General features: G+C 41.3%; 3 protein-coding genes across 4 annotated transcripts; 2 read left to right on the top strand and 1 right to left on the bottom strand.

Annotated features, from left to right (window-relative positions):
- Positions 1-3,044: 3,044 nt before the first annotated feature.
- Positions 3,045-17,955, bottom strand: tmc5 (transmembrane channel like 5). Of its 2 annotated transcripts, none has more exons than XM_085792440.1 (21): positions 17,834-17,955; positions 17,194-17,371; positions 16,398-16,615; positions 16,118-16,192; positions 14,085-14,195; positions 13,890-13,992; positions 13,570-13,648; positions 13,192-13,452; positions 12,069-12,211; positions 11,806-11,950; positions 11,413-11,565; positions 9,978-10,144; positions 8,897-8,972; positions 8,707-8,804; positions 7,160-7,255; positions 6,993-7,068; positions 6,319-6,452; positions 6,006-6,179; positions 4,463-4,541; positions 4,184-4,276; positions 3,045-4,092 (listed from the first exon to the last, which is right to left on the bottom strand). In XM_085792440.1, the coding sequence occupies exons 2-21, from the start codon at positions 17,265-17,267 to the stop codon at positions 3,490-3,492; spliced, it is 2,958 nt and encodes a 985-aa protein (XP_085648566.1). In that variant the 5' UTR covers positions 17,268-17,371; positions 17,834-17,955; the 3' UTR covers positions 3,045-3,489. The 2 variants fall into 2 exon arrangements, with proteins under 2 accessions (XP_085648566.1, XP_085648505.1); XM_085792379.1 differs by having other exon boundaries at positions 3,046-4,092; positions 16,398-16,618.
- Positions 17,956-19,258: 1,303 nt separating this feature from the next.
- Positions 19,259-26,770, top strand: tmc7 (transmembrane channel like 7). Its single transcript, XM_085792670.1, has 16 exons — positions 19,259-19,422; positions 20,811-21,075; positions 21,838-21,986; positions 22,163-22,318; positions 22,408-22,493; positions 22,582-22,727; positions 22,807-22,954; positions 23,696-23,878; positions 24,224-24,369; positions 24,552-24,666; positions 25,030-25,127; positions 25,443-25,626; positions 25,755-25,885; positions 26,042-26,197; positions 26,283-26,361; positions 26,511-26,770. The coding sequence occupies exons 1-16, from the start codon at positions 19,407-19,409 to the stop codon at positions 26,706-26,708; spliced, it is 2,256 nt and encodes a 751-aa protein (XP_085648796.1). The 5' UTR covers positions 19,259-19,406; the 3' UTR covers positions 26,709-26,770.
- Positions 26,771-28,641: 1,871 nt separating this feature from the next.
- Positions 28,642-53,584, top strand: nomo (nodal modulator). Its single transcript, XM_085792555.1, has 31 exons — positions 28,642-28,855; positions 29,548-29,637; positions 29,727-29,772; positions 30,319-30,419; positions 31,491-31,597; positions 31,689-31,761; positions 32,869-33,021; positions 33,294-33,431; positions 34,917-35,006; positions 35,116-35,221; positions 35,339-35,489; positions 36,836-37,013; positions 37,946-38,087; positions 38,276-38,407; positions 39,126-39,262; positions 40,228-40,315; positions 40,515-40,578; positions 40,672-40,767; positions 40,900-41,121; positions 42,382-42,464; positions 42,716-42,875; positions 45,116-45,242; positions 45,993-46,106; positions 46,255-46,382; positions 47,556-47,697; positions 47,850-47,933; positions 50,632-50,742; positions 50,847-50,948; positions 51,079-51,198; positions 51,372-51,464; positions 51,750-53,584. Exons 1-31 carry the CDS (start codon positions 28,700-28,702, stop codon positions 51,879-51,881), a joined length of 3,666 nt encoding a protein of 1,221 aa, XP_085648681.1. The 5' UTR covers positions 28,642-28,699; the 3' UTR covers positions 51,882-53,584.
- The last annotated feature ends 18,341 nt before the right edge of the window (positions 53,585-71,925 follow it).

Genomic DNA, 71,925 nt, shown 5'->3' on the forward strand with positions numbered 1-71,925 from the left:
GTAACAGTTGTGTTAATACACACTTGTTACTCTTTGATACAGTGGAATGAGCACATTGAAGTGTACCTGCTGGGATACCTCAGTCCTTACACATTAACTGCAATAACCAGTGTCTTTGATAGTGTACCACGTGTGCTGTTACACAACTTAATATATGTAACAGTTGTGTTAGTACACCGTTGTTACTCTTTGATACAGTGTAATAAGCACATTAAAATAAAGTGTACCACGTGTGCTGTTACACAACTTAGTATATGTAACAGTTGTGTTAGTACACCGTTGTTACTCTTTGATACAGTGTAATAAGCACATTAAAGTGTACCTGCTGGGATACCTCAGTCCATGAACATTAACTGCAATAATCAGTGTCTTTGATAGTGTACCACGTGTGCTGTTACTCAACTTAATATATGTAACAGTTGTGTTAGTACATCGTTGTTACTCTTTGATACAGTGTAATAAGCACATTAAAATAAAGTGTACCTGTTGTGCTGTTACACAACTTAGTATATGTAACAGTTCTGTTAGTACACCGTTGTTACTCTTTGATACAGTGTAATAAGAACATTAAAGTGTACCTGAGATACCTCAGTCCTTAACTGCAATAATCAGTGTCTTTGATAGTGTACCACGTGTGCTGTTACACAAGTTAGTATATGTAACAGTTGTGTTACTACACCGTTGTTACTCTTTGATACAGTGTAATAAGCACATTAAAATAAAGTGTACCACGTGTGCTGTTACACGATTTAGTATATGTAACAGTTGTGTTACTACACCGTTGTTACTCTTTGATACAGTGTAATAAGAACATTAAAGTGTACCTGCTGGGATACCTCAGTTCTTAACCATTAACTGCAATAACCAGTGTCTTCGATAGTGTACCACGTGTGCTGTTACACAACTTAGTATATGTAACAGTTGTGTTAGTACACCGTTGTTACTCTTTGATACAGTGGAATAAGCACATTAAAATAAAGTGTACCTGCTACATACTTACATGTAACATCATGCAGAAACTTGGTACTCAAGTATTTTTACATAAACCAATAACTAGAATAGCATTTTTTCAGAAAATGAGACAATGCTGGATAACTCAATTCATATGGAACTGAAAACATCATCAGCAATCTGTATGCATAAACCACACACTCAAAAAAATGCATTTCAGTGTTCCTTTATCGTCCTTTATTTTTATTATCCCCAAAAAACCACAAGGCTTTATCTTTTCCTGTCCTTTAATGGAGTCCTCTATTTCTCCTCCATAAAACTGAAATGATCACAGAAACACAATTTACTTACAGTACTTACAGTAGCATTGCATGAATAGGTACACTTCAATTAGCATCCAGATTAACAAAATGAAAAGAGTTAGCATAGACTGAAAGCTAGCAAGGTATATTTACCGAAAACATAACTAATCATGTCTTAATTACAAAAATACACAATCATGTAACACTATTGACATATTCTACTCACAGATAGACATTCCCCAAGGCAAAAGCATCCAACAATATTATTTAGCAGTCTGTTTAGCCGTCTGTGCTCACTTTTACACCCGAGCATGAGAAGTGAGCATGCAACAGAAAAAACACAACATAGCTGGACTTGACGAGCCGAGCGCTCACTTCGACGCGGTTTCTCTGAACCAAAGAGAAGACCACTCACTCGGACGCGGTTTCTTTGAACAAAAGCACACACTTTTTTAACCCTCAAAGACAGTACAAAGACACTGGTTATTGCAGTTAATTTGTAAGAGTTGAGGTATCCCGACCCAGGTACACTTTATTTTAATGTGCTCATTCCACTGTATCAAAGAGTAACAACGGTGTACTAACACAACTGTTACATATACTAAGTTGTGTAACAGCACACGTGGTACACTATCGAAGACACTGGTTATTGCAGTTAATGGTTAAGAACTGAGGTATCCCAGCAGGTACACTTTAATGTTCTTATTACACTGTATCAAAGAGTAACAACGGTGTATTAACACAACCGTTACATAGACTAAGTTGTGAAACAGCATAAATGTTCCAAGACTCAAGAGGCAGGAGGAAGATTGATGGAAAAGGTTGCCCAGGCAACATGGGTTGTGGTTTCACCCATTTTTCTTGCAGATGTACCCCTTCCCCAAAGAGAGAGGCCACTTTGACCAGGTATTGTAACAAGCATTTCTTATTACAAGTGTAACAAGGACCTGTAAGTACACCAAAATACACTATGTAATTACAATGTAAGTACATGCTATTACATGCAGTTACATAGGTAATTACACTGTAATTAATTAGGTAACTACACAGGAACAAGGACCCCTTAAAATAAAGTGTTACCAAATTGTTATTTCAGTCCGACCCTTTTTTCAAGTATTTTTTTCAGGCCTTTAATGACAGGACAGCTGTAGTATAGAGAGACATTAAATGGGGAATATGTCCGTGAAGGTTCTCAGTCATCCGGGTCATCTTATTCTTGTGGAGTTGTAGTAAAAAAGCAACTGGAAGAAGTCCAGTTGCTGTTTTTACTACAACTCCACAAGAATTAAATGGGGAGACAGAGAGAGGAGGAATGACATGCAGCAAAGGACCACCACCGGTGGAATCGAACCAGGGTTGCTGCAGCAAGTACTATAGTTCATCAGTATTAATTACCCACAGCGGCCGTCGCGTCACTAGCGAGTCTCATTGATCCTGCCCTAAGATCCTTTAAATATCAGTCTCTAACACACAAGTAACAGCAGGATGTTGTGACATCATAACTAGTTCTGAAGCCAATCAAGCTGCAGCTCACATTTTGTATTTGTGTAAAGCAAAGAGTTCATGTTATGTTAACAGCTTTTAACTTGGTAAATTGAGCTTTTTGTGGATAAACACTGATGGACACAAATGATAATGAATTTCCAGTAGAGTGATGCAGATGACCACAGGCCAAGAACTAACGTCTTATCTGTGATATTGCACTGTTTGCAAAATTCCTGCAGAGGGCAGTGTTGTCTAACCACATTGTGTTTGCAGAACTATCATTTCACTCAGTGACTGTAATGTCTTTGCTTGTTATCACAGTTTTATTTTAGCATAAATATATTGGTGTACAAGGCCATTTCCTAATTAGATTTAATACAGAGGGGTCAGTAATTGTATTTGTATATGTCAATATATTTTATTTTCATCAGGGTCATACACATTTCTCAGAGAATATTTACAGTATCAACATCTTATATGTTTATGAAACAGAAACTAAATTATAAATGGCACAAGCCAAACAATTTGAAAAAGGAGTGAATAAAGAGAAAGACCTGCAATCTCTCATAGACCTGCTACAGTAGCTACAGTATCTTTGTTCTTTTGCATATATGAGAGGATTGAATGTGTTGCAGCTCAGCTGATGTAAAAAATCACAACAAACCAAGACTGATCTTGGAGAAATCCACTCTTGTTATTTTTGGTCTGCGTCTGTTGCTGTCCCCATGGCGAGATCAAGTCAGCCCTTTGTTCAGTAACCGTCATCATACTCATTCTGGGCCTGCTGCCTGGCCAGCATGGCCTGAATGAGAGCACTGGAGCCTGAGGGAGCTGGGTTTTGTGGGGGAGCGGGGACCCACTCAATCCTCTGCTCTTCCTCTGCCTCTGCTCTCTGTCTGGCTTGCATGACTTGCATCATAGCGTTCGACACGGAAGACGGCGGTTCATCTGTATCATCATCTCCACCCTCCACTGATCTCTGCCTGGCTTGCATGGCCAGCATGACGGCACTACTAGATGTGTTGACAGGGTTTTCAGAGGAACCCGTCATGCTGTAGTATTCGTCGTGACCCTCGGCCCTCTGCCTGGCTTGCAGGGCCTGCGTGACGGCGCTGGAGGACGACGAGCCGCTATGAGGCGTCTGGTAGGAATCTTGATCCTGTTCCTCGGCTCTTTGGCGAGCCAGCAGGGCCTGCATCATAGCACTGGAGGTGGAGATGTCGGAGGGAACCGGGACTCCACCGGCGCTCCGTCTCGAACCTTCAGATTGCTGGCGAGCGAATAAAGCCTGAACCATGGCGTTGGAGTTGGACTGACCACCTGAGGAGCGGTCATCTGAATGAGGTTTGTGGTGCTGGAGGACAGAAGGGGAAGTTCAGTGAGGTTGATAACAAATCTCAGGGCGAAAGGTGATTAGTTAACATGAAACACATTTCACAACAAACCTTTTTCTGAGTCTTCTGTTTGGGTTTTTTATTAGGATTTGATTTCTGGAGTTTCTGGAGCCTCTCTAACAGGAATAACTTGTCTTTCCCCTCCTGTTAAGAGAAAAAGAGATTTAGATAAAACTGAAGAATAGAGGGAATCATATAGTATATATAAAAAAGACTTTTCTAAAAGAGATAAAGTAAAGTAAAGTACGCCCAAGGTTGTGTGAGTGTATCCGAAGGGAAATGGATTCAAACAAATAACATATTTAAGGGAGGTTTTTCATACACACTCACATTAACAATCTGTTGTCTCAGGAGACCAATAAGATCCTTGCGGCCCTTGGTTAGTTGCCAGAAGATGTATATGATGACCCTGAGGGATAACAACAACAACAGATCACAAAAAGCACAGTTTTAATATCATAAAAATGAGTCTGCATAATAATAACAACATGCAAAAATGGACACAGATACAAACAAAAGCGCACACTATGCACACAGTGTCCCTGCCTCTATTTGCCCATGATAGAGAAGTGGAAGTCAATAAATGAACCACAGCGTCATGATATTTCCAGGTGCTGCGTGACTGATTCTCTGATGTGTCAACTGCCTTTCAATGTAATGGTCTGAAAGGTTAACTGCTTTTGGACATGACAGGAGTATTACATACAAAACACATTTCACTGTCCATTGTGTTTAACATAATTGCCTCAATAAAGTAGATTCATTGTGGAACTGCTTTAATACACAATAAATAAATGATCCATCCACCCATTGTCTACACATCATGCACACGGGGCTGGAGCTATCACAAGGCCGACATATAGAGATAGACAATACACGCTAACACTCACATTTATGCCTACGGGCAATTTACAGTTCACAATCAGACTAGTGTGCATGATTTTGAACTGGGGGAGGAAACCAGAGAACCCATTAGTCCAGTCATTTTAATCCAAAATGGGGGTCAACCTTGAACAAATGGCAACAGAAGCAAACTCAACTGATTTTGTATCCTCAACATGTCCTGAGTGAGGGAAAAAAGCCCTGAAGAATCTCATTAGGGGAAAGTTTAGAAAAAGACCAAAATATATCCCATTCATACGCCTACTCATTATTTTTCTCACGTGAGGGTAAAAATGTTAACCTTTAGATAGCTCCATGAAAATGACCCAGTTGATTACTTACATTAAGACAACAAAAAATGTATTAGGCTACACGTTTTTTGAAATTGTTTGTTAACATGAGCAAATTTGCACGTCGCTGCGTGAAGCACTCGTTTTACATGGTAGCCTAAGCGTCCTAGCTCATTAAGCTACTGTGTGCCTAACTGTAATATGTCAACAAGATTGAACAAGACAAAGAATTTCAAAAAACTTGTAATCCATTTTTTGTTTGTCTTAATGTAAGCAATCAACTCAGTAATTTTCATGGAGATATCTAAAGGTTAAAAATTTTACCCTATTCACGTAAGAAAAATAATGAATAGGTGTATGAATGGACTATATTTGGGTCTTTTTCTAAACTTTCCCCTAATGAGATTCTTCTGGGATTGAGTTTGCTTCTGTTGCAATTTGTTCAACCTCTTTTCATAAAATGACTTGACTAATGTGGGCTCAGGGAGAACCATCCAGGAAGGATCCAGGCTCAGGGACTGAACCCAGAACCTTCTTGATGAGAGGCAACAGTGATACAAACACTGTGCCACATTGAAGAGATTATGTTACATAAATAATACGTGCTATTTCAAATAATAAAAAAAAAAAAAAAGGACTCATTCATTTGATGGTATGAAGTTTTTTGTTTTGTTTTGTTTTTTTTTGCTCTGTGCACTTACAGGATGATGAGCGTGATAAGAAAATAGAAGATTTCGCTCCTGATGACGTGCTCATAGACCCAGACCACCCACTGAGACCCAGGGATCTCCTCCAGGTCGTCGATCCACAGTCCAACCACACTGAAGGTGTTGTTGAGTCCTCGAAAAGGACCACACTGCTCTGATGGAGTCAGACTAGAGAGCGAGACATATAGCAAGAGAAGGCGATGATAATGCAAAATGTTGTTTTTTTTCTCTGCCTCCAGGCTGTTAACGTGAGATTAAATTTTTATAGTTGTCAAAATAGGCCGCCGCCGCCTCCTCCTCCTCATACCTCCAGGCGGTGTAGGCAACCATGGACAAGGCTCCCACAAAGAAAGGGAAGAAGAGGAGGGCGATGAAGGTTGTTTGCATCTGAGCTGCCCTGCCGATTCGCCGTGGAGGCTGGCAGTTCTGGGTCAGGCTGACCTGGGGAAACACAAAAACATGCACACTTGAGAAAGCACATGCACACAGACAGAAGAGTATTGTTGCTATAACTCCGTGGTATTAGAGTTTAGAAACTCAGAGCTCATTTCAGCAAGACAACGTTTCTGTTTCACAACACTTTAGAAAACACAAGGATCTCATCAGAGCTTTTGAAAAGCATTGCTTGAAAGACCGTTCAACATGTTCATGAAACATTCAGCAACACCAGATCTGACCCAGGTCGAATTACCAGTCGTATCGAAGTCAGTTATTTCCCTGGGACTGATTGGTCTTCATCTTGTTGGTACAGAACAATACAACCAAAAGATTTACCTGCCTGTCTTTTCCACGGCACCAAAATTACATCCAAAGTCATTATAACAAAAGGATTTAAATTAATTATTGACCCAGGTGCACAAATAAAGTAACACGAGATAGCTGCTCTGTGAGAAGTGACAGTATTGTCTCTGTGGAGGGCAGTGTGTCACATCATGGTAGTTCAGTTTACAAGGCATCCAAACCATGTGAACCTGCATTTACCTTCTTTAGGTAAAACAAGATGAAAAACTTGACAATCTGCATGACGGGCAGCAGAGGAGAGAAGTAGATCCCAAACCTGTGGAGAGAAAATAGAAGGAAAACCAACTTTGAATAGGAAATTGGCAGTTAATAGCAATAGGTCTACCGATGTGCTGTGTTGTTCTTACCAGGCTAAAGTCTGTGCATAGATGAGTTCAAGGACATTTCTGGCTATGTCGAACTCTGGAACCCCCAGACGTGGTAGAAATTTGGTCCCAATTACACTGTAATAGAGAATGGATGATACATAACTCTTGTTGTGAGAGTCTAGATTTATGAAATGATCAGTGGGTAACACTTTATAGTAAGTACACACTATTAAGCATTAGTTAAGCATTAATAAATACTGAATTCTTCATTTATAATGCATAGGGATGTCACGATTATTGTCAGAGAAATAATCACGGTATTATGATTATCACGATTATTATGCACTAATTAATTTCACAACACTATGAATGTGTAAAATCAAATATAGTCAAAATATAATTACATTACTCATTGTTTACACAGAATATTACAAGTATCTATTAAAGGGATAGTTCACCCAAAATTCAAATTTCTTGAATTGTTAGGAATTTAAATGTTAGTGTGTCATTTTTAATTAAAAAAAAAAGCAAAACAAAACCAAAAAATGTTTAAAATAAACGCAAACATTTGGTATAGATGACAATTTATGACCTGAATATTTCAAACATTTCCCCTGGGGATTAAGAATTGGTCATATATTAAAGGGATAGTTCACCCAAAATTCAAATTTCACTCATTATCATGTCGATTGAGGGCTGGGAAAGTTTCAGAGTCCTCCGTGCCTTCTCGGAGTTACGGGGGGGTCTCCGCAGCACTGCATGTCCATATGGCGGTAGCGAACAGGCCTCACTTTTCTTCGTCCAAAAAGACACACCAAAAAACATCCAAATACCTCCATAGTGCTCGTCTGTAATGTCCCTCTTGTATTGAAGCCCCAACATGAGAAATTGCTCCGACAAAGCGGAAGCTCCCAGTGTCTCAGTTCACTGCTCTGCCAGTGTCAGTGCAAATCGTGCGAGACACTTTTTGGTGTGCCTTTTTGGACGAAGAAAAGTGGTGTCCGTTCGCAACCGTCATATGGACATAAAGTGCTGCACGGAGCCCCGCTGTAACTCAGAGAAGGCACGGAGGACTCTGAAACTTCTCCCAGCCCTTAGTCGACATGAGGGTGAGTAGATAATGAGTGAAATTTGAATTTTGGGTGAACTATCCCTTTAATATATGACCAATTCTTAATCCCCAGGGGAAATGTTTGAAATATTCAGGTCATAAATTGTTATCTATACTAAATGTTTGCGTTTATTTTAAACGTTTTTTGTTTTGTTTTGCTTTTTTTTCATTAAAAATGACACACTAACATTTAAATTCCTAACAATTCAATGTTACGTTAGATAAATGGACCAGTATCTGTGCATTAACCTTTATTTTTGTGCACATCTGCCAATAAGGTTCCAACATCAAATTTTTGTGAAAGTGACAGTATTTAGGAATCTTTACGATCAATTCATTGCGGCGTTGAATACCAGGGTTAATTGTGAAAACAAGTAATCGTGACATCCCTAATAACGCATGAATACTCATTAGTTTGTAGTTTATAAATACAGTTAGTGCTTATAATGAAGTGTTACTGATCAGTGTAACTCACTTGCTTAGAAATTCTCCAAAGAAGGATCCCAGCATCAGAAAAAAGAAGTCAACAAGGACCAGACGGTACAAAGCCTGTCCAACCTTGGACTCCCAACACTGTGGGGAAAACATCAGATGGCTGATAGTGAAATACACATTGGTTAAAAACAAAAACAATGTGTTCAAGTGTTACTTTGTGTCAAACGCACCGAAAACTTCGTAGCCACCTCATTCATCCAGTAATAACACAAGACACCCAGAATGGACATCCTGAGTAAGACGTTTCTGTAAGTGGGAAGAGATTTCAAGCTATAATAATAGTTTTACATTTGTTTTTTTGCAGAGTGATGAATGAGTAGAACAAGAGCAGTTTCATGTCAGTGTGATAAAGCTGGAGATGCTAGTTAGCATAGCAAGCATAAAGACTGAAAACAGCATGAAACATTGTGAGTTTCCCTGAAGGTAACACATCTACTCTCTGTACCTGAACCTCTTCATCTCACTGATGAACTCATCACAAGTCATTTGTTAAAAGTTTAAAAACAACTATTTATGGTTTTACACAGAAATAGAAAAATAAATGGTCTCATACATAACCATTATGTCCAAACATTGTAGAATAAACAAGTGGACGAACTGGTGACCTCTGGGCTGATGTTCTTTGTGTAAATAATGCTCTCTTCTGGACAGAAACTAGATCGAGGTCTCCAACTGGTGACCCCTGTTTTATAGCACGTCACTCAAAGGTTCAGAGAATAATAGTCTGTGCAAACTGTGGAACAACACAACTCTGTTCAGGGAATCAGCTCCAGGTGCAACAACAATGTCAGTCAAATGAATTGTGTGTCAAGTTTGTTTAACGTCAGATTTGCCATGGGCGACTCCTGTGGAGAACTGAACAGATATAAACTAAACTTTTCTAAGACCCAGGGAATATGTTGCCTCGGCTGAAATGAGTTAAGATGTGGATTTCATCTTGAGCCCCGTTGTTTTTGTCCATTTTGTTTATATAAGATTTTCTATTGTGAGTTCCCACTGGATGTACGAACAACCACTGTATCGACTGTGGAGGGGCTTCTTTTTTTCTTTTTCTTTTTTTAAACCAGAATTGTGGACGTTTATTTTTGTTGATCAGATTTGTGACACAAAAATTGACACTGATGTGTGTTTTGATGAATTTGGTACAAAATGTGAGTTTTGGATGTTGACATTTGATGATTTGTCAAATAATCTTTTGTAATCTGATAATCAGTTTGTGTGTCTTGTCACGTTATGTGAGAGTGATCTAACCTGACCACCAGTGCGTAGATCTGCGTCCGCTGGCTGGCGTAGTGCTCAAATTTGTAGAAGAGGGAATAGAAGAGCGGGACGACCAGGTTGATCAGAGACACTACAAAGGGAACTAGGAGAGTCTCTGCCTCCTGAAGCAGAGACCAGTCGGCTCCATCGGTGGCTTGCTGTAAAGATAACAGATGGAGGTCAGATCAAGATAACGCTCGCTGACGAACACTGTGTAATGACATGAATCAAATCCTGTGCTGCTGGTAAATGACTTCACACACATGACTGTCAGTAAGTCGTAAGGTTATGACACAGATATGGATTTAAAGGGATAGTTCACCCAAAATTCAAATTTCACTCATTATCTACCACTTATTGCTAAATTGAGATAAAAGGATTTTTCTTTGTCTGGAAAATTTGGTCATTGATGTGGAATTTAAAGCTGTTTTCACAGAAGAACCTCAACCTGCCTGCTCAGTTGTGTTACATGTTATGGCATTGTGGTGTGTTGGGCCTTTTAAAGGGATAGTTCACCCAAAATTCAAATTTTCTCTTTATCTACTCACCCTCATGTGGACTAGGGGCTGGGAGAAGTTTCAGAGTCCTCCGTGCCTTCTCGGAGTTACAGGGGGGGTCTGCGCAGCACTGCATGTCCATATGACGGTTGCGAACGGGGCTCACTTTTCTTTGTCCAAAAAAGACACACCAAAAAACATCCAAATACCACACAGCTCGTCTGTAATGTCCGCCTTGTATTGAAGCCCCAACATGAGAAATTGTTCCGAAAAAAATTACTGACGCTGGCGCAAATCGGTGTGTCTTTTTGGACGAAGAATGTCCATATGACGGTTGCGAACGGACACCACTTTTCTTCGTCTAAAACGACACCGATTTGCTGACGCCGGCGCAAATCGCGCGAGATTTGGATGGACCAGGAAGAGGAGCTTCCACTACAAACAAGCTTTAAATATAGGCTTATTTAATTTTTTTCGGAACAATTTCTCATGTTGGGGCTTCAATACAAGGCGGACATTACAGACGAGCTGTGTGGAGGTATTTGGATGTTTTTTGGTGTGTCTTTTTGGACAAACAAAAGTGAGCTCCATTCGCAACCGTCATATGGACATGCAGTGCTGCACGGAGCCCCGCTGTAACTCAGAGAAGCCACGGAGGACTCTGAAACTTCTCCCAGCCCTTAGTCGACATGAGGGTGAGTAGATAATGAGTGAAATTTGAATTTTGGGTGAACTATCCCTTTAAAAGGCCCAACACACCACAATGCCATAACATGTAACACAGAGATACACAACTGAGCAGGCAGTTGGAGGTTCTTCTGTGAAAACAGCTTTAAATTCCACATCAATGATCAAATTTTCCAGACAAAGAAAAATCCTTTTATCTCAATTTAGCAATAAGACCACTTATTCAACCTCGACTTGTGTACCTGCTGTTCATATTGGCTGAGATAGAAGATGCTGACTCCACAGCCAAATGCTAAGCCAGTGGAGAGGAGCCAGGAACCCAAATGAACCCCGAAGTGCTTCAGTTTTTCAGAGAGGGTTAGCCGCTCCATCTGGGCTTTTTCTGACAAAGACTCCTGGGAAGATGGCAAGAAAACAAACATGTTGATGAAAATAATAAGATGCGTGATGTGTCTGCAGAAAGGAATCCATCTCTTGAAGTTAATTGTCTGAAATTGGCCTGAAAATCACTGTCAAGAGCATCATCATTTGCAGTTTCAGCCAATTTCATATGACGTAACGTTGACTGAATACCTACTTTGTCTTTCTCGACTCACTCTCTAATTGACAGCACTTTGAAAAAAAATAATGGTCACCTTGAGTTGGACACGGAGGTTGTTCTTGCGCTGTCTCACGGCTCTCTCATTGGTTACACTGAAATCCCAGCTGCACAGAAGCTGCCATGCACTGTTTGAAGTCGGTTCAGCCAGTACATAATTTGTCTTAAACGATGTTGCCATACTGCATGAGGAATAAATACAGATTGGTTATAACACTTTTGTAAGCAAACTACATACAAGAAGGAAAAGATAAATATTAAGTCAGAGCTACACAGGAATATACACAGGACTGAACTAACCTGAAAATAAGTGCAAGTCCACACAGCACCATGTAGACCGCAATGGTGAAGAAGTAGGCCAGCTGCATGTCGTACTCAACGAGACCTTGAAGAGTTTCATTGGTGTAGCCACCGTAGTACATGACAGTGTGGTTGAAATAACCCTGGAGAAACCAAGACACATGTAATATGAACTTGGCCAATGTAAGACTAATTCACTCAGTGTGCAGTGTTTTTGGCCTCCACCAACTCTTGTGTGAAATTAGCCGCTCATTAGCTGCTAAATGCTCCAAGATAGTGATTGGCCAGTCACTGACTTTGTCGCTCTGCCATTTGGTCCTATTAGGTCTATTAGGTAGTGTAAAGAGGGTTTATCTGAGTTTTTTTCCTGATGATAGTTGCCTGCAGTGTCTGCAAACACTGCTCATGAAAAACCAAAACAATGAACTGAGAGATGCTGAAACAATTTAGTAAAACAGGGGGAGCTAATTCTTAAAACAACCCTATTTACACTGTCCTTACAGTATAACCGTACCTATATCTATTAGAGCTGCATTAAAGGTATAGTATGTAGGAATTACCCCCATCTAGCGGTGCGGTTGCATATTGGAACGTATTCTTGATGTTGCATTCACGTGAAATCGGGCAGACGTCAGACAGACAACAGACGCTGCATGTAACAGGATAAACAAGCCTCTATGTAAACTAGTGGTTTGCCAGCACGAGGCAAACTTATTCAAGGTACGAGAAAGCTTTCATTTGTATGCGGGTGTGATTCGACTTCAGTGAAATACATATTCATGAAAGCAATATTTGATTTTTGCTGTTAAAAAGCCAAATAAGTTACATACTGGGGCTTTAAATTATACACTCAATAAAGAAATGAATTGCCTTTTGTGTTGTTTACTTTTTTTTAAATTTAATGTGTATTGTTTTTTAACTGTTATGTTATTGGGACTACGGACGGAAACTAGCATCATGCTATAATCCGGCATATTAGCATGTTCTTATGTCCATTAATGTGCACTGTCCCATTCAAATAAATAAATGAATAAATAAATAAAATATATATATCAAGGGTGATTGATTTCAATAGCTGTGGCTTTAGAAGTAGGTAGGTGCTTTGATGGGAGCCTCCACTTACAGCTCCGGTCAGTATCTCCAGTCCTCTGAAGCTGATGTTTGGAGGAATGTTGGGTGAGGGGTCATAAACGAGCATTGGGATGGTGATGAAGCCAAAGTTGACCAGAAAGGAGAAGATGTTGAACATGAGCAGCCACTTGAGGAAAACGAAATAGGAGAGGACGCTGCTGCCAAACTTGCCACCGATCTCTTTCATGATGCCTTGCCACAGCTGCAGGGCCTGCCTGGCCGACCTCAGGCCGTAGCCGCACCTGCGGAAAAACTGAGAAAAAAAAAGACAAACGATGTGTATGACGCACCACACTCAGAGTGCAGTTAAGTAATGTATGTCTCAGTTGCAACATCTTATTTTATGACTGGTGATACTGGTAATACTCACCAAGGACACACTCTCTGTGCAATCTGCAAAACATGTGAACTGGCGAGTCTTGGAGGACCTGAATTCCAGTACTTGGGTCCTGTGAATAATAATTTAGAAGAAAAATTGGTGCAAATTCTGCCACACTGACGCCCTTTGACCTTAAACTTCTTGGTTAATGTCCCTTGAAATGAGGGAGTAGAGTTTTTACATGCACTTCCTCCAGAGCATGCAAATCCCTTACGAATTTTATAGCTGTTTGCCAGGGGTAATGTTTAACTGCATTCCTCAGAGTGGCACTTACAAAGAAGGTTTATCACCTTTGACCTACTGTCACCCACCTGATATGTTTCTTTTCTTCTAAACTCATTTGAAGTTCTCGAATGGCTCGGGTTCGCTCATGCGTTGACATGGCAACAATTTTCTTGACCAGATCCTGTTCCTCTGTCACACAAAACAAGTCCTACCTGTTATTTGTACATGCTACTGCTGAATCCACAGAAAATAACCTAGCGCCACCTGTTACGGGCTCTTACCGTTCTCCATCTCGCTCCTGATGGCGTCCTCTGCCAACGCTAGATGGGCCGGATCAGAGTCAGGAAACATGCTCATCCTCCTCATCCCCCGCCATCGCATCGTCATGCGACCTGGATGAACACAGACAGGCGACAATGTGTTTTTCTGGTTTTAATGTTAAAGGGATAGTTCACCCAAAATTCAAATTTCACTCATTATCTACTCACCCTCATGTCAACTAAGAGCTGTGAGAATTTTCAGAGTCCTCCGTGCCTTCTCTGAGTTACGGGGGGGTCTGCGCAGCAGTATTTGTCCATATAATGGTTGTCAATGGATACCAACTTTCTTCATCCAAAAAGACACACCAAAAAACATCCAAATACCTCCATACTGCTCGTCTGCAATGTCCCTCTTGTATTGAAGCCCCGGCATGAGAAATTGTTCCTCCAGTCAGTGCAAATCACGTGAGATTTGCACTGACACAGGAAGAGCAGTGAACCAAGACACTGGGAGCTACAAACAAGTTTAAAATATAGACTTATTTAGTTTTTCGGAATTACAGACGAGCTGTGTGGAGGTATTTGGATGTTTTTTGGTGTGTCTTTTTGGACGAAGAAAGTTGGTATCCATTCACAACCAAATATGGACAAATACTGCTGCGCGGACCTCCCCCCGTAACTCAGAGAAGGCACGGAGGACTCTGAAAATTCTCACAGCTCTTAGTCGACATGAGGGTGAGTAGATAATGAGTGAAATTTGAATTTTGGGTGAACTATCCCTTTAAATGGTAAATTCATGGAGCAGATGGGAAATACAGACACAGGGTGAGAGACATGAAAGTTGGCTTTTTTAAAAACATAACACCAGCCACCCACACATTTGAACATTTACACTCCCATTACGGAAATTGTACTTTTTTTTGTCACTTTCTTTTCTGAATATTTTCCTGGTATTCTGTGCATACCTTTGAAAAATGTATAACACCTACTGTTAATACCCAGATTTAAAGTACAGCAGATAGCAGTGTGTGAGATAATGTCGGTACCATTATAGCATGTGTCTGTAGATTATCTTTACTTCTGATTAAGACTAGGTAGCTGCCACTGCTGCATCCATCAGACTGTCATGAACTGCTGTGTCACTACTGTGAAACTGTTACTGCGTGAGACATCTGGTGAATGACAGTGTAATTATGTTGTATTACAACAAGGTTAAGAGTCTACAGTCATACAGGAAGTTCAATGAGGCTGTGCAGTCATAATGCGAACATTAAACACATAGTGAAACTACAGTTGGTGGAAATGTCTTTAGTTTTACAGGTGTTATACTATAAAAACATTTACTTGACAAATCTAGAGTTTTGATAGGATGATGGTATAAAATGGAAAGTGAAGGTATCAACAAAGTTATTATAGTTAATCCTGAAGGGCGCATTACTGACACCAGTTTCATAACAATCCATCTGAGACTGTTACTGTAACTCAAAACCATGATTAGAAAAAGGAATAGTGAGAAATTCAACTCATTCTGATCAGACCATACATTTCACTACAACTCTTTCAATAGAATAAACACTGGTCCAATCAGCCTGGTTAACCTGGTTGCTTGGCTAAATTGAAATTCAATTTGAAATCTTAACTGGTGATTCTCCAAGGATTTACTTATTGTACAGCACAAAGGACTCACGTGCACTTCCAAAAACGTGAGAGCACTATAAATTCACACAGATGTATCATTCCTTTTTACAGATGCATGTACACAACGCTTTAATCATATCATTTGAGATCAACTTGACAATTCCCATTCCTCCATTTAATTTTCTTTGCCAACTTCCTTCTCTTCCTCGTCATTTGTTGTGACGCAGCCTCTATTAATAATTATCCAGTTCGGCTGACTAAGTTGATTGATAATCATAGTCAACAGTCATTAATGTCATTGTCATTGTCATGTATTTTGAATAATTGTCTTGTAGTGTATTTTAAACACTGTGTGTAGCAAAACCAAATAACTTTTAGCTTTTATGTGTACAGTAAGATTATAGTTCAACCATTACCTGAGACAGAAGGAAGTCGAGCAGGTGGTGGTCGATCATACCGAGAGTCAGGGATGATTTGAAAAGTGCTGTGATCTAAAAAAGAAAAAGATATGGAGAAGTGTCAACAGAAGTGTCACTTAGCAACACACAAGGGCGCAGACAAACCACAGAGCCAGCTGAACTGACAGCCTATAGTCAAAACCACCAAACAATGTTTTTTTTTCTCTATGATACAAACTCCAGCACACCTCAGAGATTTATGCCAAAACACAAAGTCACAAACACGTCCTTCACTCACTGCGGTCATGCTGCCATGCTGGGCTCCCGGGGCGCGTGGAGATGAGGCCCATGGGGATGCTCTCCCTCCCCCTCCAGCTCTCCTCCTGCCAGCCCCCCCAGGGAACTCTCCCAAAACCCTCATCACCGCCGCTCTGACCGTTCACAGTGTTGTGTGTCTGTGTCCTGTTGTCCCTCTGGGCCGGGTCCTCCCTGGCATAGGGGTTGGTGTGGTGGGTTCTGCTGGAAGACAAAGAGGTAACACAGGACAAACGATGTTTAAAGTGAAAGCTAAAGGCCTTATCACTCAGGTATTGTGTAAATACAGACTTTATGATACCTAGAAACTCTGGGGTTAACAATAAAAAAAAAAATAACTGGAGTTTCGACTCATGATTATAAAGCAATCATTATCTGTCATTAAACAATTCAACGAGCCATAGATATGGAGGGGATTTGTTTTTTCTCCTGTGGGTTATTCTAGGGAGAAAATATCCCACAAGAAAGAGTAGTGAGCAAACATCAAAGACAAATAGACTAATGCATTTCTCTCAGTCTTTGCTTCTTCAAAGAATAAAAAATAGTTGAAGCACTCTAGTACTGTAGGCTGGGATACAGCCAGGATAAATATCACAGCCACCAAGCTGTCTGTTTCTTGAGTACATCCTGTTCATACGCTCTCTGGTTAATAACCAACAACTCAGAGAACTCAGTCAAACACATTCTTTGATTACTTATAATAATAGTAGAGTAATATTAGCACATAACAGGATGAACTAGTGATTAACTACATTTTATGTTAGTATATTACCACAAACCTTCTATCAATTTCCAGAGTCTCATTGTCATGGTAAGCTTGGTTGAAATATCCGCCGCTGTTGTAACCTGTCATGAGATTCTTCAAAATGATCCTTTGGTTCTTCTTCTTCGTAGACACCGACAGTCCTCAGGGTCACTCACTCTGTCACAGCCACGCCGTCCTCAGTATGTTGATGTCTGTGAAGTCCAGTTGCAATAATCCACTCTGAACAACTTGTTCATTTGAATACACAAAAGTATAAAGCGTGTTTCCTATGAAGAAATGAGAAATAACGGAGGGTTTGCCTTCATTACATTACATTAAACAAGCAGCATCACATGTTAAGGCCAAGTGGCTCGCCGCACTCTGAGTGACAGCTACATTGTCGAGGGGAAGCATGTGTAATTTAAGCTCTTGATCCCATCCTCAATTGCTCATCAATAATTCATTCTGTTGGTTTGGTTCCTATTCCGTGTAGGAACACATCTCTATGGTTATCACGCATGGCCACTGAATAAAAATGTAAAGAGAACAATAGGCTGTGGAAGTTTGGTTAGTTGAGGATAAGAGGATAAATTGTAGACTACAATTGATATAGATGAAAAAATCCTGTTATATTATATGAACCCATTCTGTCCAGTTACCAAACCCCTGCTTACCTGGTAAATATGTGAGAGTATGCAGAGGTCTGAGTACAGCTTGAAGAACTGCAGAGCGATGACTGAGTCCTTGCACGCCAAGCCTCAGTAGTAACCTGTGAATTACTCACAGTGAGAGAGAGGGAAAACTGTGTGGCACTGGCTACCAGGAAGTGTGAGCTAAATCCACTGAGGTAAAAGTCCACTCACTGCCTCTGACCAGGCCAGGTCATTCTCATGTGGGGGAGTTTGTGTTGTGATAAAAAAAATAATTGAACGCCTTTAGGGTTCAATTATTTTTAAAATGGTGGTTTAAAATTTAATTGCCTTCCTTATTAGAATTTAAGGAGGGAGTAGCCTACAAGAGTTCATACTGCAGGCCGACTCTGTTGGTGTTTACAGCTTTACTACAGATGGATATAAGGACATAAATGATAATTAATCTGCAAGCCATCCTGAACTAATAACTGATTTGAAGGGACTGTTCTTTGGTGGCACTTTGCACTCACTAACAGGAAATTTCCTTTGGCCAAAGTAAAGGTCAGAGACAGGATCGTCATGCTGACAACATTCAATTTGTGTGAGCTGAGTGTGCTTCTCTGTAGCGTCATTAATTTTGATTTAATCTGGGTTTATTTCTCTTCCTTCATCAAAGACACACTTTAACTCTTGCTCTTTTGTTCATTTCTCATAAAAAAACACAAACAATTGTTTTCTGTAGGCTGTTGCACTTTCAAATACAGAAAACATAATAGGCCTAGGCTATAGAAACAGACACATGCAAATTCACTCCTACAACACATCTACGTCAGTGTTTCCAGTTGACATAATTGAGGGTTTGATACCGTTGTAACCACAGCTCGGATCCACTTGTTATTTAATGCTTCCAACTTTTTAAGTTCCATTTTGGCAGTAAACTAGCCAGGTCTTTTACTTTACAGTGTCCCCTGAATACTTTGCTGATGGTTTCTGAATTAAACGATTTAACTATTTATTATATAATATTTTGTATGTTTATATTTTGTATGCTGGGGGTTTATATCATCATGATTATTATTAGGCTATTATTATTATTATTAGGCCTATTAGTAGTAGTAGTAGTAGTAGTAGCTAGTAGTAGCAGCAGTAGCCGGATACATTTGGTCTCACTTACACTTTAATACAATTAAAGTCGAGTTTAATACAATTAAAGTCTAACAATTATCATTTAGGCTATTATTTAAACTGTGGATGGGTAGGTACTTTAATTAACTGCATTTAACTAGCAATGATGCTCGTCTTTTTTCTTTTCTTTTTTAAATATAAAGTGACTAAATACATTGATAGGCCTACTAGTAATGTTGAACAATGAGATTTAAATTGACATCAAAAGGAGCTGAGTGAAGTGCGGCCACACCGGTGTCGGTATGAGCTTACGGTGGCTCCTCTCCTGGAGCTGGATCCACAATTCAGGAAGTGGTTTCCTGGAAGGCTGTGTTATCTTCCTGACAGCTGAGCACTCAACTCTCAGCTGACCAAGTCTGTGGGTTTATTGCTTGCCAGCCGTAATATTCTCCAATAATTAGCTACGATTGATCTATGAGAAAAGGAAACCATGGAGGTCGACTCAGGTAAACACGGAGTTAGTCCGAGTCTGTCTATCATGTCTGTAGCTAGCTTTTTTTCTTCAACATCAGTGCTAAGAGGCTAGTCATGTTAGCCTCTAACTTTAGAGATTACCTCGCCGCCAACAACAGGCTAGAAAATAACTTTACAACTTCCTTAATGCTTTGATAAATGTTGTTCAGAGGAGTAGAAGGAGCAGAGGTCCGAGAGTTAACTTTAACCCGTCTCTGTCTCAGCATATTTCCCGTGTCGAAACTTCTCTCTTGGTGGTTTTCTCGCTGACTCTGCTGTCGGCTCTGTGTCGTTGTCTGGATACAGTACTTACTAAGCAAGGGAGACTCATTTATTTAGTCCCGTAAAGTGTTTGTTTCCCGCACTGGAAACCTTTAAAGCAATTTACCTGCACTTTCTTGGATGTTTTTCATGTAATAGATTTGATTTGTTAGTGGTAATGCGGTAAATTATCCAGAATAGCTTCCTCACTGTGATTTCTATGGGGAAAAAAATGACAGGACAAAGCTCAGGGACGTCCGACCTCATGTGGCTGCAGTGAACACAATGGCATTATAAACAAATGACAAGAATCCTTTCCGATTATATGGCCTGACTGGCAGCACTTCATTACATCTATCAGTCGCATTCAAAATAATAAAAACTGGGAGAGAATAATTTATAGCATAGTAAAACTTAGTCTTCAGAAAAAAATTTTTTTAAATAATAATTTGTACTGAAACAATGATGCAAAAATCTAAGGTATTGGACAAACTGTATATCAAAAAGCATGGAGAGTCATTTAAAACATACATTTGGAATAATCCTGATGACCTGACCACTAATCAGTATCCAAAATACATAGGCTACTGTACATTATATGATATTATTCATGGGTTAGGTTAATGGTTTATAAATAAATAAATAATTGTAACTCAATCTGTGACTAATAATAGGCCTATAAAATCCTCACATTTGAGAAGCTGATACATTTTATAGGTTTCTGATGGTCATTACTTTTTAATCAAAACATGCCTGAAACATTTAATCATTATTTTTTCACCATGAAATCTATGTACATTTTTACAAATTAACAATGCATATTCTTTATTATTGACAGGATATATCTTATGCTTTAATATGGGATGTTTTGTTATTATTTTATTATATTATATGTAGCACCATAGTATCTATTATTCAGAATCTTGTTCAACTAATTGATTGATTGATTATCTGTTGCAGCTTTATTTTAAATTGCCCAAAAATTTGTAGCATCTGTCACAACATAAAGTCAGTTAAGGACTGTGTCAGTTTTAGCCATATTGTAACTGTAAGTGCTTGATAGTTGACTGTGAGTAGTTTAACTCTGTAAGATCTAATCACGTTGATTCACCTTTCCTAGTGTTCTACACTGATCGCAGTGGGAAGTTTACCGGTAGTAACCCACTGCTGGATCAGCTGCCCAGCTACCAGTCGCTGCTGTACCGCAGGAAGTCGTCAGCTAGTGGCACCAAGCGAAGAAGCAGCTCCAAGTCCCGGGTCGGCTCCTCTGGCAGTTGGAAATGGGCCAACACAATCAACAGACAGGAGGAGAAGCCGAAGGGTCAGACAGAGCAGAGAGCCATCAGGGAACTGGCCCGGACCATGGCTGAGAAACGCAGAGACAAGTAGGAAAGACTTTATTATGGTCTCCTTAGTTTCCACCTTCCTGGAAGACGTGTTGAACAGATCTGTTCCTGTTTAACCCTCCTTATTGACCCAATCTGTTCTCTTCCTCCATCCTTCCTTCTTTCCACAATCCTTATTCCCTTCCTTCTTTCTTTCCTTCCTTCCTTCCTTTCTCCCCTTCGTCCTTACTTACTTACTCCTTCCTCTTTTGAACCAATTGACCTGATCTGTTCCCTCCCTCCATCTTTCTTTCCTTCTCTCTTCTTCCTTCCTTGAACGAATCTGCTCCCTCCCTCCATCTTTCTTTCCTTCCTTTTCCCCTTCCTTCTTTCCACAATCCTTATTCCCTTCCTTCCTTCATTCATTCATTCCTTCCTTCCTTCCCTCCCTCTTTGTCCTTACTTTCTTCCTCTTTTGATCCAATTGACCTGATCTGTTCCCTTCCATTCTTTCCTTCCTTTCTTCCTTCCTTCCCTTCGTCCTTACTTCTCCTTCCTTTTTGACCCAATCAACCCAATCTGTTCCCTCCCTCCTTCTATCTTTACCTTCCTTTTTCCTTCTTTCCTTCCATCTTTGCCTTTGTCCTTCCTTCCTTCTTTCCCTTCGTCCTTCCTGCCTTCCTTCCTTCTATCCCTTCGTCCTTCCTACCTTGACCCAGGAGGACAACTAGGAGGGTTAAAGTTACTGAGAATGTATAATGTTATTCATTTCCTGTTTCACTCGTTCTGCTAAACGATGAATTTGCCGATGTCCCCCGTTAGGGCGCAGCGTCTGGAGGAGGCTGGAGATCTCAGCAGCTGGGGACAGTGGAGGAAAAGCACCCGCAGGTATCTGAGGAGGCTGAAGGATGATGCCGAGGAATGGCTGAGCTCCCTGCAGCTGTGGAGGGGAGACATCCACCTGATCGAGGGTGAGAGATGAATAATGATACGGCTGCCACTGCCAGAAAACTGTCTCTGCAGCCTCATAACTCTCAAGCCACATGTACTGTTCAGGATGGTTGAAATGATTGAACACACTTTTGGTACCAAGTATGGTTCTTGTTGTTGTTAAGTTCCTTCCTCTTTTTGTCTCACTTTCATTTAGGGATGTTTGGCACAGGGATCCTGTCTTACTTCTCTTTCCTGCGCTTCCTGGTCATGCTCAACCTGATCATCTTTCTGCTCATGTTCAGTTTCGTCATGTTGCCTATCATCGTTGCCCCTCATGCCTCAGGGAACACAACATACAACCAGAATGATGGTGAGAAAACACAGATTTTTTTTTTTCCCCCACCCGAGAGCATAAACTAAGCGTTAAATGGTCTTATCCTTCAAATTGTTTCCTCACAGGCAGCCTGTGCAGTGTGTATCCAAGCAGTGCTCGACGAGGCCTGGTTATATTTCATGAACATATTACAGATTTGCTGTCTGGTGGAGTAAGTCCTTGTGCTTTATATTAAAAGGTCTGTGGAGAAAAATGTTTCCATGTGGTTTCCTCACCTCCTAACTGTGCTGCACCTGCAGGGCTTTCTGGAACAGACCTATCTTTTCTACGGCTACTACAAGGTTGACAAAATCCACTTTCCAAGCATCACTTATAATTTGCCTTTGGCGTACCTGTTGGCCACTATAGGATACCTGTTCCTCAGTCTCATCTGGATCGTTAAAAGGTACTGAACGGAGCGCATTATGACGAGTGAAATTGATTTGATCTATCAGATTTTGAGAGTGTGTGTGTCTGTCTTCGAGGTCTGCCACGGGATTCAAACGTAGCCTGGTTCAAGATGAGGATCGCTTCCAGAGTTTCTGCAACAAGATTTTTGCCGGCTGGGACTTCTGTATCACCAACCATAATGCTGCCAAGCTGAAGAGGAGCAGTCTGCTCTATGAGCTCAAGGTCAGTTGGTTATATTTAAAGGGATAGTTCAACATTTTGGCAAATTGGCCCATTGCCATAATTCCTATAGTCTTAGGATTAGGAGGTAAATGCAGAGACTGCTTGATGAAAAACTGCTCCTGACGGGAACGTGCATCAGCGGTTTTGCATGAATTTACCTCGAAAACAACTCTGTCTCATAACGTTCCATTTTTAATTATCTCATAGCGTGGTGAATGTGCAGGTCACAACTTGTCCACCAGAGCGTTTTGGAGTTGTTGGATTGTGTATTTGATGAGTTTGATGAGGGAAACCAAGAAATTCCATTAGCCTCCGTAGCGTAGCTCTGAGCAGCTCGCGGCTCTGTTCCGCCGTTCTAAAAATACCTTGCAACGATAATTATAGGTAGCGAACCTACTCTACTATAGGAATTATGGCAATGGGCCAATTTGCCAAAATGTTGAACTATCCCTTTACGTTAAATAGGAGGCCTTTTTCACAGAGAAGCTCAGTTGAACCTTTATTGGGTGAACACACATAGATAAACATGTATCATGTCTGTTTCTTTCTACAGTATAATCTAAAATTACCTCCCAGTTCCCAGCCCATTACACTTTTAACATGTCTCCTTTAACATTTGTGTTTTTTTCTTTTTGGATAGTGCATACAGTACATGTGTAAGATGTCTTAAATGTTCTAAATGTGTTACTGCTTTTTCCATTTAATGTTTACCTGCCTCATTTTAAAACTGCAAATCCCCAGACGGATTTGGAAGAAGAGAGGATCAAGCAGAAAATAGCAGATCGCACCCGCAAAGAGAAGTGTCGGATTTACTTCATCCGCCTCATCCTCAACCTTTTTGTCATCGCTGTGCTGGCTTGTTGCTTCTACAGCATTTATGTAGCCACTGCCTTCTCTCAGGAAGCTCAGAGGAACAACACAAAGGTAATGACACGTTACTGTCTGATATAATCATGTCTGTTTCTCTTTCATTATTTTTCTCCAGAAACTCCAATCAGACTTGAACTCTTTCATATAATTATCACAGTACAGTCACACTAATAAATCCTTTCTTTCCTTTTTTGAAATCCCTTTGAACTGACTTCAGACCTGCCTTGAATTTCAAAATATGATTAAATAAATATAGCCTTGATACTGATATTGCTGATGTTCATAAAATATTTGATCGAATTAAACTGTGGAGACTCTTCCACATCCTCAGATCTTTCTTGCTGACATCAGTAGACATCAAATATATCTGCTCTCAGTGTCATTTCTGCTTTTTGGCAGGTGAATTTCATCGTGGATCTGATCTACGAGTATCTTCCCTCGATCGTTATTACCCTGGCCAACTTCATCACCCCCCTCCTCTTCTCCATTATCATCAATTTTGAGGACTACTCTCCTGCCTTCGAGATCCGCTTCACTCTCATGCGGTACAGTGGCCCTCTGTTTATTGACCATTCGATAGCTTTTTATTGTTCACTTAAGAATTAATTGCATTAGGGAGCAAAGATTAAAGGGAATGATACACATGCTGAAACACTTGAGCTAAATTAGCCGAAGCAAATGGCTAAAATTGAATGCCTTTTCTTTTTCTCGCTCTCTTTCTTCACAGCTGTGTCTTCATGCGCCTGACCAGCATTGGGGTTTTGCTTTTCTCCCTCTGGTCTCAGATCACTACATGTGAACCGGAGCCCTGCCTCTGTGGCTATAACCATGTGCTTTACTCTGTAAGTTGTTTTTTATTTCCAATACAGCACACAATAGCTTCTTTCAGTCATCTGCTGATAGCAGTGTTGAACTCACAGTTACTGTATCTCTGTGTCAACACAGGAACCGGTAACCGCTTAATGATTTTGATTAAACAATATTAAGAGTTCATTTTCAGATTGTTAATCATTTATGCCTCTGTAACAGCAGTGGTATTTGCCCTTTTTTTTTTAAAAAAAATCTTGATATAACTGGTTTTCCGTGGCTACTGAGCTCCACATTTATTCAGTCCATCACATCCAGGTATTTTGTTGCAGTTGCAGTGTAAACTCTATCCTAACTAATGTTATGCATTATGTTGGTATCCTTGCTGTTGTCCACAGTGTTGGGAGACCCGTGTCGGACAGGAGATGTACAAACTCACCGTTTTTGACTTCATTATCATTGTTGCGGTCACCATCTTTGTGGAGTTTCCGCGAAAGTAAGTCCTCACTGTGCCCAAATAAAAACTACACCTTCATCAATTTAATAGAAACTTCTTATCTGTTCATCTAATGTATATACCCACTTAGATCATTTGACGATATGTCTGTCAGCATATTTTGTCTCTATATCAGTGTTGACAAATATTTTACAGCATTCACTTAAAATTTTTGTCTAATATAAACATTATGGTGTTTAATTCTGCATCCTTTTTTCCTTTGACCTGTGTTGATTTTCTCATTTTTCCCTCAGTGGGTTTCATTCACTCTGAGTCATATCTAACTGTGTTCTTGCGTTGCTCTGTCTCATTCAGGCTCATAGTGAAGTACTGTGAGTGTGGCCTGGCCAAGTGGTGGGGCGAGCAGGAGTTTGGTATTCCTCAGAATGTGCTAGAAATCGTCTACGGTCAAACAATCTGCTGGATCGGCACCTTCTACTGCCCGATGCTGCCTGCCATCTGCACTATCAAATACTTCTTCATATTCTACATCAAAAAGGTTTTTACATTTTTTTTTGTTGCTTACATATATATATATATATATATATATATATATATATATTCTGTCACCTTCCAAATGAGGCGGATAGCTTCTTACGTTTGTAACTTTCTTTTCTTTCTTGGTAGGTATCACTGATTAATAACTGCCGACCAGCCACACGTCCGTTTCGAGCTTCTAGCTCCAACTTCTTCTTCCTTGGCGTGCTGCTGATTGGCCTGGCTCTGGCCTGCATGCCTGTCATTGTTAGTGTAGCACAGTGAGTACTGACCATTTTTAATTACATTAATAGAACCTCCAGTTTTGACATCAGAGGTAATAAATTGAAATGTGACATTTCTCATGTTGTCTGTATGTCAATGGCTAAATATATAGAGTCAGTCATTGCTGCTTTTTGACTTTCCTTTTTGAACAGAATTAACTGCTCCCAGGCCTGTGGACCTTTTGTTAACTACACCACCTCCTGGGAGGTGCTGCCAACCACTGTGTCCCAGCTACCTGATGGAGCTCAGACACTGCTCCTTGCTATCTCATCAGAGGCCTTTGCTGTCTCCTCTTTTGTTATAACATGGTATGTTTCTTTCAGGATCTTTTAAAAAATGTTTTTTTTCTCTATTTGGTCATATTTTTAAAGAGTATTTTTATTTCCTCTGCAGTTTGGCCATGTTTTATGTGATTGCCCTTGCTGGAGCTTACAAGAGAGTTATAAGCCAACTAAGGGATCAGCTGGTCATGGTAGGTTTATTCAAGATCAAGAATACATGATGTGGTCATATAAACCTTCTCTTTATTTTTATTCTTTTTAGTCTTATCTGTTCTTTCTTTTTTTTAATTCTTTTTTTATTCTTACAAACTATAATCTATATGTTGTATTGTTTTTCCAGGACGGTCGTGACAAACGTTTCCTGATCCAGAAGCTGTGCCAGGCCCAGAGGCTCTCTCCGATCAAATCCCCCGTGTCCAAGCCTCAGCCCCGCAGCAGCAGCAGAAGCAGCCCCAGCTACCACACCAGCTTCTCCAACAATTTCAACGAAGCTGTGTTCCTCGCACACCCACCTCCAGACTCCTCGACACATGTGTGAGGCAAAGACATAACATGACTGACCAAATGCAAGAGCAGATAAATATACTGGAACTGAGAGACTGTTTGAATGAAAATCTTAAATGCTCTTTTTTATTGTGAAAACACTAAAACTTCTTATTCTAGCTATTTAGACCTGCTAAAAAGCAAATGCAAATGCTTTTTCAGTATTCCCTTGTTGACAATCTTATCATAAACCAATTAAGAAGTGGCAATGTAAGTATTTTTTTAAACCAAAACAGTCACTGCTGATTTTGTGTGGTGTTTTTCTACTGTAAGTTATTTCTCTTGTCTTGTCCTTTGCATTACTTTAACCACTGGAGTTTGAAAAAAAAACAAAACTGTCTGAAATGTATGCACTTTAAAAAGTATTAACAATGTGTTTTCTTACTCGTACCACTCTTGTGTTTACAGTCAATACTATACATTCCTTGTATATTGTGTGAGTTTTTGAATCTGACATAATAATAATCTCATTTATTTTTGCTCTGAGGTTGTGTGATATTGCATAGAATCATTGTCCTTCTAGCATTAACTCTAACCATGCTCTCTTTATAGTACTGTGACACAGATTTTGTAACTCTAAAATAACCTTTGGATGGTGGGCATGCTAGTAACATAAATACTGTTTTAGATGTATTTTGGGTGAATATGTTTTTGTGTTGGGTACGTTTTAAGTAGCTCATTTTAATATGTAACTTTTTACATGAAAAATAATATGAAAAATAAAGATTTGTGAAATAATCAGCGTTCATAATCATAATCACGTTACCTTTAAAAAACAATTAGTTAGTTACTTTCCCCAAAAAAGTAACTTGGTTAGGAACTGAATTACTACATTATAAAAGTAACTAATTACCAGAAAGAGTAACCATTGCTTTTTTTAAAATAAAATGCTCAAATATGAGAAATATGGGAATGTGAGACTCACCCCTAACACAACCAACTCACGTATTCGCAGAGGAATACTGAGTGAGTTGGTTAGTTCCAGATAAAAGCCTTTTTTTACTACTCCGTAGTTGCAGGCGAGTAATGGGGCATTTTATTGTCAGTGTCGGTAAAGGCGTTATAACAGGGAAAACAGTAACTTTTTTGATTACTTGTTACTAGTATAGTATATCCATCACCAGGGGCGTTTCTAGACACTTTGGAGGCCCCAGGCAAGAGGTAACTTGGAGGGCCCCTAGCCCCAACCGGGACCACAAACATTAACTGTTAATGAATCCAAAAATCCCAAACTATTAATGATTCAATTCTGCATACTATGCCAACTCAGTCTCATATAAAACGTACCTTGGCTACATTGGTCCAAAGTGCAAAAACATAGAGGGTTTACCATAACGTCTCAAATCGTATGACGGTTACATTTTTTCTGACTGTTTTTTTTTCTCGTATTGTTTTGTGTCCAAGTCACGTTACTCTCAAGTTTCCGGCCGTGAGAACAAAAAACATAGCAAATATTTATATCATTTTTAGTGGAAAACTCAATAGTTTCTGCATAAAAATGCCATTTGATTACATTTCTAGCGAGAAATATATATTTTATTTTCATTAAAATTGCTCAGTGAATGTACATAATCATTTGCTTGCTTGTTGTTTTTTCAGATCCAGCCAGAATAATTAGAAACGGCAATGTTTTCTGCTGTCCCTAGGTGGTTCATTATGATACTTGGTTGACTATAGTACACAGCCAGTGACAACATCAGGTTGTCACTGATATGGACCAATGTCAGCTGTCCCTGGGGGCCCCCTTCCAGCTCAGGACTCTAGGCAATTGCCTGGGCTTCCTGCCCTGTTGCAACGCCTCTGTCCATCACTGATGTTTTGTATTTCTCTCTCCTCATGATGATCAGTGTCGCTGCCCTGCGGCTCCTCCGGGCCGGCAGGGGGCGCTGCGTCAGTCCGGCTCTTTGCTCGGTCAGTGACAGCAGCTCAGCTGGTGCGGAACCGGAGGAGCAACGTGCGGTGGCTCTGCTCACTCACTCAGCCAAAATGTTTAGAGTAACAATCCGGGCTGACATGGGCTCCCTCTGCTTTTTCTTCTGTATAATATATTCTCAGTTGTTGACCGTGTCCTCTGATGATATAGTGGTGGCATGCGGCGGGTTTGTGAAGTCCGACGTTGAGATCAACTACTCTCTGATCGAGGTGAGAGTGCAAACGTCCCCGGCTAGCTGCTAGCTCACAGTTAGCTGGTTCATCGTAGTAAGCTAAAGGTTGTTAGGCGGAGACTGGAGGTTTATATGAATGACAGTTTGAATGAAACGACCATAAACACTGTGTATATAACACAGAGTGAACTCTCGGCTGCTGTAACAAACAGACATATGAGTAGTTAATGTAATTAGACATCGTTTTAGCTGTCTGCTGTTTAGCTAATTTGAATTTCCACTAGAAACAGTCACGGTTTCAAACGGTTTAAAACCCAAATGTTGAATTACGTTAGTAACGTTTATGTTACACATTATACGTAGGCTAACTGCTCCATGTGAGACGTGTCAGTGTTGATGGTGGCCACGTTACGTGCTGGTCACCAGTCCTAATCCCTGCTCATTGACAGGATCTGTGGGATTAGCCATTTGGTTCATTAGTGAAATGAACTAAAGCCCATATAGACTGGTCTGCTAGTTAGTTACTGTTAGTTGATGGTAGCTGATACAAGAGACTCAACCTGTGAGCCCATGTTACTCACTATTCAAGAAGACTGACAGGTCTAAAAGCAGTTCATCAGAATATCTTTATTGTCATTGCACAAGTAACTGAGGTAGAAGATTCCATGTAAAGTAACTATTACTACTGTGTAATATACTTACTCAGTCTGCTTCCCCTTTCATGCACAGATCAAACTGTACACCAAACAAGGTTCCTTGAAGTATCAAACTGATTGTGCTCCAATCAATGGCTACTTCATGATCCCGCTCTATGACAAGGTATGTATGGGAAACATGAATTCCACTGTTTATCAAGTCCGTTTTTTTTTGTTGATGATTTTAATTAATGTTATTTATTGTTTATACAGGGAGACTTTGTTTTGAAGATCGAGCCTCCTCTTGGGTGGAGCTTTGGTAAGACTCTCGGCTGTCTCCTCACCATTCACAAACTATTAACTAGAATGGCACTCAGCAGAGCACATACTTCCGCCAAGGCCAGCAGATAATAATCTAGATCCGTATCCAGGTTGTGCAGAGTCATAGATCTCAACACCATAAATATGTCAGATATTTTACATCAAAAACCATTGTCAAGGAAAATGATTAAAAAAAAAAAAAAAACTCCTCGACTGGGGCCAAGATATACTGGGTCCTTACTTTGACTATGCCCTCGACAATCACCAAGATTGATGCAAATGGGCTCTCTACTTATTGTCTAATCCTGCTGACAATTAGCAAACAACAAAGGTGAAAACATAACTTAAATTCCCTGTCTAAAGTGATATTCACGTATTGTTTAATTAAGCAATATCACACGAGAGGGAGTGCTGTTGTGAGCACGGGTGTGATTCGGTCGTAGGCACTGTCTAAAGTGATATTCACGTATTGTTTAATGATGAATATAAAATCTTGGATTTTTGTATTGTTTATATATTTTTTCTCATTTTTAACTGTCACCAGAGCCCACCAGCGTCGACCTCCATGTGGATGGAGTCAGTGACATCTGCACCAAAGAGGAAGACATCAACTTTGTTTTCACTGGCTTTTCAGTCTCAGGAACGGTGAGAAGGCTTCAGAATTTCCTCCTTCATAATGGAGTTACCTTTGTTTAAAGACCATCAAAATGTGACCTTACAAAGGACAGTTAAATGTTAATACATAGTTACCATACTTATTTAGAGTACAGAGACATGGGGAAACACATACAAAACTGCACTTCAGCCACTTTTCATACTGCAAAAAAGAGCAATGAGAATTATTCACAGGGTTTATGTGGCACACACCAATGACTTATTTTGGGAATCTAAAACTCTAAAATTGTTTGATTTGGTGGAGCATAAAACAGCCCAAGTATTATATAAAGCAAGGAACTATCTGCTACCAAGAAATATTCAGAGAATGTTTCATGAAAGAGAGCAAGGTTATGATTTAAGAGAAATCAAATCTAAAGGTTGGCAGAGCTCGCACAACAATGAAAAGTTTCTGTACCACCATTTGTGGAGTAAAACTGTGGAATAATATGAGTACTGAAATCAAAAACATTTAAAGTGTAATCATGTTTAAAAAGAGACATAAAGAAATGATTCTCCAGAGGTACATTGAATAATTCACACAAGGTGTTTGCTTGCTTACTATTTGGATTAAAATGTGGCAGGAAATGGTACATAGTGTAATGGAGGAATGAAATAATAAATGTATGTCTTTGTGCTATGATTTTAATTAGAACATATAGTTAAAATTATAGGGGTAGGATTAGATAAGTTTATACTTCTTCCTACTCCTTTTCGCTCATGTAAACTGTGTTGCTTATGAGATGTTACTTTTTTGTGTATACCGGTACATTTTTGCTGTTCACTTATTTCCTTATTATATTATTATTTTATCTTATTTATTTTATTTTTTTACATTGTCGTTTACATGATCGATATAAAGATATCAATCAATCAATCAGTCAATCAATCAACCATGCATGATGGAAAAGTGCTTGAGTCTAACAAAGAGAGCTTCAGTATCTTATACATACATGAGTTTTTTGTGTTTTAAGATTCCACAATCTTCCAATGGCTCATGTCACAAATCATCTCTTACCTTTGTCTGATGAGTTTCCTCTTAATGTGCTGTGTCTGCTTCAGGTTCTGAGTAAAGGCCATCTGCTGGGTCCGGCAGGAGTAGAGGTCAAACTGACCCGAGTGGGGACTGAAGAGAAACTCCAGAGTGTCATCACTCAGTCTGGAGGAAAGTAAGTGGCTTGCACCTTTCTGTTCAGTGCAGTATACAGATGTCCCTGTTATAAATGCATGTGTTTAAGACCTTTCCATTTGTCAACACAGGTACACCTTCTTCAAAGTACTCCCCGGGAATTATGACATCACAGCTGCTCATCCCTCTTGGACCCTTGAACAGGTTGGTATTTATTTCACATTAGGTATGACTCCCCACAATTTGGCAACTTTTCACTTGACCTGAGGATGTTTAAGTTATGTAATATAACCATTAGGTCACAGGGCGCTCCATGATGCCTGTGGTTTCCTGTCAGTTTAGTCATTTCCTGCAAATTACAGCAGTAGGGCTGTGAAGTGTTAATCTGGAGTGTAATCATTCACTAATTACAATATTTAATTTCAGGCTTTGGTAACTCCTTCATGGACAAAATTAGAACTGGTTCTCTAGGTATTTTTGTTATTAACATCTTGTGGAAAATATTATTTATTAATAATAGATAATAAATTGCCCATAATTTAGCTCCCTAACCAGACACACACACAAACCTGCACTCAAAATAAAAAGATTACTTAACTGTGTAAATTGATTACAGTTTTTGATTACAGTTATACACAGAGTGTGGTCACTCTTTAAATGTACTCTACGAAGTCAGAACAGTAGATATTCCTACAGATAACCACACCTGTTTCTGTGTGAAAACCCCTGGGAGCTATCGTCACCAGGCTGAACTGCTTCTGTGTCAATAGCTGTTTGATGATAAAGGGATCGGGAGCAGATGAATAATTTGTCGAGGCCGTGAGATGGTGTGTTTCAAAAGGTTAAGAGAAAATTAAGATTTTTATCCACTGATGTAACCCGTGTGTTCCCTGCTGTGATGACTGGGAAAGATGCATTAAGACCCACTCTATAAATCAAAAGGCTTTTAGAACGGTGGTGGGACCGCTCCGCAAGTATGTACCGGTAACTAATGATTTCAAGTGATATATAATAAGATTGCACCTGTGAGACAGAATTTGCACCCCCGTAGTGTGTAATAACACACTCCTGGTTACCACGGTTTCACGGTTCCCTGTCAGTGCTGCAGAGAAGACAGCACAAACTCGGAGGTGTTTTTAATTCGGCATCACTTCATTATTCACCTCCTCGCTCAGCTGATAAAGTTCCCTGTCAGGTTAGCAGGTTTCCAGCTAATGATCTCCAGCGGTAATCACGCCGCTCCTGACACGGCCATTATTCCGACCCCCGCTGTAACTTAAGTGGCGACCTTTGCCGTCCTCTCTCCGACAGAGTACCACCTCGGTGCACGTGTCCAACGCCAACGCTCCGGCCGCCGACCATCTGGTGGTGGGAGGCTACGACGTCTCGGGGGAGGTCCGCAGTGATGGAGAGCCCATGAAGGAGGTCACCTTCCTACTGTACTCGGCCACAGTCAAGAGAGAGGTAAACCAGCATCGTCTCAGGAACCGTGACGAGTCAAATAGGATCAAATGACCGTTTTTCTTGTCTAATCTAGACATTGTACCACTTATGGGATTTCTCTAGTACCGTACAATTTTTGTGTTTTACAAGACAAACGCTGCAATTTTTTGGAAAGTAAAGTCAAGGAATAACAAAACAGAACTTTTAATTGTTTGATTTTATATTGAATTCTCTTTTCATTTTTTTTCTTTTATTTACCTTTTATCTTTGTGTGTGTTGTTTGTGAACTGAAGGATGTGAGTGGGTGTAACACATCCCCAGTGGAGGGGGCGGATTCTGGGGACAGCTCCCTGGTCTACCTGTGCAGCGCTCTGTCCAGGGAAGATGGCACCTTTATCTTCCCCTCTCTGGCCAGTGGAGAGTACACTGTGGTAAGCGTAATTACGTCTTTGTGTTATCAATGAGATAAATGTGTGCTGCATCATAGCACATGTTATTTCCTGTTCGTTGCACATATTTAGGCCTTTTTGCATGATTACTGCATTGTTTTGTGAACACAACAGCAGAATGCATCTGGTAGGCTGGCTGCACACAGATGTGATACTATCACTAAAGACTAGTACATTAGGAGATAACAACTGAACATCAAACACCCTGAATGGATGTTGCTGGAAATAAACAACTGTAGGTGTATCCAAACAATTCAGCTAAAGATATCTGACTAGAATAAGCACGATACAGTTCCCAGTGCATGATAAGTGCAATATGAAGTTGTATCTTATTCTTGAATACCCAATCACACGGCTGGAGTTCATCTCTACAGTGCTTATACCTTATTGCCAGAACTTATGAACTATGATTCTGTTGTGGCGATTATACATTTTCTTGGTACGATTATTGTCAGAGAAATAATCACAGTACTACGATTATCATGATTAATTAATTTCACAACACTAGGAATGTGTAAAATGATCAAATATAGTCAAAATATAATTACATTACTCATTGTTTACACAAAACATTTCCAGTATCTATTAATATAGGACCAATTATTAATCCTCCAGGGGAAGTGTTTGAAATATTCAGGTCATAAATTGTCATTTATACCAAATGTTTACGTTTATTTTAATCTTTTTTGTTTTGTTTTGTTTTGCTTTTTTAATTAAAAATGACACGCTAACATCTACATTCCTACCAATTCAATGACATTAGATAAATGGACCAGTATCTGTGCATTTACCTTTATTTTGGCGCACATCTGGCAATGTGGTTCCAACATCATTTTTTTTAAAAAAAAGTAACAGTATTTATGGATCTTTACGATTAATTAATTGTGGCTGACACATTTCCAGTGTCGGTCCGTGTAGTAACATAATTTGCAAGCAATTTTGCAACTAGGAAGATTCACAACGCCACGTCAGAAAGTCTAGCATGTTAGAATGTTTTGCATTTCTGCAACACCTCCCGAAGATGACCTATGAACTCGCACAGGGTCATGGACAATGATTGGTGGCCAGTCTCCTGGCCAGGACACAGCAAGAATGTTATGCCAGGATCAGACTAGACTACAGGACTTTTTTTGTCTTTCACAGTGGTCAGATTAAACATTCACAGTGGCATAACACAACCAGACATGAACAAGCAACATATAATTTATAGCTGTGCATACATCCACAAAACAGCAACAGTAATGTTACTCAACAATGGGTAATGATTCCATCTCATGTAAATCAGCACATTAGCACCTGTAACAGCTCTGGAGCATTTATTACTCACATCTTCAGCTACACACTTTAAGATGTCCAAACACAGAAAACATTGCAGTAAAACGTCCGTTCACATCCTGGAAGTCTCTTTCTCTCTCCCCCACTCACTGTCCCACTAATTCTCTGTGTGTGTGAAACTCTCCACTTCAGGTGCCTTTCTACAGAGGAGAGAGGATCACTTTTGATGTCGCTCCGTCACGGATGAATTTCAAGGTTGAACACAACAGTTTGAAGCTAGAGGTAAAGAGTTAGATTGCATCTCCATTATCAGTTTATGTTCTAACATTTCATCGTAGGCGTGCTACATCACTTTGACACGCTGCGCTGTTTTCTGTTGCTCCACGTGTAGCCCATCTTCCGAGTCATGGGTTTCTCCGTGACGGGCCGAGTTCTCAACAGCGTCGGTGGGGAGGGTGTGCCCGACGCCGCCGTGTCCCTCAACAACCAGATCAAAGGTAAACATGCCGGAAGATGCTTTCTGCATAGCATCAAAGACAACAAATGAAAAAAACTGTTCTTTGTGAACACACATTCACATATCTTTGCTTTCCGCTGCACCCCCCCCCCCCCAGTTGTCAGCAAGGAGGATGGTTCTTTCCGGCTGGAGAACATGACAGCCGGCACCTACACCATCCGTGTCAACAAGGAGCTCATGTTCTTTGAGCCAGTCACAGTGAAGATTGCCCCCAACACGCCTCAACTTCCTGACATCATCACAGCAGGGTACGTCCAGCCTGTTCACTCACTGCTTTAGCTGCATATCCAGTGTTTCTGCTAAGATTTGACCTATTGCCATAATCCCTATAGTTTAAGGAGTAGGTTTGTTACCTTTAATTGTCGGTGCAAGCTATTTTTAGAATCTAACAACTCCAAAACGCTCTGGTGGACAAGTTGTGACCCGCACATTCACCACGCTATGAGATAATAACAGAACGTTACCAGACAGAGTTGTTTTAGAGGGAAATTCATGCAAAACTGCTGATGCGCGTTCCCGTTGGGGGCAGTTTTTCGGCAAGCAGTCTCTGCATTTGCCTCGAAAACAACTCCATCTTGTAATATTCCGTTATTATCTCATAGCGTGGGATTGTGTATTGGATGAGTTTGATGAGAGAAACCAAGAAACCCCATTAGCCTCTGTAGCGTAGCTCTGAGCAGCTCACGGCTCTGCTCCGCTGTTCTAAAAATAGCTTGCACCGACAATTATGGCAATGAGCCAATTTGCCGAAATGTTGAACTATCCTTTTGAAAAACACACCAGCAACAGCGACCACTAAGCTGTACTGAGACATTTCTTACTCTTTTACACAAGTTAATTGACTGCTGTGTGGAAAGCAATGCTGTGGTCCATAATCGAGGCGTACTGCAGACGAGTGAGTTTGGAGCTGATGAGAGGAGAGAAAAAAGAGAGCGAGAAGAAGCGGCCATAGCCGTTGCGATATGAGAGCTGATATAGAGAGCTGTAACTGTGTAGTGGAAAAGGGTGCAAAGTAGGGCTGGAAGAAAAAATTGATTCACATAAATATCGCAATATCTTTTTTTGATGATTTTTAAATTGATTCTTTTTTTCAAAAATCAATTTTTAAAATTTTTTTTAATATTGCGCAATGTGCGTTTGTTAGCCTTTTTTACATACAGAGAGTACAGGTTTTGAAAAGGGTTCAAGTTCACTTTATAATGGAGTATGTTCATTTATAGGCTCCTACAGTATTTGTGTGCAAATAAATGTTAAAAATGCAGACTAAAAATCGAGAGAATCGGCAATATCGTAGAATCGCAATTTAAATCGAATCGCCATCCAAAAAATCGTAGAAGAATCGAATCGGGAGACAAGCATACTGTATCGTCCCAGCCCTAGTGCAAAGTAATTATTATTGTGCGTCTGCCCCAATACTGAAGAGGTAGCGGCAATAATTTAGTCGTGGTGGGCCGCCAGGAAAAAAATGCATGTAGCGGAAACCCTGCATCATACAAGATGTCAAATTATAAATTTTTGATTGTACATGTTTAGATTTTTTTTTTACTAAAATGCCGCTCAAAAGCCTTATGTCCTGTTGTTGGTCTCACTCCAGATTCAGTGTGTGCGGTCAGATCTCCATCAGCCAGCTGCCTGAGGGCATGAAGCAGCAGGGTCGCTACAAGGTCGCCCTGACACACCAGGGCCAAGACAAGACCTCCGGCAGGACCGTGGACTCCGACCCCCAGGGAGCCTTCTGCTTCCAGGCCAAACCTGGAGACTACAGTGTCCAAGTAAGACTTGACAGTACAGTACTTCAGTATATTCAATGGCTTTATCTGCACTGGTTTGTGAATTAGTTACAGCAACTGAGCAACATTCCACCCTAAAACAGAACACCTACTGTGTTATTTCTCCAAAATTGTACAGCTTGTCTAAACCAGTCAATGAAAAACGGTTTTCATCCCAAAAAATACTCAGTGAACTGGAATACTTAGTCAGTATCAGATTAGCTTGCGTTTTCAGTCACTGAATAAATGGAAAATCTTCATCTGTCAGTGCTCTGATTTCCAGTATTATTCTATTTAAACCATAATACTACAAGGCAAGGCAAGGCATCTTTATTTATATAGCGCATTTCATACCAAGGCAACTCAGTGTGCTTTACATAAAGACAAAACTTTTTTTTTTATAAAGAGAAGCATAAAACAGAATAAAAACAAACATTAAAAACAGAGTTAAAAGCAAGAGCAAATAAAAGAAAATAGATACAGTTTAAAGTTCTTAAAAGGAGCTCAGCTATAAGCACGTGAAAAGAGAAATGTTTTTAACCTGGATTTAAAAGTGCTTACAGTTGGGGCTGATCTCAGTTCTGCTGGTAGTTTGTTCCAGTTGTGTGCAGCATAACAGCAAAAAGCTGCTTCACCATGTCTGGTTTGTGCTCCACTATCTGACCTGAGTCAGTAGATCTCAGAGCTCTACTGGGTTTATACTCTACTAACATGTCATTCATGTATTCTGGACCTAGACCTACAAGTGACCAAGTCCAACAGCGTACATCATAGATATGTCCTTAACTAGATTTATATTCAGAAATGAGCCATAGTAATGTATTACTGTTATACTAGTCAGTTTTCAGTTGTACTGATTTCAGTGTGCATATTGTATAGCAGCAGTCTCTGGGTTTCTGTATTTTAATTATTGTACCTTAATTCCTTGTGTCCAGGTGTCTCTCCCTGAGGCGGAGGTGAAAGCAGGCCTGGCTCTGCAGCCTCAGGCCCTGGAGGTCTCCCTGGTGGACCGGCCCCTCACAGACCTCCTTTTCACACAATTTATGGCTTCTGTCTCCGGAAAGGTCCACTGCCTCGGTAAGCGCTCGGTTATATATGGCTTGTCCTGTCTTTAAATGAAAATGTTCTAAATATCAAGAACATAAAAAAAGGAAATGTGGGAATAAGAAGCAGGACATGTCTCAGCTTTCAGCCCCAAAGAATATTGAGATGTGTGTTTTTATGTTTCACACAAGCTGACCTAACGTCTTCTGGTTGACCTCTAGCATCCTGCGACGACCTCTCAGTGACTCTGCAGCCAGTGAGTCGGCAGGGAGAGAGGAGGACGGTGGCTCTGTCCGGCGGCAACGACATCCTCAGTTTCTCCTTTGACAACGTGTTGCCTGGGAAATACAAAGGTCAGGACTCGCTGCTGATAATCCTCTTCATCCTTTGTAATGACACAGCAACAGTCCAGGTTGATCAGAGCAATTACGAACCGGGGAAGTAGCCCTGTAAGCATTTTTCCTGCCAGATGTAGAATGAAACTTATGTGGAGCCTGAATGCATAGTCAGCATTCTGGTTTTGACTGGAGGACATGAAAGAAACAGATCCCTCCATCCTACCTGCACTTCACCATTCATCGAGGAATCACAGTAATTATTCTCTTAGCGATTGTAGGGGAAATCAATTAGTAATTACAGTCCTTCCATCATAACTGGTGTTTAGCAACAGCTTTCTTTCTTTTTTTGGAAGTGCACATTATTCAGCTGCTGTGTCTGTACCTTCTGGTGCTGCATCTATCTCCCCCTCACTGCTCGATACACACAGTCTGCTTGTGTGTCTGCAAGCCATGTGCGCACAGCATCTCTCGGGGTGTGTTTACTCAGCTTGTTGTGTCGCCAGGCCAGAGTCAGTTTAAGACGTTTACTTTTTCTTAAGCGTTTGTTTAGGATGAGATTATTATAAGATCCTTAAGTGGAACGACTCAACTTGAAGTGATCCTGGCATCTGAGGGTTCTGTCTTTCTGGACCGGGGTGGCAGATTAAGTCTTTCTCAGCAAATATTAACACTTTCCACTGCTTTTAATTCAAGTGTATTCAGTGTTTGTTTTTTGTTTTTTTCTTCTCCACAGTGAGTGTTTCTCATGAGGAGTGGTGCTGGAAACACAAGTCCGTGGAGGTGGAGGTTCTGGACTCGGACGTCTTGGGGGTGGAGTTCAGACAGATTGGCTACATCCTGCGCTGCTCCCTCTCCCATGCCATCACTTTGGTTAGTCATTACCAACTCACTACATAAGCAGCACCTGGTGTGTGTGTGTGTGTCGTTACAGGTGACGACACGTCCTCCAGCATTATTCACTCTCTCACTCTAGCTGTGTTGTAATCGCCCCCTGTCATGGATGTAGTGCACTATATAGTGTGTTTGCCATTTTGTAACATTGTGTTGTTCGAATTCTCCATGATTCATTCATGATTCATCCACTATGTAGTGGACGACAAAACAACCACAATGCACCGCAAAATTAAGTGATACAGGAGTAGAAAGTAGTGTACATCGCTTGGATGTACACTACTTAGAACGTCTCTGCTACTTTCTACTCCCGTATCCCACAATGCAATGCGGTCGTGTTTTGCCACAGAAGAAGAGCAAGCTAATTAGCATGTTAGCTACGATTTCTTTAGGTTATTTACCAGTAAACGCCTCGGATGTATTTGCCTTCGCTCCGTTTGCCTGAGGAGCAGGAGTTGGGCAGCAGCATCCCAACAATAACAGGCAGCATTAAATCAATCTAATACAGAAACTGTACGATCTTACGAGCTAAGCTAATAGCCACAGTTCACATGCGAGCTGTTGCGGCTCACGGTCGGGACACACACAACAGTAGTTGACCAAACCAAACTTCCGATATTTCAACAGTTTATTATCCGAGAAACACAACCACGCAGAATCTCATCCTCAAATGTTCCCGCAAGTGTCCGGTTTTTCTTATTTTATTTTTATGTGTCCGGTTTGTTTACATGATTCTCGGCGCGTCTGCTTCCGTCACAGCAACACCTGGCGCATCAGCTGACACAACCACGTTCAGAAAATTACCATGTAGTGTCTGAATTCTCCTCCCGTCGTTCCCTACATCGTGTACATGATGTAGTGCACTATATTATATACACGATGTACGGGATAGGGGGTGAGTGAATGAGTGGATGATTTCTAACACAGCTTCTGTGTCTTCTCAGGAATTCTTCCAAGATGGCAGCAAACCTGAGAATGTGGGCATGTACAACCTCTCGAAGGGAGTCAACCGCTTCTGCCTCTCCAAGCCCGGTGAGGTTCATTCTACTGACCCCTCATTAGCTAAACATGTGTGAATTAGCATATCGTGAAAAGGAAAATATCAGTGTACCAACTGTTCCCTTGTGTATAGTTAGAGTGCAGTGTTTTTGAGCCAGAAAGGTCTGTGTCAGACTTGGCTAAATATAAAACTGGAGCAAAGTAATTAATCAACTACAAACGGCTTGTCCAGGTGTTTACAAAGTCACCCCTCGCTCCTGCCATCAGTTTGAACAGGACTTCTACACCTACGACACGTAAGTAATCGGACAACGTGCCCATTTGTTTTCTGGGTTAAAAAGTGTTCTCTCTGTAAACGGTTCAATAAAGTGGTGACCTGTGTCTAACAGCTCAGCTCCCAGTATCCTGACGCTCACCGCAGTACGGCATCACATGACCGGGCTCATCACCACGGACAAGATTCTGGACGTCACAGTGACCATCAAGTAAGAGTCAGACTCCAGGCTGGGATTGTTATTTCAACTTCTGCTGTCGAGCGTCGGTTTAAAATGACCACCTTAAATGTTTGTCTGTTTGTTTTTCTTTCAACCCTCTCTCTTCTCTTCTCTTCCTCTCAGATCGTCCATCGAGAGCGAGCCGGCGCTGGTGCTGGGCCCCCTGCGGAGCCAAGAGGAGCTGCGTCAGGAGCAGCAGCTGCAGGAGATCGAGCTGCGCCGCCAGGAACGGGAGCGTCGCGCCGCTGAAGAAGACGGCGGCGCCAGGGACGACAGTCCTCCCATCCAAGAGAAGGCCGATGAGCTGACAGGCCCGTTCCACTACGAGTTCTCCTACTGGGCCAGGTCAGTCACCGTGGTTGAGTTTATCACCTTTGCTTTAAAGGGGAATTCCGGTCATTTTTGACCCCTAAATCATTGTCCTGATGGTCACCCAGTGTTGGGGGGAGCAAAAAACCCCACTAAAATTGATGCAGGCAAACCAGAGTTACACCATGGCTAGATGGCGCTAGGGATAGCGACAACACTAACCTATGGGGGCAATTATTTCAACCACAACAAACACTCAAAAAACAATCAAATATCTATGGTACATGACTGGAATCCTTAGAGACACCACTGAACTCATATAGTGTACAGTATAAACAATATAAACTTTGTGTTTTTGCATGTAATCACTCACCTCAGATAGCCGAACTCTGAAACATCCTGGAAAGACATTACTATCCAATCGCAGAGCGCCTGCTCTCCCCGCCACAGAAACAAACACTTTTTCCTTGTTGTGATGATTTCTTTACAAAAATAAACGGTCTGAGATATTTTGGACATTTCCACTGCACTGCTCCACCATTTAATTTTGTAAAGAAATCATCACAACAAGGAAAAAGTGTTTGTTTCTGTGGCGGGGAGAGCAGGCGCTCTGTGATCGGATAGTAATGTCTTTCCAGGATGTTTCAGAGCTCGGCTATCTGAGGTGAGTGACTACATGCAAAAACACAAAGTTTATACTGTTTATACTGTACACTATATGAGTTCAGTGGTGTCTCTAAGGATTCCAGTCATGTACCAGAGATATTTGATTGTTTTCTGAGTGTTTGTTGTGGTTGAAAGAATTGCCCCCATAGGTTAGCGTTGTTGCTATCCCTAGCGCCGGGTAGCCATGGTAACTCTGGTTTGCCTGCATTAATTTTAGTGGCGTTTTTTGCTCCCCCCAACACTGGGTGACCATCAGGACAACGACTTGGGGGTCAAAAATGACCGGAATTCTCCTTTAAGACACAACAAAGTCAAAATTGCAAGACTTGAGTTCAGACTGTAGAACGGGCCTCTTCCAGATAACAGTGCTCCATGTCTTTGAATATTGCAAAGTGGGATTAGCTGCTTTGAAAGCACATTTTCTTATTTTAAGTTCTCACAGATAATGTTAACAACCCCGACAACGTGGCTTTCAGTTTAATCCTCTAAACTTTGTTTCTGGGTAATCATGTTTTTATTTATCTGCAGTTTGGCATGGTGATAATTACACACCAAGTATGAGAATCTGACTCAGTCTTGATACCAGGGAATGATGCAGTGAGTTGATATTTACTGTGCATGACTGTACAGGGCTGGAGAGAAGATCACAGTAACTCCATCCTCCAAGGAGCTGCTGTTCTACCCACCTGAAGTAGAAGCCACCATCACTGGAGGTAAAATCCTTCACACTCATCTCAGTCTAACACATTCATCTCATCTGTCTATTTTTGCGCTTGTTTTTGTTATAGATGCTTTTGAAGTCTTTAATGATGTGTTGCCTTGTGCTTGATATATCTGATTGTTATTGGTTGCATAGATAAACACAAAGAGAAACATCAACACAAACCATAAAATAGACACAGAAAAAACATAATAAATCTGTATCAAGCTCCCTGAGAAGTAATGATCCTCTCCATGCAAACAGAGTCCTGTCCAGGTCGGCTGGTGGACATCACAGGACGTGCAGGTCTCTTCCTGGAGGGCAAGGTGTCACCGGAGCTCCAGGGCGTAGAGATCTCCATCAGCGAAAAAGGAGCTGCTGCACCGCTCATCACTGTGGCCACTAATGAGATGGGAGCATACAGGTACCAGAACCTGGTTGTTTAAATCAGAGATAAAAAAAGAAAAGAAATGAAGCGAATGAAGGTGAAGGAAGGATATTCCACAGTGCTTACCATAGATAATGGTGATGGTAATTGATAGCTTTGAGATTCACTATAAATGTATGTGCTTAGCAGGTGATTATAGACTAACTGGCAGATCCATAAATGCATTAAGGAGTGTAGAAGCAGCAGCATCAGCAGCGGGTGGGCTCTTCTTAAAACTCCGGCTCTAATAGAGGTTGCTGGTCAGGCCCAGATAGTTGAAATTGGTTTTTAGACGGCTCTGTTAGAGGTGGTCAACCAAATGGATAATTAAATCACCACTGGTGCCAGAAAGAGCCACTGACCTCATGGTAAACACGGTCAGGAGCCACACACGAGTGACAAGGCTGAGAGATTTAATACATGAAGCACTGCTTCAGTGCTGTCTGTGGAATGCAAATCATATTGACAGTTTTGGATTTGATTTTATTAAAGCTTGTTCACTTGATCTTCTCTAGTGGTCACAGATGTTGTTCTACTTGAAGATGAGCAGTTTCTAGAGACACGATTAGGTATCAATTTAGATTTAGTGTAACCTACAGTATACTTTGAAAAGGATACGTTTTGACATTTTTGTCAAATTAATTCAGTGATTGAGATGATGAGCACATCCACGCATACACAGAGACAGCTAATAGCTAATTCTGCGTATTTTAAAGGTGTAATTCACTTCAATTCAGCTTTATTTATAAAGCGCATTTCATGCACAAGGCAGACTGGATGTGCTTTACAACAGGTATACATAGTTACAGTAAAAAAAACAGTTATATGAAAATCAATTGAAGAGTGCAAGTGCAAGTAAACAATCATATATGCCATCTTCACCACATACACACTTAAACTCACACATGTGCACCCACTCACACAACCACACATGCACACACAGGACACAGGACATGAATAAAGTATCTGAATCTGAAAAAGAAATCTATAATGATAGGACCTGTGATACATTTTTGACAGTTTGTGTAGATTCAAAATGATTCTACAGTAGTTTCCCATCACATGCTAGAAAACAGGTTGTTGGATGGAGCTGATATCTGTCATAATTATATAAGTTCAAACAGTCTTTATTATCCCCAAAGGGGCAATTATCTGTGTGGCAGTCGTCAACACATACACGACACCCAACGCACATACAGAAAAAGAATAAAATAGAATAAAAATAAACAACAGTGGGTACGTTTAAGAAGAAGAATTCGTGAGGGCTATCGCTAGCCAGGCTAGCGCCGCCTACTGGTTCCGGCAAATTTCATTTGCCTCAACAATGTAGTCAGGACACTAGCAATGCGTTTCGGTTTGCTCCGTCCGCCAGAGCGGACGGACCAATCAGCGAACAGACGGGTAAGTGAAGGCGATGACGTTGAACTCAAGCGCTCAAGATTAACCTATGAGCTTAACTGGTGTATAGCACACGTGACCACCAAGCAGCAGCGATTAGTTGAAGCAAATGTAAGCAACCGCCTCCCGGAAGCAAACGAATCCCTATGGCTGGTGTTCAGACGCTTTTTGAAATGTAATGAAATAAGCGGCTGATGCATCAGGCTAGGCTATCGCTGCAGGGATAAAGGAATTGGTAACACTTTGCTTGAATAGGTATTCATAAGATTGTCATAACACTGTCATAACCATGACATAACAGCTGTCATAAACATCAATGAATACTTATGACAGCTGTGGTTAAGTGTCATTCGGTAAGTTATGTCACTTTTCATGCAAAGTTGACATTATTTGAGATGTCCTTGTTATGAGAACTTGACATCATTTTTAAAGTTTGGCAATTAGGTCTGCTATGACAGTTTACATTGTCTTTATGTCAAGTTGTCAGAACAAAAACATCTCAAACAATGTCAGCTTTGCATTTAAAGTGACATAACTTACCGAATGACACTTAACGACAGCTGTCATAAGTATTCATTGATGTTTATGACAGCTGTTATGTCATGGTTATTACAGTGTTATGTCAATCTTATGAATACATATTCAAGTAGGACATGTCAGCCAGAATTTTCTGGGCCTTTGCCAGGGCTCTCGTCTTATACAGGTCAGAGATGTTGTCCAGGTTGGTACCTATGATCTTAGTGCAGATCTTGACAATGCTTTGAATTCTGTTTTTGTTCTGTAAGGACATGTTGCATTTGGTATCATTTTGTAAATGTCTCCCCCCTCTCGTCCTCCAGTGTGGGCCCCCTTCACAGCGACCGGCAGTACGACATCAGCGCCAGTAAAGAAGGTTTCGTCCTGACGTCAGTGGAGGGAACCCAGGGAGACTTCAAGGCGTTCGCTCTGGCCGGTGTCACCTTCAAGGTACAAGTTGCCACCCCCATTCCCCAAAAACCTGAATACATGTTACATCCCAGTAATCAGCGGACACTTTACCATCAGCGACACTTTCCACCCAGAGTATGTGACAATTAAAAGCTCTTTGTTCTCATCGGCTACGCTCACTGATTATGTGGTTTATGGGGTGACATGATGAAAAGCTCTCGTTGGTTCCTACGTTATGTTTTCATAAAACATAATTAAAAGGAAAATGTCACTGATGATAGTTGAATCAGTTTTCTGCTTTGCTGTGCCCTGTCAGTGTCTCGCCTTTGTGCTACCTTTTTTTTTATTTTTTAAAAAGGGTCTGCAATTATCTACAGCGACCGTGCGATACTGGCACAAAGGATCATTGTTGCTTTCCACACAGACTGTCAGATGAATTGCTTTGAAATCTTCTGTACAGCACTCAAAAAGAGTTTAGTGTCCTTGTTTATCCTTCCTTTGTAAAACTCTCTCAGTTATGGAACATTACAGGGACTAAACTCACCTGTCAGCCTGATTATACCCACTATTTCACAATCTGCCTCCCAACCGTTCGAGCCATGACTGATTGATTTGATGATTTTCAAGAATTGTCAGTGCTAGTTTGTTTTCATTGCAGTAGATTTAGGCTACTTTTCTTTTTAAAGATTGGAAGCGTTTAATTGCTCACCTCATAGTTCAGTCACTGACGGTTATCAAACCCTGAGCTCTATAACCGGTTCTCTTCCTCTCTTTCCCTTCACTCAATAGATCAGATCAGAGGATGGGCAGCCCCTGTCAGGTGTCCTTCTGTCTCTGAGCGGAGGACAGTTTCGTTCCAATCTTTTGACCCAGGACACCGGCCTGCTCACCTTTAATAACCTGGTACGGATCCAGCAATTCATTCAGTCATTCACTCTTTCACTATTTTACCTTAGCTGATTGTAGGGATGCTTTGATCTCTGTTATACTCTGGTTAATGTTTATATTTTCTTCTCTCCGTCGGACACAATCACTACTTTCGTCTCTTCAGAGTCCCGGTCAGTATTACTTTAAGCCCATGATGAAGGAGTTCCGCTTTGAACCCGCATCTCAGATGATCACAGTGGAGGAAGGTCAAAACCTCAGCATCGATATAACCGGCATCAAGACTGCATACAGGTACAGAAGTACGAGTGTGAACATGTCTGTCTCAAAGTTACTGTAATGTACATACTGCACAAAAGAGTCGGGCACTAAAAGTAAATACGCTAATACCATAAACAGTAGAGATCCATCAAGTGCAGTTAAAGGGATAGTTCAATATTTTTGCAAATTGGCCCATTGCCATAATCCCTATAGTCATAGCAGTAGGTTTGTTACCTTTAATTGTCGGTGCAAGCTAGTTTTAGAACGGCGGAGCAGAGCCGTGAGCTGCTCAGAGCTACGCTACGGAGACTAATGGGATTTCTTGGTTTCCCTCATCAAACTCATCAAATACACAATCCAACAACTCCAAAACGCTCTGGTGGACAAGTTGTGACCTGCACATTCACCACGCTATGAGATAATAACAGAACATTACCAGACAGAGTTGTTTTCAAGGTAAATTCATGCAAAACCTGCTGATGCTCGTTCCTGTCGGGGGCAGTCTCTGCATTTACCTCTTAAACAACTCTGTCTGGCAACGTTCTGTTATTATCTCATAGCGTGGTGAATGTGTAGGTCACAACTTGTCCACCAGAGCGTTTTGGAGTTGTTGGATTCTAAGAATAGCTTGCATCGACAATGAAAGGTAACAAACCTACTCCTTAAACTATAGGGATTATGGCAATAGGTCAATTTGCCAAAATGTTGAACTATCCCTTTAACACCAAACACTATCAGGTGAGATCACTCTTTGCTTTAAAAACCGCAGCAGTTCTTCTCAGTCCACCTGTGCACAGTTTTGCCAGGAACTTGGCAGTCTGTTCAAAGCGTCTCTGACAACTTGCCATGGCTGCGTGGATTCATGCTGCCACAGAGTCTCCAGTCTCTTCATGTGTTCCCAGACCGACTCCATGATGTTCAGATCAGGGCTTTGTGGGCGCCAGACCATCTGTTGCCGGCCTCCTTGTTCTCTTTGTCTCTGAAGATAGTGCCTTTTTGACTGTGGCTGTGTGTCAGTGTTGTGGTGCTGCAGGCCGATCAGATGCCTCCCTGATGATGTTCCATGATGGCAAAGAATCCAGACATCTAAAGTGCCTGAGACTTTTGCCCAGCAACTGTTGTATATAAACGCCGTTTTGTTGAATCCAGAATTGTCCCTTCCATGTGTGTCTTATCGATGTCACGGTCTTGTGCCCTCGTCCTCAGCTGCTATGGAGCGGTGCAGTCTCTGAGCGGAGACGCAGAACGGGACGTCGCCGTGGAGGCGGTGGGTCAGGGCGAGTGCAGCCTCTACAGCGAGGACACCATCACTGATGAGGAGGGCCGCTTCAGACTCAGGGGTCTGCTGGTGAGAATGCTCAGAGCTGCTCCGGCAAAACACCTTGAATAAGATGCGTTTGGCACTGCATGAATAATTATACACAGCGAGCATATTGAATTTCTAAAATGGTTTACTACGTGACTCCTAAACGACTTAATTAACTGAATGTTTCCTTGCAGCCGGGTTGCAAGTATCTGATTCAGCTACGTGCCGAAGGTAACGACCACATAGAGAGGGCTCTCCCACAACACAGAGCTATAGAGGTAAGCAACCCAATTAATACAGGCGATATGTTTGTTATATATGTTTACGATATGTATATTTGTTAATAGTTATGCACATACGATGCATTACGTGTAAGATAAACTATAGGAGACACTTTAACTGCATTTCTAACAGTGTTCGGTTCTCATGGAGAAGAAAATGTCAGCTGCCAATGAGCTTTTGATAAAATCATGTGATCGTCATGGGAAGATTTTTTTAGGGCTGTTTTCGACTAAGGATTTTCATAGTCGAATCTGATTCGTCAGATTTTGCCATAGTCGACTGATCGTCGAACCTTTTTTTTTTTTCTTTAGATAGCAGCAAATTTGCGACTTTTTCCGTTTCAAACAAAAGAGCTAAAACACCCCAAAAATATGGTAGGCGTAAAACAAATACCTTTATTTATTTTCCACACTTTGGATGATTTTTAGTAGCCATTGTGAGCCAGGGTATGCGTTTATGTTACGTTACCCTGGACAACGCTCCTTTTGCTCGGACTGTGAGTCATCCCTCATCCCTCAACGTGGTGAAGGATAGCGGTGGTCGTGGACACAGAGAAACCGGGTAAAACATGTAGTATCAAAACAAACGGAGGTCAGAAGGACTCGACAATCCGTACATTACGTTAATCAATCCTGTAACACACACAGTGTGACCGCGGCACCGGCAGAGAGACAGACAGGCTGCAGAGGGACCAGATTACAGCTGTGACTCCCGACACTGATGGTGCGTTCATGACAACTCGGAAGTCGGAAAAAAAACAAGTTCCTCTTCTGAAAAACTCTGACATGTCAAACTTTAGGATGTGTTAGGGAATAATTCATTTGTCTAACCATCAGAACTATTAACACTTGAAACGGTAAACACAGCTGATCCATCGAAAAAAAAATCACCGCTGGAGTTAATTTATTTTCCGTGACTGAAAGCAGCTTCTTGAATGTAACTCGGTCAAAGTCAGATGTATCCTCAATGTTTTGCTGTTCTGTCAGGTCATGCATGATAAATGCTGACAAAGTTAGACTGTCAGACTTCCTTGATTTTAAACTTTGGCGGCTCTGCCCCTCGTCTTTTTGCCACTCAGTGAGTGTTCTGCAGTGACTTTGACGGTCCTACTGCTCACCTCCGCTCATTTGAAAAAAAAAAAAAAAACCTCCGCTCATTTAATTGTGCAACTGCAGTGGGTGATTTATTAATACGTAGTAAGAAGCTAAGACTACCGTTTAAACGCACACATAATTTTGAACTCTTTATTAACAGAAAGTAGGCAGATTTTGTATCAAAATAGTCTTTTTATAACGAAAAAAGACATTCTATGTAGGCAATTTATGCTCAGCAGCCGTGGGCACCCCCATATAGTCAGAATGGTAGGGGTTAGATTCGACTACGAGGTTCATAGTCGAATCAGACCCCTCCGAATCGAATCGTCGAATCGTCGACTTTTGGAGGTCAGCCCTAGATTTTTTTAACTGGATGTGACTGGATTTTTTCTGAACATTTAAAGGGATAGTTCATCCAAAATTGAAATTTCCCTCATGTCAACTAAGGGCTGGGAGAAGTTTCAGAGTCCTCTGTGCCTTCTCTGAGTTACAGGGGGGCTCAGTGCAGCACTGCATGTCCATATGACGGTTGCGAATGGAGCTCACTTTTCTTCGTCCAAAAAGACACACCAAAAAACATCCAAATACCTCCACACTGCTCGTCTGTAATGTCCCTCTTGTATTGAAGCCCCAACATGAGAAATTGTTCCGAAAGAAATTAAATAAGTCTATTTTTTAAGCTTGTTTGTAGCGGAAGCTCCCAGTGTCTCAGTTCACTGCTTTGCCTGTGTCTGTCCAAATCTCGCGCGATTTGTATTGACACCCAGTTCACGACTCCGCAAATCACACAAGATTCCAGTAGAGCAACACTGGGAGCTTCCGCTACAAACAACATTAAGACATAGACTTATTTAATTTTTTTCGGAACAATTTCTCATGTCGGGGCTTCAATACAAGAGGGACATTACAGACGAGCACTATGGAGGTGTTTGGATGTTTTTTGGGGTGTCTTTTTGGACGAAGAAAAGTGAGCTCCGTTCTCTACCATCATATGGACATGCAGTGCTGCACGGAGCCCCGCTGTAACTCAGAGAAGGCACGGAGGACTCTGAAACTTCTCCCAGCCCTTAGTCGACATGAGGGTGAGTAGATAATGAGTGAAATTTGAATTTTGGGTGAACTATCCCTTTAAAAGATGACTCATAAATAGAAGAAGTTGTTTCCAAGGTTAAAAAAATCAAACACCCCTTTCAAACGTTAACATATTTTCATTGTCCTGGTCCTTTATGATTTTGCGCTACAGTAACTCATGAAAACTAGATGGGAAGGTATGCAAAACTTTTGTAATTGAATTGTTGAAATGACTGTGGGAACTCTGTGATTATGACTTATCAGCAGCCTTATCACATGGGTCCTTTTCTATACGCAGAACAAAAGCAGCGATAATCCCATTGCCAGTTTAAACCTCTTGGTTCATAATTTTAGCGTGCCTGAAGAGTGCAGGCCCCTAATCTCTCTGCCAAGACTGGAAATGCCTTAATACCACTTAATTCTCTGTTATTATCGCACCGTGTGACTTGTACAAGTCTTTTACAAAGTTGGTATTTCCTTCAGTAGTTCAAGGTTGGAACTGTACAGTAACCGGTGTGCTCACTCTCAGGTTGGCAGCACTGACATTGATGGGATCAACATCATCGCCTTCAGACAGATTAATCAGTTTGACCTCAGCGGAAACGTCATCACGTCCCCCGAACATCTCCCCACGCTATCGGTAGGACTGCTCGTCTCATGTTAACCCTTCATTTTATAGATCTCTGAATCCCCCCCCTGCAGTGACCTCACGGCAGCTGTCTACCCTCTTTATGGTCTGTCCAGGTGAAGCTGTATAAGAGCGACAACCTGGACAATCCGATCAACAGCGTCTCTCTGGGACAGTCCCTCTTCTTCCACTTCCCTCCTCTGGACAGAGATGGAGAGGTATGCTATTGTCCTACTTGTAAAACAGCTTTTCAGTTGTTAGTTTTTAATGTCTTTATGCTTTAATTACATGCCCACACAACCATGACCCAGGACATGCTGATAACAGTCATCTCTCTGTCTTCTCCAGACCTACGTTCTGATGCTGTACTCCACACTGTCCCGGTCCCAGTATGACTTCACTCTGCCCCAGGTCTCCTTCACCTCCAACGGCTACCACAAGCACGTCACACTCACCTTCAACCCCACTGTAAGAAACATACCATTCCCTTCAAAACCGTTTCTTCTGTTTGATAGATTGAATATGTTCCCTTCTGACTGCAAAGAACAACAGGAATTATGTTATTTTAATTCAGAACAGTATTGATCAGGCCGTTTCTCTTGAAACTGTCTTGTCTCACATTGTGCATGTGTGTACTGCAGCGTAAAGTGCCTGATCAGGACGTTGCCCAAGGCTCCTACATCGCCCTGCCCCTCACTCTGCTGCTCCTGTTAGCAGCCTACAACCACGAGAAGGTAAATAAGCTGCTTCACACAATAGGTTCAAAGAGCTTATGCACTCAATTTCTGAATCAATTCAGTCGCCATAAAGCTCACTGGACTTCGGCCTCACCATGGCAAATCCTAAAATTTGGAATGACATCAAGAAGAATGCCCCACTTCTTACAGTTTTAATGTTTTATAATCAGTTCTTATTGCATTTATTCTGTCACACAAGTTAATCACAACATTGTTCCAAGTGAAACAGCGTTAATCCTGAAAGCCTTTGTTTAATACCTCCTGCTCGACCCCGTTGTGCAGGTGATCCCCCTGCTGTTACAGCTGGTGAACCGTGTCCAGGGGGTGAGGAGCATGGCCCAAGCCAGCGGGGACAGCGCCGCGCTGGATGAAGCCAAACGTCAGGCCAAGAGACAGAAAGCCAGACGTACATGAGCAGCCGCCGCTCACCTCAGACCCACACCTTTGCGCGCTAAACGGCACACCGGCTCCCACAACCCACAGCCCCGGCCAGCACTGGGTTTCATTTCCTCAGTAACCGGGACTAATGATGGGAGCTGGTAAACTGTTTAGTTTGCTGAGATGTGACTTGCCCCCAAGTGAAGCTTAAGAAGAACCACTCAACTCGCGTTACCACCACCTCATCAGCCATTCAGATTCACTGGACTGCTGATATTTAACAGGTTGTTTTGTCTGTTTTTCAGAATTTTTTTTTTTTTTCCCAGAACACTCGATGTCTAAAAAATATTGTCAATATTTGTGATAGAATATGAGCCATTTTTATACCTTTGTAATTTATCTAGGTCATCTAAAATCTTGTTTGTTTTGAAAGCACTTGAATGCTCCTGATATCAATCCTCACATTTTAGAACTTATCAGGCACTGTGGATAACTAAGTGTCTTGCCTGCCAGCTTTGGGTCAATTTGGACATTACACAAGGGTGATTTTCACCAGATTGTAGCTTGAGTTTGAAAATAGTATGAACTCGATGATTTTTAAGTTGGATGGTTTAGATTGATTTGTATGGACTCTAGTAAGGGTCTAAAATACGTCATATGTTTTTGACCCTTGTAAACCAATTGGACCCCCAAAAAAACACAAAAATTGAGAAGTTAAGAATGTTAAAATGTGCTGAAATAAAACAAAAGGCAAGTAACAATTACCTGGATGTTTTTTACACATCATTTCACAATGTCAAACTCTTTTTGACCCTTATTTGAACCCGTTTAAATCAATTTAAACCATGCATTTTAAAATCATGAAACTGCATTGATCACCATAATGCCATCACAACCAGGGGCTTCCAGTAACTATGACTGAAAGACAGCCAAAGATGTCGTTGACAAGCTAATAGCTGCTTCATACCGTTGTCACTTAAATGTAAAACACCCATGAGTTACTGTAATGGACTCTCTTCACTCCTGATGGTATTTTATAAGCTGTTAAAGTGTGATGCAAGATTGACCTGATGCCTCTATAGCTCAGGAAAGTGATGGTGGGCGAGATGCTGGAAATTTCAGTTTGAATCCTGTGTGAGGAGATTTCTTTTCTTTTTTTTTTTTTCTTTTTTTTGATGGGGGGGTGGGGGGTAAGAGGGGTAGGAAGGGAGCTACAGGGGATAACTAACAGTTGATTAATTTATTAACGTGTCTAATCAGATGTGAATGTTTTTCAGAAGTGTGGTTGTGTTTTTGTCCCATGAAGTGTGTAACAACTTATTTTAAGAGCAACATCAAATTTCAGAAGACTTCTGTCCACAGAGGTGAGAATGAGTGAGATATCTACAAAAAGTCTGTCACGACCTCGAGTTAAACTTAAAAAGATAAGGCAGTGTTGAAGCTCATTGTCTTACCGCACAGCTGTCTAATGCACTGTGAAAACTATGGACCCCAATTATTTTTCTGTATTCATTTCATCTACTGAGTTGTGGCTGACTTTCACTGAAAGATGAAAAGGCCACTATTTACTGAGTTGAAAGATATTTCCAATTAGTCCACATTTAGGGGGCGTTGATTAGTTTGGTAGGGGTGGGAGAGGGAGGTGGGGTGAAGTTGTCATTTGTCATTTGGCCAGAATCTGTTAATTTTTTTTCTTTTTTCTTTTTGAGATAATGAATAAAGTTTGACTGGAGGAAAAATGAACTCAATTGTTTTGTGGTATTGTCTCTAGGGGGCAGTGTAATGCTAGAAATTAATATTTTCATAATGATAGCATATTTCATCCTTATATGTGTGAAAGAATAAAAGTTGTATTGTGCCATTTAAGTCATGGATCAAAAATTATGGAGTTCTCCCCCCACCCACCAAGAAAACCAGACTCATTATTCCTTCTCTTCACCCAAGCAGCGCAGGGTGTGAAATGTGTTGGTGGACAATAGGAGCACGGCCAGCCCAGGGTGAGCTGATGATTGGCTAAGAAGGGTTAAATGCTCTAAGAGCAGAGCTGTCTGTAACGGACCATATTAGTTTGAATCCTATTGTTCTAATGTGTCTAAACCCCTCTGTGCTCTGTCTTGACAGCTTTGCTTCACTGCCTCGCCGTGCTGTCTACTGGATAATGTAAAATGTGTCAGATATTAATGAATAACAGTCGGCTCAACTCAGGCAGAGGCAGAAAAAGCCTGGGGGAAAATAAAAAAGAATCTACCACTTTGGTCAGTAGTGAACAGACGGTATCAAATGGGTTTATGGATAAAATCAGCTTATAAGGGTCTGGACTAGCTTTCGCTGTCAGTCAATAGCAGACAGAGCACATTATCTGTCAATGGTAGACCACTGCAACCCATAAACCAGATGTCTTCTTGGAAGTGATTGACTTTTTTTCTTTTTACAGCAGACAGGCGTACAGGTGGAGCTAAGAACCTTAATTATGGCTTCAAATCATTCCAGTCAGGTGTGTCTCCTTGGCAGTGATCAAAAAAAGTTACAGTTTCCCCCGTTATAACGCCGTTACCGAGAATGAAATGCACCAGCGTTACTTGACTCAAGAAGTCCCATCACAAAATAATACACCCGTTACACGTGTTATAGACCTAGACATTTTTTTCAGTCCATCAACTGAAGTGAAGCTGAAGTTCCCTTTGGATCCTCTGCTGCCTGGTCCATCATTTCCTGACATATTGTTCTAGCTCAGTACACCAACCTCTGAGAAGAACGTATTGGTTTTCATCTTGCTGAATGTAAACTCCATTTTTCTTTTTAGCAATAGCTGAGTGCATGCGAATTCCTGCCTGAATCTCAATGTGATCATGTCTGATGAAGTGGTTCCTCACGGTCATGCTCTCCTTGTACTTGCATGGGTCCTCTCAAGGTTCTTCTGCTTCTCCCTGCAGTCCAAAGACATGCACATTTGGTTAAAGGGATAGTTCACCCAAAATCTACTCACCCTCATGTCGACTAAGAGCTGGTAGAAGTTTCAGAGTCCTTCGTGGCTTCTCTGAGTTACAGGGGGTCTCGGCATAGCAGTGCATGTCCATATAACGGTTGCAAATGGATACCAACTGTCTTCGTAACAAAAAGACACACCAAAAAACATCCAAATACCTCCATAGTGCTTGTATGTAATGTCCGTCTTGTATTGAAGCCCTGAAATGCAAAATTGTCCCAAAAAAATTAAATAAGTCTATATTTCAAGCTTGTTGGTAGCGGAAGCTTCTCGAAGCTCCTCTTCCCAGTCCATCAAATTTGGACAAACCAGGGTCTGTCCTCTTCCCAGTTCGCCCAAATTTCACATTTCTAGGCTTCAATACAAGACGGACATTACATACGAGCAGCATGGAGGTATTTGGATGTTTTTTGGTGTGTATTTTTGTTACGAAGACAGTTGGTATCCATTTGCAACTGTATATGGACATGCACTGCTACGCCGAGACCCCCTGTAATTCAGAGAAGGCACGGATAACTCTGAAAATTCTCCCAGCCCTTAGTCGACATGAGGGTGAGTAGATAATGAGTGACATTTCAATTTTGGGTGAACTATCCCTTTAAATGGCAACTCTACATTGCACATACAGTATGAATGTGAAGGTTGTTCATACGTGGCCCTGTGATGGAGTCGTGACCTGTACAGGTGTACCCTGCCCTCACCCTACAGTATGTCAGCTTGGATTAGCTCCAGCCCTCCCACGCCCCATCAAGGATAAACAGTACAGTGGACTGATTGATGGAGTATGGATGGATGTTATATGACATAACATCCACAATAATGACATGGAAATGTCCTTTGAAATAATTTCCTGTGCCTTTTCTCCTTATTTCTACTCTCTAATGTTCAGTGTTCTTCATTCCCTACTTCTTTCCAGTTTAAAAACTTTAACTCATGGTCACATTTGAAACAGTGCACTGCCAAGGCTACACCCGTAAACTCTGTCTGCTCCTGTGAAACGAAACCCTTTTGTCTGAGAACTACATACTAAATACAGAGCCTTTAGATGGAAACAGACAGCACAGGACTCATCTGCTGACATTTCGCCTTGATGAGTTACAGCCAATTAGTGTGAGCCACTCAGCTCTGCATCTGCTTTCTGAAGCAACCTAGGGAATAAGGCAACAGACTCAGTTCAGCACCACGACCAAATAACTTTTCCACCCCAGTTCATGATACATAGTTTCCCATTCTCTTTATGTTTATTTACAACTTTAAACCTTTGTTGCAACCATTTTCCCCTTAGAAATCATTATCATACAGTATCCTCACATGATTATATGTGAACAGCTGTTTCACAACCAGAGATGGACTGAGTAATCGACCCCAGTGAGTAAGAGTAAAAAAGTACTTGCTTTTAAAGGTACTTAAGTATCTAAAAGTACATGCTTTTAAATTTACTTTAAGTAACAGTAAGAGTAAATTTCTTATTTTTCACATCAATGAATTACTATAATTTTTTCTAAATGAATTTAAGGACCTTTCAACTCTTGTTTCTGAGAATGAAGGGACCCTCCAGGATCATTGAGGGCTTAATAGAAGCCCCCCTGTAAAAGTTGGATTAGAGGAAGCTATTTAACCCAGCCAGTAGAACCAATTGTTTGAGGAGAAGTTTACAGTCTTACAATAATAATACAGTAGGTCTTTAACACATGAATTCTTTAAAATGGAGGTGAATTTATTTACTTTGTCATCTCCGAAAGCCTTTCAGAATTATGACTGGTCCTTCCTCTGTGCTGCTGTCGTCACCTAACGTGACCCCTGGCTGGTCATGTCGCCCCAAACTCCAGTGGCAGGCTGCCCAGCCTGAGTCACCCTTAGCGGTCATAATGCATTGACCGGGACACAAGTCATTGTAGAGCAGTGGCGGGACAAGATGGAGAGGGGCGCAGCACACCGTCTGTGGCGCATTAATACCAGACGTTTAATGAGAAGGCCAGTCAGGGGGAGAGGAATTAAATATTCATTGAGGATGATGACAAGATGGGCAGCGGTGAGGATGATGTGTAACAGTATCTACTGGCTGCTTTTTGTGGGAGTTTATGTCTGTGTGTGTGTGTGTGTGTGTGTGTGTGTAGACACGACCCAGACAGACTCCAAGTGCCAGTTTCTATCAGAACAAGAGGTGTGTCATGTCACCCTTTTATGAAACCTAATGCCTACTTACTGTATGCCAGATGTGATGAAAGCTGAGGTGGCTACATCCCCACTAATGTAATCAGAGAGAGCGAAAGAGCACAGGAGGCATTCAAAGTCTCCCATCAGTCTTTAAATTCTTTTGAACACACTGTGATACAGAATATGAATATTATGGCTTAGTCACAGCAGCTTTTTTTTTTTTTCAAAATTTCAAAATCAGCTTTGATCATCTTGTTCACCCACAGACACATAAACACTTGAAAGCCAACACAGGGTGTTCACCTTTGAACTTTGACATGCAAATGGAGCTGGTGAATTGCTCACAGTCCTGAGAGAGGTAACCTTGGAGGGAGTTTAGAGCCAGTCAGACAGAACACAGTTAATGTGTATGGGTATGAGCTGTGTTTTATATAACTCTGCTGATGGAGTGGATGATAAAAAAAACATCCCTTAAAGGTATAATGTGTAGGAATTCCCTCCATCTAGCGGTGCAGTTGCATATCTGAACGTATTCTTGATGTTGCATTCACGTGAAATCGGGCAGACGTCAGACAGACAACAGACGCTGCATGTAACAGGATAAACAAGCGTCTATGTAAACAAGTGGTCCGCCAGCACCAGGCAAAACAATACAGGCATGACAATATGTTGTCATGGTGATGTCGTATTGTTTACCTGACCCACGTTTTACCGTCTTTCTCTCGTGGAGTAAAGTGCGTCGCCCACTATTTCTAACGACTCAATAAGGTATGAGAAAGCTTTCATTTGTATGCGGGTGTGATTCGACTTCAGTGAAATACGTAGTTTATGAAAGACATATTTGATTTTTGCTAATAAAAAGCTACATACTATAAGTTACATACTAGGGCTTTAAAACAGCAATTATCAATATTTTTATATTGGTAATTAGAAACAGGCACCTAAGAATTTAGCTCCATGCATCATAGTATATCTTTATGCAATGTAATGTAATCTATGTGTATGTGTGTGTAGGTGGTGTGTTTACTGCCTGTTTCTGCCTCCCTCCCTCAAAATATTTTGTCCAGTTCCCGACTGATGGTGCAAGTAATCATTGCGTCAACCAGCTTTAAGCACCGTCTGTTTTGTAAAGACGCATGAATGAATGTCTCCACACTTAGTAATGTTACAGCGGCTCCTCTGAATCAATGTTAAAAATCAATAATCAATTTGCTTCACGCTCTGTTGTTCGGGAAGATTTAGTGGCTCTTCAGTGAGATGAGACAAGTCCAGGTTCAGGTATCTAAATCAAACATCTCACGTTTTTTTCTTCTTCTTCTTCTTTTCTTGAGGATATTATGCATTTATGTTAGGAAGTGAGGAGACAGAGAGAAAGGGGGGTGACATGGGCCAGCAGGGATTGCATATCTTGGATTATATGGATGTAAATAAGGCAGAATTAGAATTCACATCATGTTGCTTTCTCTGACACTTTTAATCTTCTATGTTAAACGGTGCATTGTGTAGGAATTACTCCCATCTAGCGTTGCGGTTGTATATCGCAAGCAACTCAGTCATATTTTTCATGCTGCATTCACGTGAAATTGGGCAGACGGCAGACGGACGACAGCCGCTGCACGTAACGGCATAAACAAGCCTCTATGTAAACAAGTGGTCCGTCAGTACGAGGCAAAACAATACATGTGACAATATGTTGTCATGGTGATGTGGTATTGTTTACCTGACCCATGTTTTACCGGCTTTCTCTGGACTTCTGTGACTAAAATGACATCTGGTTTGTTACCGACGGCCGTCTGCCCGACTGCAGGTGAATGCAGCATCAGTGTAACGCTCCATTCCTCCTCACTGCGTTACCGCGGTGACTTTTCACAGACACCACCTCGACCTGAGCCGACAGCTCCGGTGTCTCCGCTGAGTTTCCGTGGTTTCCTACCGTCACGCTGCACTGAACGTAAAAACATGGCGACACCACATGGCAGCCAGCACCGAGCTTACCCGCTCCATGTAGATATGGCAAATTACGGCAAATTCAGAGCTGAAAGGAACACTTCACTTTGTTGATGGGGGATTACTGATTAATGAAAAACATACTTTTGGACCAAATAATCGATTTTCGTGAATAGATAACAGGAGAAGTTACACAATGTCCCTTTAAAGTTTACCATGTCGATTATAGGTCAAACTATTATTATACTGTATTTTTTTAAGTTAGAGATTTCTACACGTCTTTTTATTTCTTCCTTCACTTCATTTTACCCAGACATATTGCCATTGACTCCTGAAACTCATCTAGCTCTCTGCATGATCCTCTGTCTCTTCTTCCCCGCGGTGCAGTTTAAGGTGAAGCAGGTACGACCACTGTCTTCTAATCCTGTGCCTGTTCACAAATCTCTCCTTGAACACGCGTGCTTGTGCCCTTCCTTCCATCCTGAACAGGGTCAACAAGGTGACCGGTTCTCCCCGTGGCCCCCTCTGACCTCGGCCAGGTCTCACCGACTCGTCTGCAATGCTCAAGTGGCTCGCTGATCAAATGAGCGTTCAGGCCCGCTCACCATTCAGCAAGGTCTCCGTATAGCTGCCCACCCCCGTTGGCTTTAAGAGATTTTTGTTGGCGGGGCACGGTGATAAAAGCGCAGACATCACAGTAATAAAAAAGCTGACAGGCTCTAGGAAGGACTGACTCGCTTTCTCTGCTCCTCTCTATCCATCTCGTTTTGTCTCATATCTCCTCTCCCTTCCCCTCATCGCTCTCCTCAGCTCTTGGTTCCGATACACTGGTGCTATAGTCTATACTGTCATTTGTATGGTCAACAGAGCCTGACGAAAGGGGCGGAGGAGTGAGACAGAGGGGGCAGAGAGAGAGACGGAGAGATGTCTGGTTATGTGTGTATAGATGAGGAAGAAGTTCATCGGGCTGGAGTTGCAGAAGTCCTTGAGCAAAGTCACATTGTGGAGGTGGACAAGGAGAGGCGGGCATGGCCGCTGCGCTGACACCCGGGAGCAAACCTCCACCAAAGTCCATACATGAAGACCTTTTCTCCAGTACATCAGCGGAATGAGCTTCGAATGTTAAATAATTAACATCAGCTCGCAGCACTACTGCTATCGATTAATACCCAACCAGTCATTAAAGCTGCCCTTCCACACCGTGTCGACTTGACTCAAACGCAGCACGGTTGTAGGAACAGTTTCTGTGTGAGGAAAAAGAGTGTGCTCAATTTATGAGAAAATTATATATTCAACACTGCCGCATATCTTACATGAATTCCCGAAAAAATGTCCTGTGAAATATGTGCTCTGCCTCGGTTATCTATGTTCTACACAGGCAGTGGATATGAAAACACTATTCTAATGAGGTTTGTATTGGTTATCTTCAAGGCACAGCTACGGCACACATTAAACAAACAAACAAGACGTGTTTTCTGGACTGAAGTTATTTGTGCATCAGTCAGTATATCGACTGATTGAAACATGTTATGTAATCTATAGATGTGGTGTCAGGCTTTGGAGAATGTCGTGTTTCAAGACGAATGAGGACAACGAAACGAGGAGGAAAAGCAGAATTAAAGTTTCATCGTCTCCTCGTCTCACCCTTCACACTTAGCTGAGCAGTGGTGGCAGGATACTGATGATGCTGCCAGATACTACACACATGTTTTGATTAGGTGGCTATACCTTTCCTGATTAATTGGATTAATTAAGTGGGTGAATAGTCAGCCAAGTGATAGCATACGAGGGGTTTTTGTGTGCTAATTTTATTTGATAGGTGTGAGGTGCATACAATTAGCAGAGCTGTACAGATGTGGTTGTGTGGTGGAGAATCTGTTCGGCACTGAGTGAGATAAAAGACATAGATAGTGCGTGTGTGTGTGTGAGGGAATGGAATGGAATGGATGGAAATCCTTACTGACCTCCATTGTTGGTTAGCCTGAGGATGAAGAGATGACACAGTGGGAATGAGGAAACTAGTGTGGGCGGTCTTTGGTGCATGGAGGAAGATACATGGATGAAACACTGTCAGAATTTAAATGGGCTGTGTGCAGCTTTTACCATCAAAAAATCATTAGCACATTAATTTGGAGACATTAATACATTTAGTGTGAACAATCAAAGCTGAGACGATTGGTAGTATCTACACGCCACTATGTTGCATTTTTAAATAATGCCCCGCTGTGCTGAAATTCACAGAAGATCTGCTGGAAATCTCTATAAACACACAGACCACTCTCCTGCATAAAAAGGAGACACTGTCTTCCAGTGGGAATACAACTAAAGCCTCCAGAGTTGTTTACTGCAGCAAATGCTGGATAATAATGAAAAATTCCTGTCACCAGAAATTCAGTAAGGAGAAATCAGTTAGATAGCCTATGTATAGTCCAAGTTATTGAGCCTGCAACAACACAATAAATTTGGCAGTTAGACTGAATCACCATTAAATTTTGGCCCGGGACTGGATCTCCAATGTGCTGTTTAATTAAAAAGTCGATCTGGGAAACCATGCTGACAATCCTAAAGAGTGAAAAGAGACATACAGCAGCCATTTGACAGAAAGATGATTCGCCAGGTGAGATGATGTAAGAATGAATGAGAGAAAGTGAAGGTGTGGGGAAATATGAGGGTGGTTGCGAAGAATTGCTCAAAAGCAATAACAAAGAAATTAGAACCTTTTCCATATGTAATTAGACACTATCTAATCATGTCACATGTCACATGCTGGTTCGTGAAATATGAAGCAAGATTAAGCACACAATTAGCTTCACTTCACCTTCAAAAGGTGTCTTGTCAGGTTTTTTAAAGGCCAGAGCTGCTGTTTCTCCTGCCTCACTTTGCTGGCAAATCCAACCATCTCTTGGCTGCAGCTTCATAGCTACAGAGCGCTATCAGTCTTCCTCTCATCTAACTCAAAAACAAGCAAACAACACTTACATAGCTTTCTAAGTTGATTTGGTTTGTTGGCAAACAGTTGTTTATGTACATTTCCAGCAAGTGCAGCATTAACTTGGAGTTGTAAATCTGATCTGATGAACCCACTCCTCCCTCTCTTTGAGCTCTGTTTTTGGTCTCCAGCCATGGCGGCAATTCACCGAAACACTAAATTTAAGCAGAGCTGCTAAAGTTAGCTAGCTGTGCTATGCTTTGCCAGCCATCTGGTGCTGGGCAAGTAATGTGCAGTGGATTTTTAGAGCTTTTTCAGTAGCCATCTGCTGCGTTTGGATGCGAGGTCGAGAGCAATGAGAGTGAACCAATACAATAAAGTACCAGAGAAGCAAAAAGGCAAAGTTGAAAATCCACAAGGCTGATGGGAACTGTAGAGTCAAATGGTATAAAAGACCGTTAGGGGGGCAACCGCCATTCTGACCTCCCACCAGTCCGACAGAGGCCTCTAATTGTCTAAATGGCAACACTTAATTTTCTATCATGTCCCATCATTCCGACAATCAGCCTCCTATGGTCGGAATGACTGTATTTTTTTCTCTTTTTTTTTAAAAAACATCCTGCCTTTCCGACAATTCCTTTAATAGTGTATTTTTTCCCCAAAAGATTATGCACTGGTTGGGCTTAGGCAATGATGAAAGGAGTTGGTTAAGTTCAGTAAAAAGACAGCAGGCTAGACAGGCCAGATAGATAGAGAGAGTCCAGATAAAGAGGGAGTCACCTGTTGAGTAACGCACATTTCCTTATATTGAAAGTCTTATCGGAATGGTGGGACGATGGTATGTCGGAATGACAGTATGTTATCAGACCGTTAATAGAAAAATATATTGATATTAGCTTCTTTCATATTAAAGGTGTTCAGAAATGGCCGTTTGTCCTGTTTGTCGCGTCTCCTTCTACGAGTTTCCACGAGTTGCTGCACGAGTTTACCCGAGTAAGGAAAACAAATTTGATTGGTCGTTATCGAGTGTGTCTCAGATGTTTGATTGACGGATGACGGATCCAATATCAGTGGCTGGTGAATCGTGAGCAGCGTGACGCATAATTCGTGTGCCTGCATTATCCAATGCGAAAAAAAAACTACCCCACTTTCATCCTGGATTTACTCGAAAATAGAATTTTGCACAAGGTTTGGGCTACATCGTCTGATAGATGAGTTATTACACTAATGTTAAGACCCACAGTGGGCTCAAATTCATTTTTCTTTCAAGGTAGGCTATATGTGTGTAAGGTGCGCATTAGTGTGAGTTTGCAACAATCAGCGGGGAACTTACTGTCATGCTCTGTGGTCTCCAGCGAAGTTCGGTTTAGGCAGGATTTTGCGGAGCCAAACACAACAGCAGGTGGTTTCACTGATTAGTTCCTCCCCTCTGACTGGAGGTGCGCTAATCAGTGAAATCAAATGTTCAAGTGTTTGCTACAGACGCACAGCTCTCAACGGCACAGTTTGTTATGCCACTATACGCTATCTTCATCTCGCTTTTGGTCTTGTTACTTAATGTCTGTCTCTGTATCAGATTATCTCCTTCTCACATGTTGCTGTCCCTCAAGTCCTGTCATCCTCACATCTCTGCTTACCGCCGCCCCTCCCTTCATCTTTCCTCTCTTTCTTCTTGCCATCCCTCACACCGAGGCGTATCCCTTGTCTTCCTACGTGAATAATACATGGCCTCGGAGGCTTTGGATGTGGAGTGAGAATAAGATCCCTGCCTGGGCTGTTTTTCTGTCTGCTCACCTCCTGGGACCTCCTGCGATCACAACGTCTGGCCGGCTGCTGAGAGGAATACTGAGTGACTGTAGTCACAGCGTCACTGGCAGCTCACCCTGGTGCACGCACAAATGCAAAGCTTTACGTATATGCACCCTTTGTGGTCCTGAGGCTGAGACCAGAACGCAAACAAAAGTGTACAATCAAATCAAATCAAATCAAAATAAACTTTAATGTCCCCGGAGGGAAAATTGTCTTGGACAATCAATGCTGTACATCCTGCAGAACAGATTTTACACCATTTCACATACTCACACACACAACCAACAGAGATCACTTACAGACAGTACGACTAAGTTCATAGTTCATACAAAGTAATAAATAATTATTGCACTTTTCTACTGTATATATTGCATCTTGCCTCAGTATTGCCACAGTCTCTGGGTCTAAATTGCACCATTTTGAATGTGTGGACTTCACCATCAGCATCAATTTAGGTGCCGAAGGAATAGAATATGTATCTATTAAAAAAATAAATGTATATATCAATTAAAATTATTAATATAAAACAACAACTTCCTGATCCTCTGCATGGTTCTGTTACACTTTCTTTGTAGGTATAATGGGCCTTTATCACTTGTAGTCTTTTCTGGGTGATTTATTGTGCAAATCCAGTAAACGTTCTCTTCAGTGGAAACATCTGCTCACTACAAAACAAGGCATAATGGAACACTGGCTTCTGGATCCTTTAATGAAATGACAATTACAAATTCTCACCCAGCTTCCCTTCCCAGGAAGCTCTTTCAGAAACATGACATCATAACAGGGACAAATGAGTGCAAGTCTCCCTGTAATTGATAACCTCATTACCTATGTCTACCAAGCTATTAACAGTCCCGTGCTCTGTAGCGCCCGGGTCACTGGGTCACCACTGGGACTTGCATATGAGAGCAGCCAGCATTAAATTGGTACAAGCTGGCCAGGCCACCATGTGCTCTGGTGGCTGTCTGCTGTCAAATGGCTCTGCCGGACAGACACACATTTTTAGAAAGGCACCGCCTGCCACCAGCTGCTCTTTGATGATACAAACAGAGGGAGGGACACACAGGGATGTTGGATGGAGGGATCTGGCAGTGGAGGTGTCAGGTGTCTGAGATTGTTATCACCAAAGCTGACAATGCCTATGTACCTCCACTTGTGAGATGTCTGGATGCACTTCAGGAGAAGTGTTTGAAGAAAAAAGATTCAATAATTCATACAACTTTATGCCCCATATGTCTCTGGGCAGTCCACTGATGTGGGATAACAAAATCTGACCTGGGGTCTTTGTGTGTGCAGCTTCATGTCACTGTAAAGCAACATTTCATCAATCATATAAATGAGAGTTTTCAACGGGCTGGCCAGACCAACCCGAAACCACCATGCATGCGCTGGTTCAGGCCAGGTTTGGGCTGAAAGCTCGGTCGGGCCTTGGGCTTCCGTTTTTTGTTTGTTTGTTTTGTCTCTCATAAATCACAACTTCATGCTGGTTGTAATGTGTGTTATTAATAGTGAAGTGCTCTGAATCAGCGCTGTTCATTTTGGTGATGATTGGAAAGTAGATTTTTTTCTTTTTCTTTTCAACATAGGAGCTCAGCCGGTATAACTTGTGTAAATACATCGCAGTTTATAATAAATAACCGTGATACTCTCTCTGGTATCGTACTCATTTTAGTATTGTGACAACTTTACATTTCATACATCCATGGACCCTTTCTCAACCACAGCATATGGGCAGAATAAAACCATCCGGGAACTATTCAATTCAGTCAACTCAGAGGAAGTTGTAGTGTGGATAATACATAGTGTAGAAGATTTGTTGGGTAAAGCATGGTCTTTCAAGCGTCATTGCCTTAACAAACAATTGTTTTCTATACCACTTATTCAAAGTCTTAAAGAGGAAATGACGCACTCGGACAACTAAACATAATTCATTAAATGGATTTCCAGTGTACTTAAAAATTGTCAAACTAACACATCAATCATAAACATGAAAATTGAAGTTTAGTCTCGCATTTTACATTCATTTTTTTTTAACTGTCATAAGACAGCCTGTGACTTCACTGGATTGCCTCCGCTGGCAGACAGCGACAGACCATGAAAGTTCAGGACAGCTAGACAGAGACGGTAAAACATGACATGTCAGTTTTCAGTTTGGCTGACTGCTTCACTTCTACTTTAAGCAGTTACTGACCAATTCTAGAATCTTCACCATGTTGAACACTGTACCACAAAGAAGTAGAGAGAGACACTTGTATGATTTTACTGATGGAGCCCTTTTTACATCCATTATATTCCCAAAGGCCAAATGCATTGCAAATGAAATTGAAATACAACCCTTTAGGCCCCCATGCCTCTGCTAATAAAATTACTGATGGAAATAAAGCTTGTGTTAAAAAACCTGATTCTGTCAGGACAGATAGAATTAGATGAGATTAATTCAGCTATTCTAAATTTCCCTTACACACCTCTAGATATACGAGATAAGCCATGTCCTATTAGTGTCAGCATATTAGCTGCTAATGATAATAAATTAAAACAGTCATGTGGACAAAGGTTAATATTTAATATTATTAAAAAATACTACATTTTCTTTTGAATGATGAAGTGGCTTTTCTCTTCCTCCAACCCATAAAAAGAAAGTCATCCGGTGGCTGATACACGATATTGACGGGTGCATGGGTGCAATGTTACTCAATGGTTTTATTTTGTTCTTACCAACAACTTAACTTCAGCACTGCATGACACGGTAAAAGAACCCCCGTGAGCCATTAGTGCCTGACGTTACTTACCAAATCAAAACCTACCAAAATAAAACACAAAAAATAAACACCAAAATAAAAGGCAAAATGGCTCTTACACACTGGCCCCTAAATTGCTTTCTGGCGGTAGACAAAACAGATTCCAAAAAATACATATCAAGAGCCATCAATTATAACAAATCAAAATAGTAAATTTTATAATTCATAGTCAATAAGTTGTGGTTTCATTCATTACACCAACCCCCCACTGTTCATTAAAGCAGAAGTAAGCGGAATATTTGTGTTAATATAAGTCTTAAATAGTTATATCTTCCGACAGCAATCACTTATATAGAGTGTTTGGTCTGAAACACGGGTCTGTCAGTCACTCCGCTCTGCTGTTAGCCGAGGAGAAAACTTTCCTTGTATCCTACAACCTTTATCCAATGAGGAGAGAGAACAGCATAAAGGGGCGGTCCTCTCTGTGTGTGCAGCCAAGGGATGCGCGTGAATGTGGTGACGTAGGGACGAGGGCGGGGACTGCTAACTCCATCTGCTGACAGGAAGTTAGCCAAAACGACCTGCTCGCTTACTTCTGCTTTAAAGGGACAACGAGGAGTTTCTATTCAGTTATAAAAAAGTCTCACGGTAATGTGGATGAATCTCCGCTACCCACACTTGTTAATGGGCCCATTTTCGATAAATATATCGTTCTGTCTCTATCGTTATTTTGTTATTATTAGTGGTGGCGGAAATGCTGGTCGAGCCGACCAGCGTTTCCTTCATGGCGAGTCATGAGAATAACGCAGCCAAATCTCCGTTTATGGTCGGAACTACGACGGTATGTGAACCTCTTTGAACCTCTGACTTTAATTATTGATGAATGAAAACATGAGTCCGTCTTGCACCGGTCAAAGAATTTTACGGTGCGCGCGGAGGCTCATAAATGTAGTGTGAAAACGCTTCGCTTTTTCCAAACTCCTCCTTGTCCCTTTAATCAATTGCTTCAAAAAGAAGCCAAATCTTTCTCCCACATTTTGTTTCATGTTTGTCTAAACCATGTTAAACTCCTAACAAACGTGTTAAGTGTGGTTCCTGTAGAGACTGATTGCTCAGTGTACACCTTCAGCCCTGATCAAACACAATACGCAGGTTTTTCTTTAGTGGATGGCAAGTTCCATGACAAAGAAGACACAAGATTTTTCCATCAGAGCGTTCCAATTGATGCTTCAGTTCATTGTCCTGCAGATGTTTCATTTTGATCCCACTGACAAACTGTTTAACAACAGAAAGGTCGTTAGGCCTGTTTGGATCAGTTGTCTTAAAGGATAGTTTCCTCTGATTGTGACCATCTTTAAGTTGCACCAAACTCTTCAAAAATCCTCCTGTTCCTGAGATCTCCTTGTCACCAGAGACCTTTTCACTAAAATCAGGATTACACTGATTTAACCACAGTTCTTCAAATTTATCAACACCAATATGATTAACAGTAACAACAGAGTAGCCATTCTCACACTGTGTGGTACCGTTTCCATCCCAGCCAAGCAGTGTTTTCACTGCATAGGGTCCTTTCCCTTGACTGTGGACTGTGGATTACCTCCCACGGTTCCAATAACCTTGAGGCATTTGTTCTAATCAGCAAATCAACATCAGCATTGATACGAGGAATGTGTACATCTTTCAGGTTGGGGCATTTAGCAACTTCCTTTTCAGGGATGATATTACTTGTTGTTACTGGCAACTTTTCCTGTGTGAACATACTGGGAAGTTTGTGAAACTGGTTGGCAGTAAATTCACAGATCTCCAGACCTTTAACAGCATAGCTTGGAACAGTGGCATTGCAACTCATTGTATGTAGATTCACCTCATCAGTGTCCAACTACCAACCAGTCGGACCCGGTCATCAGTGGCACTGAAAGTTCATTGGTTCTCCTTGAAGACTTTAAGATACAAAAACTCTTGTGGGAATTCATCTAAGTCAGCGCTGTCGTTTTTGATGAACTGTTGACAGTTTCTCCCATCAACACCAAAACTTTCACTCCTTCTCTGATTTAAGAGTTATTTTAACACTTGTGCTGACAAGACAGTATTTCATCAAAGATAATACATCTCAGTAAAGAAAACCTAATGCAGTTAGGAGATGTGGATGGCAGACATCAAGCCAGAATGAGACTGAATCCATCTTTCTGCAGACATTAGCTCAACCTCTCTAAGGTCAACTAATCAATACTATAGAAAAGTATACTTTGTTCTTACCATCCTCAACTTTGTATATATTGTGATCTATTGTGATGGTTTATTGGTCTTTTCCAAACAAGCCTTCTGTAGGACTCAGTTGTAACCAAATCTAAATCTTGTGTGTCATGTGAGTTAGAGATAATACAGACAATACAAACAATTTAGGACCAATTAAATGTGTTCAGAAATGACCATTTGTCCTGTTTGTCGCGCCAAGTTTCCATGAGTTGCCGCATGAGTTTAGCAAGGAAAACAAATTTGATTGGTGGTTATCGAGCGGGCGGGATATTCAATGTTTGGGGCGAGACCGAGCTCGGTGTGTGTGTGTGTGTGTCTCAGACGTTTGATTGACAGATGATGGATCCAATATCAGTGGCTGATGAATCTTGAGCAGGCTGACGTATAATTTGTGTGCCTGCATTATCCAATGCGGGGGAAAAAATTCCCCACTTTCATCCCGGATATAAAATAGAGTTTTGCACAAAGTTTGGGCTACATCGTCTGATAGACGAGTTATTACACTAATGTTAAGATCCATAGTGGAATTGAATAGCCAAGTAGCCAGGGCGCATGATCAATTGGAGGCATAGTGACAGGACCCGTCAACTGTCACATCTCTCCCCCTCTTTTCACAAGCGCGTCCTCGTGCGTCCGCGCAGGACGCCACACATTAGGAGTCCATGGACCCACCCCTAGTGCTACATGGATCCTGCCAACAACGCCAGAATGTGGCAAGGTGAAGAGGGCCCGGGAAGGGATTGAACCCACACCTCCCGGGTAAGAGTCATGCGCGCTTGCCAGTCAGCCAAAGGGACATCCCCTTGGCCAAGTAGCCAGGGCACATGATCAATTGGAGGCATAGTGACAGGACCCGTCAACTGTCACATAAATAAGGTATAATAAAGAAATAACACATGAAATGCCAAACAGAGAAACCAAACCAAATAACTTCAGCCAGAAAGTTGTGCAGGCATGTATCTGTGTGTGATACTGAAATTTCTCTCCAAGGGAATGCAAGAAATAGAGGAAATTTTTACTAAAAATGACTTTACAAAAATGATGGGCACTACTGTATAGTGTCCTGTACATTACTACTACCATTTCAGTTCATCAAAATGGAACTATATTTCCAATATCTTTCATGACTTTAAACGATACAATTTTAATAATTAAGTCTGTTTAATAAAGTTGCAACCAATTACACAAAGGAATTCTTTCCATTCAGAATATCTCTAAAATAATATTACTGTAGCCTACTGTAAAGCTGCATGATTTTATCAACTTCCCAGTAGCTTGTACAAAGTAGGAAGATGATGTCTCCATCTTTACTCTAACTTTCTAATAGTAATAGTGTGCAACACCAAACCTACATCAACTGCTCAACAGCCTGGAGGTGTGAGTGATTCCTCACATTTGAAGCACAGCTATGCTACTGTAGAAAATAAAGTTGTCCATTGGTACAATGTACTGTAGATATGTCCATTCACACGTTGACAGCTAGTGACGGGGAAGAACTTGCAAGTTTAGAGCCAATCCTGACCGTCCCTTCGACATGGAGTCAGATTTGGATGGGGCTGGTGATGGTGGATAGACAAAACAGCTGATCAACAGAATGCTTAGCGAGTGTTTCCTGATGGACGCCCACAGGAAGGTGGAGTTGAGTGGCAGCTTGGCAGCCACTGGTGGAGAGATCCATCATGTCATGACAGGAAGGAGAGGACTCTGACGTCTTGGCCTGCCCTGAGAGGCCAGCGCCTGTCAGCTTAATGAGGCTCCCATTGACAGGTGATGTGGTTGTTAGATTGTATGTGTGTGTGTGTGTGTTTGAACGTACGTGTGTGGGCGTGGATTTTCACAGGAGCTTGAACAAGTGCCTCGTTAGCATTACTTCCACAGTTGAAATGTCTATTATTTTGTCAAGCACATCCCCGGCAGTCTTATGTTCCTCTTTGATTTGTTTCTCATAAAAACCACAAACGCCTTTGCCTCCATTTAAATCTCTTAGACTTTGGAACAAGTCTTATACTCATTGTTTTGTTTCCCTCACAGATCAGAACAGCACCGATCACAAGTGATATTTGTGTAGCCACTGTATCTGCATCTAAATCACTCAACTTTCCAACATTACTGAAACCTGTGTGAGTGGACCAAAAACTTTGTGCATAAATAACTCTCTGACCTCTCCATGTCTAACTTCCTTTTCTCCTCCAGCATGCCTCTCTGCCTCTGAAACTCCCTCACCTCTTCCCCTCAAACCACCCACTCATCTTCCTTTCCCCATGTGTGGGTATTAGGTTCACACAGTAGAATACAGATGAATCCAGCATGGCCACCTTTATTGATTTCTCCCACACCACTAGACACCAGGATAATGAAAGGGTTTTCCTTGCTTCCCCCCAAGTAGCTTTGCGTCATATGGCATATTGGCACAAATTGAATGAACCGGACTCAATCTCACTGATACTGTAGACTGCGCTTGTCTGATATGTTCAAGCTCATAATCATGAGGTGTGTGATTTGTACTGTAAGAGAGAAACAAATGGATGTACCCTTTCTCAACCTGAAGGATTTATTTACTCCTTACATGTAGCCTATCATGTGAAGACACTAGTTTAGCTTGTGTACTGTTTTGTTAATTTCAACCACCATATTTTCATTTTGAACATTACAGGAAGAAGGCACGTAGGATGTGAACTACCCATATTTTCCAGACAAAGCACTAATAATACATTGGGTAGTGTCAGCTACTTGGCCACAGTGTTGACATCCCCATATCCAATGATAAGCAACAGCCGGATAGGCTGGCCAGCACACGGCGGGAAAATACAACAAAATGAATGTATGTAGTGAACATGTATTTTTGAGCAGCCCACCTGCATCCCCATAAACTAAGGTGGTAAGTTAATAATATACTAACTCTTGGCCTTGGAGTTGATTACAACTGTAAGATTTAAGATAGCAACGTGTGCAGCCCTACCGTCTAATCCATTTCTCACAGTTTTGCTCTTATAGTTTTCAATACGAAATCAATGAAACACCACTCTCCAAACTTTTGAAATATAGAATATTTCTTAAAGGACAATTCCGGGCAAATTCAACTCGGGGGTGTATTTTCCTAACATTTTAGGTCTAAAAAGAAGGAATCTGAAGATTTTCAGTTTAATTGCTCATGTTTTGCGGTAGTTGTGTCTGTCCCCACATCGCCACGGCAGCGATGAATGGGGGTGGATGTAAGTTCCGCTGTTTAGGCTGTTTACATCCCTCAAAGCCGCAATG

Source organism: Trachurus japonicus, chromosome 1 (genome assembly GCF_045865225.1).
Source record: "Trachurus japonicus isolate A0001 chromosome 1, Traja_1.0".
Taxonomy (NCBI): Eukaryota; Metazoa; Chordata; class Actinopteri; order Carangiformes; family Carangidae; genus Trachurus; species Trachurus japonicus.

Bases quoted from the DNA above. Each gene is read 5' to 3' on its own strand.
- tmc5 (XM_085792379.1), bottom strand. From the start codon at position 17,267: ATGACAGGTTACAACAGCGGCGGATATTTCAACCAAGCTTACCATGAC. The intron at 4,542-6,005 runs GTAAGTGCACAG...GTTATCCCTCAG, and splicing joins CTTATCACGCTCATCATCCT to GGTCATCATATACATCTTCT. The intron at 4,093-4,183 runs GTTTGTTGTGAA...TCTGTCCTCCAG, and splicing joins AACAGAAGACTCAGAAAAAG to CACCACAAACCTCATTCAGA.
- tmc7 (XM_085792670.1), top strand. The intron at 21,987-22,162 runs GTGAGAGATGAA...ACTTTCATTTAG, and splicing joins AGACATCCACCTGATCGAGG to GGATGTTTGGCACAGGGATC. The intron at 26,198-26,282 runs GTATGTTTCTTT...TTTCCTCTGCAG, and splicing joins TCCTCTTTTGTTATAACATG to TTTGGCCATGTTTTATGTGA.
- nomo (XM_085792555.1), top strand. From the start codon at position 28,700: ATGTTTAGAGTAACAATCCGGGCTGACATGGGCTCCCTCTGCTTTTTC. The intron at 31,598-31,688 runs GTAAGTGGCTTG...TTGTCAACACAG, and splicing joins ATCACTCAGTCTGGAGGAAA to GTACACCTTCTTCAAAGTAC. The intron at 35,490-36,835 runs GTACGTCCAGCC...GTCTCACTCCAG, and splicing joins CCTGACATCATCACAGCAGG to ATTCAGTGTGTGCGGTCAGA.